This window comes from Lampetra fluviatilis, chromosome 11, assembly GCF_964198595.1.
Source record: "Lampetra fluviatilis chromosome 11, kcLamFluv1.1, whole genome shotgun sequence".
Lineage (NCBI taxonomy): Eukaryota > Metazoa > Chordata > Hyperoartia > Petromyzontiformes > Petromyzontidae > Lampetra > Lampetra fluviatilis.
Window position 1 is genome coordinate 2,275,421 of NC_136285.1, and position 72,089 is coordinate 2,347,509.

The 72,089-nt window shown below is 44.5% G+C and overlaps 3 protein-coding genes across 6 annotated transcripts in view; 2 read left to right on the forward strand and 1 right to left on the reverse strand.

Moving 5' to 3' along the window:
• The first annotated feature begins 651 nt into the window (after window positions 1-651).
• LOC144934678 (glycine receptor subunit alpha-3-like) lies at window positions 652-37,987 on the forward strand. The gene is made up of 9 exons (XM_078860728.1): window positions 652-713; window positions 13,324-13,439; window positions 16,596-16,663; window positions 22,829-23,052; window positions 24,121-24,203; window positions 24,571-24,708; window positions 25,105-25,319; window positions 26,304-26,456; window positions 37,847-37,987. Exons 1-9 carry the CDS (start codon window positions 652-654, stop codon window positions 37,985-37,987), a joined length of 1,200 nt encoding a protein of 399 aa, XP_078716854.1.
• Window positions 37,988-54,448: 16,461 nt separating this feature from the next.
• The window catches only part of LOC144934725 (E3 ubiquitin-protein ligase MIB2-like), a 66,975-nt gene continuing 49,334 nt past the window's right edge, over window positions 54,449-72,089 (reverse strand). For 3 of the 4 annotated variants that reach the window (XM_078860796.1, XM_078860795.1, XM_078860794.1), the window contains exons 21-22: window positions 62,922-63,073; window positions 54,449-59,845 (exon numbers count right to left, since the gene is read on the reverse strand). In XM_078860796.1, coding sequence (XP_078716922.1) covers window positions 59,574-59,845; window positions 62,922-63,073 — 424 coding nt within the window. In that variant the 3' untranslated portion in view covers window positions 54,449-59,573. Of the gene's footprint in view, window positions 59,846-62,921; window positions 63,074-63,247; window positions 63,345-72,089 lie in introns of all 4 variants that reach the window. The other variant, XM_078860797.1, reaches the window with a different exon arrangement.
• The window catches only part of LOC144934727 (glycine receptor subunit alpha-2-like), a 15,296-nt gene continuing 9,868 nt past the window's right edge, over window positions 66,662-72,089 (forward strand). The window contains exons 1-5 of the mRNA XM_078860798.1: window positions 66,662-66,697; window positions 66,843-66,926; window positions 68,711-68,814; window positions 70,210-70,277; window positions 71,310-71,533. Coding sequence (XP_078716924.1) covers window positions 66,865-66,926; window positions 68,711-68,814; window positions 70,210-70,277; window positions 71,310-71,533 — 458 coding nt within the window. The 5' untranslated portion in view covers window positions 66,662-66,697; window positions 66,843-66,864. The remainder of the gene's footprint in view (window positions 66,698-66,842; window positions 66,927-68,710; window positions 68,815-70,209; window positions 70,278-71,309; window positions 71,534-72,089) is intronic.

Here is a 72,089-nt window from a genome sequence, read left to right on the forward strand (position 1 = left end):
TTTCTGCCCATATCAGTTAGCTATGAGAGGAAAAAAAACTGAGAACACGGAGAAACCCATACAGACCCGAGGGGGAGATATATACAGTACAAGCTCCATGAAAAAAAGGCTCCAGTCAGGAATCGAACTCAGGAGTTTTTTGCTGTGAGAAGGGAGTGTTTCCACTGCATGCACCCTGCTGCTCAAATGAGAGTGCAGCTACGTGTTCACTTTCGAGAGACTATACATGCATTGAGTCATGCCTAATCAGTCACGATGAGGATCAGTAGCCGGTGTTTGTCATGTCCTATAACTTGAGCAGCACCCAATGACTATTAACTTTAGCCAGCAGGGAGCTCTGTTTTAGCACCCAAGATTGACTGCTGCTCCACTCCCTCACACATTCCGCTCGCAGGGTATAAATATACTGAGGCGGCAAACTGGGCTTGCCAGGCGTGACTGACAATTCATATCCTGCATAACTCGCTGAAGTTGCACACCCAAACAGGTGCTCTCCTTTTAAAGCATAAAAAGTAGAATTTTCCAAACACGTATAGATTTGATTGATACGATTAAAGTGATATCAGAAAGAAAACAAGGCGGGACTATCTCTTTATTGCTGATGTAATTTGCCTCTAACTGGCAGCGCGTACAGAAAGCACGGGGCAGAATATGGGTCTCTGGATTTTCAACATTGTGACTTTCTTCTGGATTGCAACGAAGCTGTCTACAAGGTAATGTGATTACTTGATACAACACGAATCTATATAAAATACAGTCATCCTGCACTGCTCATGCAACGTACATTTCACATTTATTTAACGTTAAAAGAGACATGCATTTAATTCGCAGTGAAAGCTATTCTTTTTCAATAGATGTCTATTTTGTAGACAGTTTGAACGATTCCAAAATTACGGTTGACCAATTATGATAAAATGTTCATGATATATTTGTTTCTGACGCGATGTTTTTGAACTTTAATAAAAGACACAAACTTGGCTCCTGTCAGGTGCAAATGACTCTGGGATGCGAGTGTCCAACAGTGTGGCTGCCTATGACATGTTCGATGCAGTGACAGCAAAACCCTGCAGTGAACTCCATGTGCCACATGACCCCTCTTATTCACGTAAAAATATGAGACGTGGCTCTTGATAATAAGTAAAGAAAAACGTAAATACATTTTTAACTTTTCATGTTATCGCAATGGGCCCGTCCACAAGCGTAGGTTTCTCTATCTGGTCGACTGGGTCTCCGTTCAATTCCCTTTTACACAGGTGTCTAACGGGTTAAGTGCGATTTCCTTTGGCAATTTTGCATTTAGAAAAGTCATATTGTGGCAGGAAAATTTAACTTCAATCGATTGTTCACACAGGAGCATAATGTCGTCATATTTATTTACGTCTCATTATTTAATATAATGTTTTTTTTATTTGTGTGTACTCACACATCTCAGTATTGTAGTTTTTATTTCACATTTTGTCAGGTTTAGACTTTATAAACGAGTGCAAACCACAGCATTTCACAAGCTTAAACGTTTCAGAGTATAATGCCAACATCACTACTAATGAGTCTTGATTCATCTTCTTGGTTCTTTCGGTAAAGTCACGTAGAAGGGATATTGAGCATATTGATGATATTGATGTAGTTTATATTTTTTTTTACGTGGTGGTTTGGCTGCTGCAGCTCCTTACTATAAAAATTTCCCTCCCTTTATTACTGCTAATCCTACTTCCTCCCTTTATTACTGCTAATCCTACATAATACACGAGCATAATATGACTTTCAGACCCCCCCCACCACCTACATATTCCACAAGTAGTGACTAATCCCATATCTGCATTTTCCATAAATATGCTAAATTCCTCTGTTGATATGTAAATTCCTTTGTCAAGGCGCTCTCCCCCTCTAACCCAGCTTAAATATACGCTGCCAAGCTTGGTGGTGTTCATTCGGATGCTGTCTTTCCAACAGCCCTGTTCTTCACCTGAGGACAGCTGCTTGCGTTGTGGCCGAAACGTCGTGATAATTTTATATTATTATGTTTTATTTTTATTATTTTATTATTTCCATTCTATGTGACTTTACCGAAAGAACGAAGAAGATGAATCCCTGCAGTCACGAAAGCTTTAAATCGAAATTTAGTCTTGATTCGAGAAGAGACTTGATGGCTCGTTGGGACATTCTGTCTACAGGAAAGCCACCCACACGGATTCCTATCCAAAGCCTGATTCCCACCACCATCCAGCCCAGAAGAACTCCCTCATCAAAACACTATACTATAGGGCCCATTGCATCTCCGACCAGCACCACCTAGCCAGTGAGCTTGAGCATGTACACCAAGCCCTCAAGATGAATGGCTATTCAAATCGCACAATCCACAAAGCTATATCCCCAACCATGGGGAGAGAACCATCTGAGGACCCAATCAAAACCATCACCTTGCCATACATACATAGCAGGTGTTACCAAAAATATTTTCCAAATCTTGAACAAACACAAGATCCAGGTTCGATTCAACACAGTACACAAAATCTGTGATTTGATCCCATCTGTGAGGGATGTGATTCCTGACATGCAATACCCTGGTGTCTACAAACTAAGTTGTGTCTGCAGTTACATGTCTCGGATCGTGTTCGCGAACACAAGACAGGATTGAAACACGGCAGAACCAATACCTCTGCCGTGGCTGATCACTGTTTTAACGCGGTGGGTTCACACGATATTGTTTTTTCCGAGACCAAGTTACTCCTTCGGGCTACCATCAAACCTTCGGGCTACCATCAAAGATTTGTCCATGAAGCCATCCAGATATATAAACAAAGACACATTTTCAACCGAGAAGATGGGTACAAACTGAGAAATCATTGGAAGGACGTTATTAACCAGTTTAGGTCATAACTGGCTGTGATTTCCCCTTCCTGTCCGCCTATATTAGCAGCTTCTCTCGACTCTCTGAGTAGAGGCCGACCGAAATTCGGTTTTGGTGCCGAAAGTTGGCAAATGGCCACTTTCGGCATACTTTCGGTTTCGGCCGAAAGTAAATTTGTAACTTTCGGTTTACATTCGGTTTCAGCCGAAAGTAAATTTTTAACTTTCGGTCTGGTTTCGGTTTCGGCCGAAACTGATATTGACTTTTGGTCGTCAACCGAAGGTCTATTTTTAGGATATAACGCTAGTGCTACGTCTATCTCTCTGCCTATCGGCTGGTTAGTCGGCGCTAGGCAATCCTATGCGATACGCTGCAAACACACACACCTCAGCAACAGCAGCAGCAGCTTGGGAGCGAGGTTACAGGCGTAATGGTGGTCTGCTAATGTGAACAGACGGCAGCCTGCATCTGTATACGTGGGTAGAGTCTCTTTGGTGGGACGACAACAAAGTGCCTCTGTTGTCTGTTCCCAGCCGCCTGCCCGCCTTGGCTTATGTGTTGCGCTCGCTTAAGTCAGGGGTGTCCAAACTTTTTGCAAAGAGGGCCAAATTTGATGAAGTGAAGATGCCCAGGGGCCAATAGTTCCTTCTGACATTTTTTAACCACAAAAGTTATGTAAAAATAAACACTGTTATAAAACAATTTTCATTGTCACAATTACCTTTATTTTTCAAATGACAATGTAACCAAATATAAGCCACTCAGGCAGATGTGAACAACTCTAAAAACACAATTCTGCCTTTCATTCAGTCAGGTAACATTGAACAAACTGTATAGAATACCTTAAATTTCCATGAGTTAAATATCTGTGCCTCATGAACATTTTAAACAGGAGTTATAAGTAATGCAAAGTGGTCTGTTATCATTCAACTTTAAAACAAGTGAATTTTGCCCTTGTCTTTTACAAGATCTTTCAGAAAGCAATAGTTTGTCACATCTACAGGTACATAACATCAACAGTTATAACCAAATTATATTCAAGAGCTTAATATAACAAGTGCCATAAGTCCAAGTGCATTAGTGTGCTTTAGGCTTTTCACTGTTAATATTGAAAGATGTTACCGTTCAAAACACTCAATTTCAGATTGATCAAGGAACAGATAACTTGCTGACACTAATGAAAAGGGTGATGCTGAGATCTAGATTTCAGTAAAGAGACCAGGTCTGGCTTGAGGACAGTGGTTGAGATGCGTAAAATGTCATGCAAGTGGGAGTCACTCATCCTTGACCTCAATCGATTCTTGTTTAAGTTCATGACTGAGAATGTTTGCTCACACAAATATGTGGAGCCGAATAAGCTTAGCATTTTCTTAGCGAATGACCGCATTTATGGAAACCTGCTTTTGTCCAGCTGCCATTAAAAGTCAACAAGAGAACACTTCTGGTGTTTTCCGCGGCACTCATCATCACACTGCAGCTCAATGAGCTACAGCTGCAACTGTGGAGGAGCACAATTAGGGTCCACGGAGAAGAGAAAACCAACATCTTCTTTTCAATGACTGCAAAGTCTCGAAAGCGTTTGTTAAATTCCACAGGAAGAGATGCGATACCTGTTGCATGACTCTTCATTTGCGCACCGATTTTGTCCTGTGGGAAACTGTCAATGACCTCTTTCAAAGCTGGGAAGTGCGCGATGCAGGGCTCTGTTTGGGACAAGTGTCTTTGGAAAAGTTGCAGTTTGGTTCCAAAGGCCTTGATGTGAGCGTATAGCTGGCTCACCACTGCATCTTTTCCTTGAAGATTAACATTCAGCGCATCCAGTTGTCTCTGAATATCTGACGATATGTCCTCAACTCTCCGTGCCACAGTGTTGCGTGCCAGGCAAACATTCCTAAATTCTTGCTTCTTCTCGGGGCAAATGTTCTCCACCATTTTCATGACACAGTCTTTGATAAACGCACCTTCAGTAAAAGGTTTGCCATGTTTAGCTATTAACATGACCACTTCGTAGCTGGCTTTGGTGATGTTTTCCTTTGACTCAAAGGCCCACGTGAAGAATCGCTGTTGTGATGCCAGATCAGCTTGGAGTTGCTTCACTTTTTCAGCGCGGTCACTCCCTGTTAGCTTGTCGTATGTTGTAGCATGTTTAGTCTCTTTACGTTGAAATCCTTAAACAAGGCAACCGTCTCTTTAAAAATTAGACAAACACAATTGCTTCGATTTTCAGTGCAGAAGTATTGTAAAAGCGGCGGCCCTCACTGTCAACTTTTTTTTTGCAGTCGCCATGGCAGAAATGATTCGAGAAGGGTTCGCGGCACAGATGCAGTCAGATAGCATTAGAATGGTGCTGCCACTGTGTGGTGAAAGGAGGTATTACATCTTTAAAGTTATGATTTATTCTGACAGAGCTAGCGAGCCATAAATAACACATTATAAGACCGAAGCTGCGGGCCGGACTTTGGACATGCCTGGCTTAAGTCTACATGCGTGTTGATACCGAGATTCGAATTCTGACAATATTGATATTCAGTTAGTTAATAGTCCTGTAGCGAATTAGTGATAACGAAATTACGAATCTGAGTGAAGTAGAAAATGAAAGTTAATAAACGGAGCAGTTAATCACCGTGAAGAATGTTGAAACATGCGGTGTGGGATTACTTCACTAAAGTCGATTCTGATCAAAACAAGGTGCAGCAACCTGCTGGGCGATTTCTTAACTATAACATACCGTTTGTTTGGATGTAATTACTAAGTAAGTAACACCTAAAGATTTGATATTTAGCGACTCTTACTGCAGGCTCTGAATGATAAGTTCTAGATTTCTTTTTAATTAAAGTAGCATTGCATCATGACATATTTCATAAATCTTGTGTTCGGTAACTTCAGTTATATACCTTTCTGTTTCGGTCTCGGTCGAAAGTGTAGTTAAATTTTCGGTTTTGGCTTCGGTTTCGGCTAAAGGTGTAGTTAAACTTTCGGTTTCGGCTTCGGTTTCAGCCGAAAGTCAATATTTAACTTTCGGTCTGGTTTCGGTTTTGGCTGAAACCAAAAATTCAGTTTCGGTCGGCCTCTATCTCTGAGTCACATTCACACGCAGACCCTTCTTGGCTAACCCCCTCTCTCTCCTCCTGCCGCCGATCCCTCTGTGAATTGCATCCCCACCCGCTCACCCGTTATGGCAGCCCCCCCCCCCCTCGGATTAGCTGACGTTTGCTAGCCTTCTGTTTGCTAGCCGCCGACCTCCCCCTTGTCTCATGCGCAGCAGCCGTTTATGACTCTTGGGCTACGTCCATTTCTACCCTTTAGAAGCAGTCTGCATCAGCAGCTTTCCTCCTACCTTATATAACCTCTTGTTGCAGCAGTTCTTTCTCACCTGATGACGGTTGCTTGTGTTGCGATCGAAACGTCGTGATTTATTATTTTTCTACCTACGTGACTTTACCAAAAGAACCAAAGAGTACTACTAATTAGGTTTACACATTCATCAAGTATTATTTTCTTCTTTTGGGAGAGGGCAATGCATTTTAGACCAATGTCAATTTATGTTCATCAATAATTAGGGGAAATGATACACGTTATTCCAAATCTATTAATCACAAGTCTATCTGGTTTCTGTATTATTGCCTTCGTCAAGAGCTTAAAGGCTTTTAAGCCACCATAAATTTATCCGAAAATTAAGTGCAATCATTTATAATTTTTGACAAACCTCGCTTAGTGCTGAAAATGCGTTCCTAGAGAACTTATTTATTTCGTACGAGCAATTTATGAGGGCTCCATTGGGGTATCCGTAATAGCACAAATAATAATAAAGGTGTAGAAACATTATTTCATGAATACAAAATGAAGTATTAAAACATCAGCAAGTATTATGTACTGTACTCACGAGTGCATTATGCTATATGAGCAGTCCTCAGGTTATGAACCGAATTCGTTCTGAGACCCATTCGTAAGTTGAACGGTTCTCAAGATCAGAACACAATAATACTCCTTATTTAAATGCCCATACGGTCAGTATTATCAAATGTATTCGGGTTCAACTGAAAGGGAAGCATGGCTAAACTCATAATTAAGAATAAATATTGTATATTTGCATGTAAAACTGTAAAAAAATACTGCATGTATAGTAAAAAAGATATAGCAATATATGTATTTATTTGTCACTTACCTTCAGTCCTAATGCTAACTTGCTTGTCGTCACAAGGGTGGCAATGAGTCACCACAATTGCACAACAACAACCACCGCCATTTTCTACTAAGTGGTGGTGACGTCAACAAGGCGCTTCTGCCAAACTATGTGCACGTTAAGGCCACATGAAGTGTTAAACGCCCACTGGCAGGAGGTCACGGAACATACTCAGGTGCCATGGGTTGACTGATTGAGAGCACTGACCGATGTACCACATGTGCCCCTACTGTGCCAACTTGCTTTGTTTAGTCACCCAGTTCTCTGGTCGTTGTTGTGAGCATCGCTCCTCTGCACTCCGTTGTTGCTGGAGGGCGACTGCATCCAACTGCCCAGTAGCGTCCTTCACAAGCCTCTTCCACAGAGGCCGATCTTGACACCGCTGGTACCAGTCATCGGCAAGTACACTGAGCTCCACATCCTCTTGTACCACATCACTCCATCTCTTTTCTAACTCATGCCGCGCCTGTTTAACCCCCTCTATCCGGCCGAACAAAAGCTGTTTAGGCATGCGGTGGTTGGGCATGCGGGCTACATGACTGAACCAACGCAGCCTTGCCTACTGGAGGAGTGCACCAATGGGACTTTGTCCAGACCTTTCAAGGATTTGTGAGCTCCTCACACAATTCAGCCTGGTTAAACCCAGGATGGATCGTAGGCCAGCCTAAATGTTTCTAACCAGTGAAGATGTTCCAATAGGGGCATCCACGTTTCGCAAGCATAGATAAGGGAAGGCATAGCCATTGCCTAGAAGACCCAAAGCTTGTGTGGAGTACCAGACCAGGTAGCTTCCACACAGCATTACGCAGCCAATGAAAATATAATGCCGCTCGACTGATTCGGAGTGATATCTTTGCTGTCAAACCGCAGCTGGTCATGAGCGCACTGCCCAGATATGTAAAACTCCGCACTCTCTCCAAAACTTCCCCATCACCAATTGGGAGTTAAGGGGGTGAAGTGTTTGATGTCAAAAAATACCCAGGTAGGTGCTTAGTTTTCGTAGGGCTGATGGCAAGGCCCCACCTCTTCGTGGCACACTCCAAGTTCAGTAGCAGCGCCTCCAACCCCTCCTCTGAGTGAGCAGCCATCACCAGATCATCAGCATACATAACATGGTTGACCAATAGGGAGTCATCCCTGCACCGCACCCGGGTGTCGATCAGCCTCCCATTGTATCTGTACCAGATGGAAATTATTCCGATAGAGTCATCAAAGGCTTCACAAACTACGTGGTTGAAAAATATGTGAAATAATGTGATCTACCTCCCATTGTATCTGTACCAGATGGCAATTATTATGGTACAGCCATCGAACACTTCACAAACTACGTGGTTGAATAATATGTTAAATAATGTGGGAGCCAGAGGATATTCCTGTCGCACCCCAAGGTGAACAGGGAATGGTTCCTCCGACTCCCAGCCACGTAGCTTTACCAGAGCCTGCCCACCATCGTGAAGGTCCTTAATGATTGTGAGCAGAGAGTCAGGGACTCTGAAAGTATGAAGAACAACCCAGAGACCAGGGCCTACTGATGGTATCATAGGCCTTGACTAGGTCAATAAACAAGAGATGTAGGTCCTGTTGGAATTCCCTACACCTTTGCTGTAGCAAACGGACAGAAACTATGTCATCTGTGCAAACCACAATGGGACTCCACAAGCTTCTCCTCAGCGTGCCTGGCAAGGCACGCTGATTTTGAATAATTATTGTCAGGACTTTTCCCGACACACTGAGGAGAGAGATGCCTCTATAGTTATTACAGTCTGTGCTGGCCCTCTTCTTGAAGAGCGGGACCACCAGGGCATCCTTTCAATTCTGCAGAACGCGTCCAGGGATCCAGACTTTTATTTTGATGTCATGTAGGGCAATATGTGCACAAACGCCACCCTCCCTCAGCCTTTTGCTTGGGAGATCGTTTCTGCCCGGTGCCTTTCCTGGTCTCACACTCTGGATGGCCTTCAGTACTTCCTCAACAGATGGCACCTCAGCCAGTCACTCACAGGAGGTGACTTCTTCTTCCAATATTTGAGGCACAGCAGCCTCAGCAGGGTCATCTCCACTTTGTCCCACGATGTTTTCCAGGCTGAGGGATTTCTCCTCCCCCAGGACCTCACAGAAATGCTCAGAAAATCTGCAAACCTGTTCCTGGGGGTCGGAGATTGGATCACCGTTCTATTCCCTAATGATGGTAATAGGTATGGCGCTGCAAGTTACTTTTTTAAATGTAATTAAAGAAGAATTTCTGATCGCCGGCCACTGAGGCAGATTCCATCTCCTCAGCAACCCGCGACCACCACCCATCCTTGCAGTGCCTCACGGCTCTCCAAACCTCTGAGCAAAGGCTGCGGTAAGCCTTCTCTTTCTCTGACTTGGGATGTTGTAGACGATGAGAGTGGGCCTTTTGCTTTTTCTCAGCCAGCCTGAACACCTCCTCTGTCAAACAGGATCTCTAGGGAGGTCTGAATCGTGTATCCAACACAGACATTGCAGCTGCATGAGCCACAGTCCTAAACCTCGCCCATTTCCCCTCGACATCAGGAGGAGTGGGGGACCATGCCAACCCCAGCCGCAAGCGATGATGAAATTGTCGCTTGCAACTTTCATCAGCTATCTGAGACCAGGCCACTATGGTTGTGAATAGGGTCCTGGGTGTACACCCACCAACGGAGTGGAAGAATGGCAGGCGCATCTTACATATGACAAGTCGATGGTCAGTGGGCAGATCAGCTCCACGGTAGGTCCTGGTGTCAAGGACATGGGCCCGCATTCACTGTTCTGTCACTATGTAGTCCAGCAGATGTTCTTGATTGTACCCGGCATGCATCCACGCTGTTGTGTGGATGCGCTGATGCCAGAACAGCGTGTTGAAATTTACAAGCCTTTGGGCTGCAAAAAAATCTAGCAGCCTCCTACAATTGTTATTGAGCTGATCTGGCCCATGCCTTCCAATCACCCCAGACCAGATGCCAGCATCATGATCAACTTGGGCATTAAAGTCACCCAACAAAATGACTCTATCCCGAGGGGCCACTTTAGCTAGCACCTGTGACAGAAGGTCATAGAAGGCATCTGACTCATTGGCCTTGCCTGCATCCCTCCACGGATGTTCGTCTTCGGTGGGGGCAGAAGTAATCATGACCACTTCTCCTCACCTCTGGTTGATGGGCATGCGAGCCCAAAGTAGCCTGGGGCTTACAGCTTCCCACACCTCACCACCACGTTCCCACACCCCCTTCATTCGTTTATATAGAAGAAGAGCCACTCCCTGTTGTTTGGCAGTCTCCTGTCCCAAGTAGAGGACTGTCCACCCCTCGTGCTGGCAAGAGCCAGAGCCGGTCCACCGGACCTCCTGAATACCACAAAGATCCAAGTGGTACCGGTTCAGCTCCCGACAGAGGAGTGGCAGCCACTCCTCCGCAGTGAGCATTCAAACATTCAACGTGGCCACCCGCAGTGGCTTTTTTCTGTTTCTGGAGGAACCCCGAGGGTAAAGATTAAATCTCCTGACTCCGCCAAATGGCACAAGCTTAATTAGATGTTTGTACCATGGTTTAGTGGTACTTGGATTGAAGGTGGAAGGGTTAGCAGCCCCTCACACCCGTCCAGAGCCCCGTTTCACCGCTGTGGTGGCTACAAATGCCATGAGGTGAATGGCCAATCGAAATTTGCCCTCCCCCCATGGCACTGCTCACCACAGCGTGACCGTCCGGCACGAACACAAACATTCACTCTCAGCGTGAGACCGACTCATTACATTGCCTCTGAATAAAATAGTTTCGTGGTTCAGTTTGAAATTTCAGTTCTCGTTTTAAGTCAATGTAAATATATATTTCATGGAAGCTGGTTCATAAGTACGGGTATTCGTAAGTCGAGAACTCCCTGTACTCCTCTTAAAAGGCAGTGGTGTGGGAGCTGCTGCACTCCCAATCTGGGTCAGTCTCAGAGAAGAGCTCCAGGACCCCGTGATCTAAGTGATTGATATCCTAATTAAAATTTTCTGTTCCGAGCTTAATTTAAGGTGGTGCCTGGTCTCGTGAGTTCTCACCTGGATAAACACATTTTGTTTTGCAATGTAATCATGCCTACGAATCGTGATAATCGAATTGCGAGGGGTCAGGTCTGGTTGGCTCCGAGCGTACGTCGTCGCTCTCATTGTTCTGAGCGAATGATGGTGGTGGGCACGTTGCCTCTGCCAGCGCAGCTGCGTGTTCTCACTCATAAGTGCTTTTTACATTTTTTTATTATTCTTTTTATCCAGGACAAAGAGCGCTGTAACGAATCAGTTTCCTGCGGGGTTGCGCTCAGCGAGGTCTGCCTGTATAAGCCTACTTTTATCAAGCAATTATTACAACCAACGAATATTTTTAGACGAGGCATCAGAGGCTCGAATTGGGCAAACATGATTCCTTCCCCTTCTTTTGCTGCTTGTATTTACTATACATTTTGCACTCGAAATTCACAGTGGTCTCAGCCATTTCAGCCGAAAGCCTGGGTTTAATCCCAGTCAATCATCCAATCTCGTATCATACATCTAATTGTGTTATGTCTCAGTTCACTACGAAACCACTAAATGTAAATAAATAGCATATAGACTGTGGCACAATTATTGTGAGTGTTTCTACAGATGACAAAAAGTGCTCGAGGTTTGTCCCTAGATGCGGATTGTAAAACATATAAAATATTAGCATTACTAACCGGCTTCGCCCGAGACTTGGATTCTTGTCTTGGATTAATACACGGCCTACGCAGAGGTTGGGGGGGGGTGCGTGACGTCAGCAGGCACACCACGTAACGCTTCCACATGCGGGTGACATCACACCCACCCTACTGTATACCACACTGCTGTATATTCACTATACAATTACGATACTATATTTTACTTTATACATTATATTAGACATTACACTGTTATACTATTTATTATTATACAATCTGCTATACACCATCCCATTGACCGTCGCTTGAAAGGTACTAAGAGGAAGCAACGAAATATGTCAATGGGAGAGTGGTAGCAGGAGACTTGCAGCAGAGAAAAGACTCCATTCCGTGAGGAGACTACAAAAGATATATAGCCAATGCCAGCAAATGGACTGCGGTCTGAAAGTCACCGTAAACGTGAACACAATCAGTTCAGACCCGAAACGGTTTATCACGTCCTTCCAATGATTGCTGAGCCAAAGTCCATCTTCACTTATTTTGATCCCCGTCTCTCCATTCCAATTTTCTGAAATCACCTTATAATGTTGCTGTGAATAAGTTTTGCAACATCGAGGTATCCCCTTCTAATATATTTTCTTTGCTTCATGTAATATCAGTGTAACCGTTCCACCTTCTGCAAATATCTTTCAAAATATTGTTTTTAATTTAAACATTGTTTTTTTAAAGCTTGAATGAGTGCATCGATTTTGAATTAATCAAATACATTTTCATGGAAATTAAATGAAACGGCTGCCAACGAGAGATAAACATAAATATAAGCAAAATAAAAGTCTCGTTCAACGATCTCGCTAAATAATTAAATGTTTCTGTCAGAGAGACGCAAGCAGAAAAAACACGTAATAACATGTTTACCTAGAGCAGTTATTCAAGACAGACTGATATCAAATTGCAAAAAAAAAGTGGCCGATGAGAGCAGTGGAGAATAGACATTTATTCTCAAAAGCAGTAAAACTACTCACACGTCATTTCACGTTGTTGCGATTATAGGAATTTCATTACACATCGAATATTACAGTCGTCTTATTCCACTACAGTGCAATGGCTTACAGCAGTGTTCTTCACTACTGTTCAGATGTTTAGAGGGGGGCCACTTTCACCGATGTGACATCGGTGTGAGGGCCACCACACATTTGAAACCATTGGGGTTTGACAGCATGATGGTGCCAGTGGCCCGTGGGCCTTGCAATGAAGAACACAGACTTAGATGTTTCCTGTTAAGTTATAAAGCTCCTGGGCTTGAATAGTGGCTGGGAAATTTATTTTAAAATCCATATTCTATTACCAGTAAAATCAATATACCTACATACCAGATTACATGTGTTTTGACAAAAAGCAACATTGAGTGACCACAGCCATCACTGAATGTGTTTTTCTACTGAAGCTTGAGACATTTGGAATAGTCCAGAAATGTGGATGATGTTCCAGAGCTAAACACTTCTGACTCAAATGTCACTGAATGGCACAAGACAACTATACTATAAATGTATATTAGGATTCTGGACCTTATCTTGTTAATCTTCACGTCGAACCCTATATAGAGTATACTGAAATGTACGTGTGTTTGTTTATCCAGTTTGGAATTTCCTATAGATCCAACAAGTGGCCCAACCATCACCCCTACCGAGTTCCTGGACAAGCTGCTGGGCCCAACATCTGGTTATGATCACAGAATCCGGCCCAACTTTGGAGGTATCTATTTTATACTGAATAAAACGTCTAGTTTTATTCTACAAATACCAGTTACCAAACAGCACAAATTGAGCCAGATTGACAATTTGGAAGAAGGTAATTGCTGAAAGTTTGTACCACTTCTGCTTTTACACATAGCGTAATCCAACATATCATCAGATGAACTTCAACCAGTGTTTCATCTTATAAATTTGTCAGAGCATTCTGCACGATGAGGCATTTCTGATATGTCTACAACGTGCAAGGGTTGAGTTTTGGGGTTATCGCCTCCAAAAGGCGAATTTGGAGAAACTCCGAATTTGCTGAAACTCAAAACTTCCTCTAAAGAGGATGCACGAGTGTCGACAAACCCAAACAGCTGCCTACGAACGTGAGATGGAGTCCAGTTACTAATTAGTTTCCTCCAACATTTATTGACAACATCACCTCCAGATTTAGTTATGGTCCAATGTAAAATAAAGGACTGATACAAGTTACACAAACGGAATCTCAGTTGCATTTGTCTCGAACCATGGACCTATCAAAATAACAATTCCAGGGACAAGCTCAAGGCAAACAGAACAAAAGTCAATGGTGTTTGCAATTAATTCCATACGGATATGTGCAAGGGTTTTCATGGGTTTTAAGAACAATAAATGGTGCAAGTTATATTAACAAGACCAACGTTAACAGCAGCAGAAAGCACTCGGTCAAGTTATAACTAGATTCAGTTTAACACTTAGGCTTTTTCGACCAATATTATCCATAATAGAGGTTTTTGGGGTTAGAACGTGTATATATGTGTCGTTAAACCCGCCACCACCCGACACAGCCAATTAGTAAGGTTTGCCACGTAAACAAAACATGCCAATTCATTATTAGTTCAGCACACTGGTGTGTTGGAGAGTAAACCCACAACAACATTCACAATTCGAGTACCGTGACGTTTCGCCGGTAATTCCAATCAGCATTATATATTGTGGATATAACAAGACTAACAAAGTCCTAATGGCTAGCGATGAAAGTCCAGACTCAAGTGTTTTAGCCAAGCAAGCAGGGGCGTGCACCTAAGCTCACGAAACGGGGCCGCCGAGGTTGCAAGCTCACAGGCCGCAACACGCAGGTAGAGTTGGGCTGCACAGTTCTCAGCCAAGCAAGGTGCAGAGGTCACAAGCTCATATAGCTCAAAAGGCATTCGGCATGAACAGAGTAGGGTTATGCGTGTAGATGTTAGCTTGAACACGAACCCAGTAGAGTTGCAGAGGTGGCAAGGTTGCAAAACTGAGTGGTACTGATGATAGGCTCTCAGGTGTCTCCTGTCTCTGGCACTGCAACTCTGTGACACTGAACTTAGATCTATTCTCAGGCATTTATAGTCATTGACACTGTTACACTGTACTGACATCTATTCCCAGGAATTTTGAGTCACTGGTGCACTATACTTAGATCTATTCCCAGGCATTTGTAGTCACTGGAACTGTAACACTGTACTGAGAGCTATTTTCTCAGTGACTTCAGTCACTGGGACTGTGCTGATAAATACTAAACACTGCATCACGAAGCAAACGCTAGCCTAGACGTATCATCAAGTAAATGTGAAGATAGACACTATCACTAACTAAATGCTAGACTAAACACTGTATCACTAAATACACGTGAGACTAAGCACTGTATCACCATCGATGTGATCACTAATTTATGACACTTTCTTTTCCTCTCAAACTCTGGGCTACGGCACTGCAATAAACACAGGATGGTGTCCACTGTATTTGAAGACATGGTAGCACTCGGTGGTTGAAATAAGTGTGAGCACTCGTCTGTAGCCAAGGTGAATCTGGGTAGAGGCCCAACAGCCAGTTCTGAGCACGAGGCACAAATAATTTGCAGTCTTTAGCAGTCAAAGTCCGCAGCAGCAGTCTCTAAAGGTTCACCCACAGCTAAAACGTTGTCATAGTTTCTCCAGGCAGGTCTCCTGGCTTCTCCCAACAACTGCCCAGGTTAGTTCCCAGGCATAAATCTATTCTATTTTATTTCGGATTCATATAGTGCCCTTTCCGAACACACCAGCCTCCTCCTCTCGCTCCGTATGGCCTCTCCTACTATAACGATGGCGTCCCCCTCTCCTAACATAGCAGACACCTCATGGCCTCTTCCAGAAGATGATGTCTTCTTGCCATTGGGATACTTTATCAAAGGAATCTACATCTGGGAGGCGATGGCTCACCCACCTGTAGTTCTGGACATTGGGGCCATGGGATTGTAATGTGAGGATATATCCGGCTCACTGACGTATCACAACTCGTCATGATGATTGGCTCTGCCGGTCCTGGTCTATAGCCAATGGGGGGAAGCCTAGGGGCGTGGCCCTGACGTAATGGAAAGGTAACAGCCGTAAGTAGAGAATTGGTTCTGCTGGCTTTGGCCACAGCCAATGGGGAGATGAGTCAGGGACGTGGTCCCGGGAGCCTACGAGGGAGCCTGGAATATTCCATGGAGGCTAACCAGGATTGGTGGAAATGTACCACGTGACCCGGGTATTAAATAGGGGTGGAGACGAACGACACGTGGTCAGAACGGGAACGAACGGAGGAAGGGCGTCACGCGTGAGCGGGGCTCCAGGTTGCCACGTGGCGGTGCATCTCTCTCTATCTATCCCTCTCACGCTGCCTGTCAGCAGCGTGAAGGAAAGCTGTAATGCAAGTTGAATAAAAGGACCAGATTCCAGAAGTCGCCTCAACGACCTTTATTACAGGATGCAGGAACTGCCTGGGCAGGGCGCCACACCAAATGGCGCGTCGGATTCATAGTTACAAATTAATGTTTAGATTCGCATACATCAAATCACGTGTGATAATTTATGATTTGCAAATTATACGCAAATCCATAATAGAGGATTGCTTTAGGCTCATGGTTTCAACAAACGAAACAGACCAAGACAAACCAAACAGGCATACACAAGACAACGCATAATTATAACCGAAACAGGACAGCCCACGAAGTAAAAAGGGCATGCATGTGGAGATATGAAATAGGTAATTTATTTAACGTATTACAAAACTATTAATACGTATATATGCAATCGTTTGAATTGGGTATATTGATTTCAATTGCATCAAAATGCAATGCTGGGTTTCGTGGAGGAATGTTGACTCATAACAGTAATTTTTTTTTTTCCAGGACCTACAGTAAATGTCAATTGCAGCGTTTACATCAAGAGCTTTGGATCGATTGAAGAAACCACCATGGTATTGACATGTACACATGATTTGAGTGCCATTATTAATTAAATACATTAATTTGGCCAAGTTCCAATTGTTAATGTAGAAGTTAATTTGATAAGTAGGCTTTCATGACCAATGTTATGATGCATATTTATTTGTATTCAATAAGCTGGTTTGCTGACAAAAAAACAAGTCAATTGGCACATTTGCTCGCTGGACAACTTGATTTGTTTGGCTTTTTTGTGTGGCGGAGGTTATAGTTTAAAAAACATAACAATACAATCCAACTCAAAAGAGAAGCCAATTATGAATTAATCAATATAGATGCAAGAGCGCTGTTTCCGCTGCCAAAACAGAAAACGTAATGTAAACAAAGCCAGTTGAGGTCTAAATACTCATAAATGGGCATTGCAGGTTGGCTGAGGGCATGACTCAGCCCACTTACGAGTGCTCGGATTGGCCGAATTTTGGCGCCCGCGTGCAAAACTTGAACATACCGTTAGTCAAAATTTCACGTTAGTCGAAACCATGGGGTCCTATGGGAGGCGAAATGTCAACCGAAAAAGCGTTAACTGAGGGACTACTGTATTCCCAGTCACGTGCCTAATATTTTATCCACCCACATTTCGAAACATGCATTTAGAGTATTTGGCTGCGATAAATGTCCACATGATAAGCCACTTCGTTGAGCTATCATTTGTGGCCAGGTCGCTTATGAAAAAGAGCTACATGGCTCAGTGGGCCTTAGCTGGTAAAATAAAAAATTGTACAAAAATGGTAATATTGACCTCCGCCCTCCGACTGCTTTGAGTCACCCACCGCATGAGCCACACTCCTCTCCCTCTTGCCATGCGTGTCTCATTCATCTTCCCATGTGATGCATACAGCTGAGTCCTGGGGCCTCAGTAACGAATGGTACGCCCAATTCTATGAAATGCACAGGCAAAGATTTGTCCCACTTTTAATCCTCTATGGGATGTATGCAAGCGGGTAGTGTACACTTCCACGAGATCTCACGGGCAGTCAGGACCAGCTTTGTATGCCATTATGTCCACACAGATGCTATCACAAATATAACACATACTATCATAAATACACACCCGTGCACAATTACACACAGATATGCACTGTCACAAATCGGAAAATATCCCCCATATAATCTTTTAACATTGTCAATGAGTACCTATTACGGCCGACAGATTACGATATACACACACACAAAACACACTCGAACATTGACATGCATGCACTCTAACACACTCGCATATATAATGCATTTACATTACTTCAAATAATAATCTTCTTGGTTTTTTCGGTAAAGTCACGTAGAAGGGAAGTAATAAAATAATAAAAATAAAACATAATAAAATGAAACAATTCTCACGACGTTTCGGCCACAACGCAAGCAGCCGTCCTCAGGTGAAGAATGAGACACTTCAAGCTAGGAACTTACATATAAGCTGGGTTGGGGGTGGTAGAAGAGCGCCTTAACAAAAAGAATGTGCATATCAAGATGAGCTTAGCATATACATGGGAAATGCGCAGGGGGCGGGGGGGCTTCAAAGTCATACCATGCCCACGCACTATGCAGGATCAAGAGCACCAAGGGGAGGTGCAGGGATTAGCATTAACAAAGGAAAGGAATGCCAATGATATGTAGCTGCAGTAACTAAACAACACCGTAGAAAACTAAGGTATAAACTACATACAAAGACTAAAATATAAACTGCATAGCACCATCAGTATACTTACTATACTCTACAATAAGCGGAGTTACTAACGGCAAGTAATACATTACAATACTACGTCGTAAAAGTTATATAATATGCTTCCATCTAAACTTTATTCTCTTACATCAACCGAGCATATACCGTACTATATACTGCCATAGATAAACCCAACATTAAATTATATACTGTATTGCAATAAACCACATTTCAACATAACACTATGTATTATTCTACCTACCCTAATGTGTATCAAAATGGTTTATTACGTCCTTCCAATGATTGCTAAGCCAGAATCCATCTTCTCGATTAAAATTGTCTCTGTGTTTGTATATGTGGATCGCCTCATGAACGAATCTCTCATGATAGCCAGGTGGCTTGCAGAGAACCTCTGTCTTGGAGAAGTCAATGTCATGTGAGCCCACTGAGTTGTAACAGTGATCTGCCACGGCTGAGGTGTTTGTCCTACCGTGTTTCAGGTCAGCTTTATGTTCACGGATGCGGTCCGAGACATGTCGTTTGGCTTGTCCAATGTAACTGCTACCACAGAGGCAACTTAGTTTGTAGACACCAGGGTGCTGTATGTCTGGAACCACATCTTTTACAGACGGTACCAGATCACGGATTTTATGTACTGTGTTGAATCGGACCTGGATCTTGTGTTTAATCAGGATTTTGGAGATCTTTTTTGTGACCCCAGCAATGTAAGGTAAGGTGATGGTCTTGAAAGGCTCCTCAACAGGATCCTTCTTGATGGCTGGAGAGATGGCTTTGCGGATTGTGTAGTCGGAGTAACCATTAGCCTTAAGAGCTTGGCGTATGTGTTTGAGTTCACTGGAAATGTGTTCATGGTCGGATAAGATGTGGTTCCAGACATACAGCACCCTGGTGTCTACAAACTAAGTTGCCTCTGTGGTAGCAGTTACATTGGACAAACCAAACGACATGTCTCGGACCGCATCCGTGAACATAAAGCTGACCTGAAACACGGTAGGACAAACACCTCAGCCGTGGCAGATCACTGTTACAACTCAGTGGGCTCACATGACATTGACTTCTCCAAGACAGAGGTTCTCTGCAAGCCACCTGGCTATCATGAGAGATTCGTTCATGAGGCGATCCACATATACAAACACAGAGACAATTTTAATCGAGAAGATGGATTCTGGCTTAGCAATCATTGGAAGGACGTAATAAACAATTTTGATACACATTAGGGTAGGTAGAATAATACATAGTGTTATGTTGAAATGTGGTTTATTGCAATACAGTATATAATTTAATGTTGGGTTTATCTATGGCAGTATATAGTACGGTATATGCTCGGTTGATGTAAGAGAATAAAGTTTAGATGGAAGCATATTATATAACTTTTACGACGTAGTATTGTAATGTATTACTTGCCGTTAGTAACTCAGCTTATTGTAGAGTATAGTAAGTATACTGATGGTGCTATGCAGTTTATATTTTAGTCTTTGTATGTAGTTTATACCTTAGTTTTCTACGGTGTTGTTTAGTTACTGCAGCTACATATCATTGGCATTCCTTTCCTTTGTTAATGCTAATCCCTGTGTAATGTAGTAACTCGGCGGGAGACGACTTCACGGGTAACACACTCTTTATTTTACCAAACTCGTTCACAGGTGACTAAACCTACTTTGTATCTCGGGTGACAAACACCCACTTAGTATCTCGGGTGACTAACACCCACTTAGTATCTCGGGTGACAAACACCCACTTAGCTATTCTGGCGACAAACACCCACTGAGCTATTCTGGCGACTAACGCCCACTGAGCTATTCGGGTGACAAACACCCTCTTAGCTACCCTGGCGACTAACGCCCTCTTAGCTACCCTGGCGACTAACGCCCACTGAGCTATTCTGGCGACTAACGCCCACTGAGCTATTCGGGTGACAAACACCCTCTTAGCTACCCTGGCGACTAACGCCCTCTTAGCTACCCTGGCGACTAACGCCCACTGAGCTATTCTGGCGACTAACGCCCACTGAGCTATTCGGGTGACAAACACCCTCTTAGCTACCCTGGCGACTAACGCCCTCTTAGCTACCCTGGCGACTAACGCCTACTGAGCTATTCGGGACACTCCCTGCCCGGGGTGTCCGTCTTGACTGTGGGTCCCCAGCCCGACCCACGTGGGCGTCGGACCCCGGGTCCCACAGTCTCGCCTCCGAGCCACACAGGGCCCCGGTCCCCACAAGGACGGCGGGACTAGGGGTCTCGGGGCACTAGGTCTTCAGCTCCGTCTTCGGGTCTTCAACTGGGTAACTCTCCCCGAGTGCTCTCGCGCGTCCCCCTTTATACCCCACCTGCGGACGTCGCTGCGAGCACCCATCTTATTCGACCAATCACTGGGCGCTGGCTACGATCCTGTTTTCCCACATCTCAGCGTGCCTCACCACCCACGCCGCGCCGCCCCGTCATCTGTCACTCCCGGCGCGCGCGTCCACACCACGCCCACAACGCGTGCCCAACCCCGCACCCCGCGCCGCCCCGTGATCCATCACTGTCACAGTCGGCGCACGTCAACACCACCACTACACCTGCACCCCCCCTTGGTGCTCTTGATCCTGCATAGTGCGTGGGCATGGTATGACTTTGAAGCCCCCCCGCCCCCTGCGCATTTCCCATGTATATGCTAAACTCATCTTGATATGCACATTCTTTTTGTTAAGGCGCTCTTCTACCACCCCCAACCCAGCTTATATGTAAGTTCCTAGCTTGAAGTGTCTCATTCTTCACCTGAGGACGGCTGCTTGCGTTGTGGCCGAAACGTCGTGAGAATTGTTTCATTTTATTATGTTTTATTTTTATTATTTTATTACTTCCCTTCTACGTGACTTTACCGAAAAAAACCAAGAAGATGAATCCCTGCAGTCACGAAAGCTTTAAATCGAAATTCAAATAATAACACGTGCTGTAAAGTACAACTTGCCTCAGCCACATCATGGCGGTCATGTCATTCAGGGGCTTGATGCAACCATAATAGCCATTTGCATCAGGATTATTTTCATGGCAACTGATTGACTGGTGTAGTGGGAGTGATGACTTAACCTCTAGCAACCACTGATGGCATGTCCATATTTGCAAAACGGCTGCGACATGCATATATTAGCATGGTTGGCTACGTACAGTTGGCTATGCACCGTGCGAAAGAAGTTCAATATACATATACTCCGCATTTTGCTCTACGCGATTTTTGAGCGTACGCAAATCACTGCCTGGTAGAAATTTACACAGTTTTTTCTGTACTCAGGCCCCTGGGCTCTACCCATTCCTTCGCCGGCAGCAGCTCACAGGGAACGCGTCGCTGCGCAACCCAAGCGGGAGCTAGCGCGCATGCGAGGGCGCCTGGGCCCGTGAGCCTGGCCGAGTGGCGGCTTCTTCCGCAGGCTGCCCAGGTCACTGCAACGGATGTTAGGTGTGCGTTTGGACATTGGTCACAGTTGTAGGTTCAAAATGACGGGGCCTGCCAGCGATATAAATACAACACTGTCAATGTTTCTGGGCAACAGATCACTTTATCCTACAAATGAGACTACAGCATCCTGGTTTCCTGCGTTCTCACCTGGTTAAAACGAACACACTTAAAGGGCCCCCAAACATTGCAGGCAGTCGTGAAGTTAGGGTCTAGGTGTGCATGTGCCTCATGCCCCCACGGAGTATGAGCATGATTTAGCATTCAACTCATCCGACATGGTTAGATGAGTTCTCATCAAGAGAACGTGATGACTGCCACTGGAAGTTAATCAGGCTATTTTTATGCACTGATTGTAAATTTATTTTGTGTGTATGTATGTTGAACTTCTTTCGCACCTTACATAGCCAAATGTGATCATTGGAGGTAAGACTGTCGATAGGCATACATTAAAAAACTAAATTAAAGTGTAGCTTTTTGCAGCCAATGTTATGGTTCACAATTGATTTTTGGGTTAGGCTACGTAATGACCTGACCAAATTTGTGTTAAGATCCTCTGCCACCAAATGAAATGTTCACATCTACAAGCATGCATTATAATTGTTGCAGCTCAATGGTAAGTTACAGAACAATTCTTACAACTAAATTCTGCAATTAGATACGACGTTTTACTTGAGACTACGTCAAGTATCATCAGCACAAGATCCAGGAAGTCATAATCAACATCCAGTCATTCTGACTTCCTGGATTAACGTAGTCTCAAAAAAGCATTGTATCTATTTACTACATTTGTGAGAATTGTTCCTTACCTTACCTATGAACTGAAACAATAATAATTGGCACATTAACGCTTATAAATTCGTCAATTTAATTTGTTTTGCTGCGTCGGGTGGTGGAGGGTCTTAATGGCGCAAATTTGGACACATCATTACGTAGCCTAACCAAAACATCGATTATGAATCATTAAAAAAACATCGCAGTTTCGATTTGATGATGAATGACAATTAGATGCCTTTTCCACCAGGACTACCAGGTGACAATCTTCCTGCGGCAGAAGTGGATCGACCCTCGGCTGACTTACAGCCACTACCCTGAGCCCTACTTGGACCTCGACCAGTCCAACATTCAGTACATCTGGAGACCTGACCTCTTCTTTGACAATGAGAAGAGTGCCTATTTTCACGAGGTCACGACTGACAACAAGATGTTGAGGATATTCAAAAATGGCTTGGTGCTTTTTACTGTGAGGTTGGTTACAGCTGACCAATCAACATTCATTACAAACCTCAGAATGGAATAATGTGCACAAGGTCAGCTTTGACCTGAGTGGCAAGGACATATGGAAATGAGAGTCAAGCATGGCTATTCAGCCTAAGTAGTTACAAACTTGAGCAACGTTCGAATGAACTTATATGTAATAAACCTTTGTAATTTAAATGTAAACAAAGCATAATTGAGGCTCAATACGTTTTTTTTCAAGTAATGTGTCCACTTGCATAACTTTACTCAATCAAGGAGCCACCTCCAAAAGTTCTCTCTCGCCTAAGGCACGACTGGACAGAACTTTATCAACATAACCTGCGTTGAAGTCAATGCGTTCAGGCCTTTCGTACAATTTAGGGCCATATGGCAACATTTCAAATTCATCACCATTCCGCGCTCAGACCTCTATTTTATAGCCTCCCATCCTGAACCTCCACCATCTCATTGTATTCCTTATCCTGACCTCCACTTTCCATTTTTCACATTCTATTCTTTTCCCTGTCTCCTCACCGCTCTGTTAGTTATACCTCCTTTCCAGATATTTCTTAAAACACCCCACTTGTGCCTCCCCACTCCCCTCATGCCTGGGCCAGGTCAATTTCAGGCCAGTACACATTATGTAACGTGTGTGTTTTATGTATGGGTATCACACATGTAGGTATGCACATGTGTAGGGAGCGGTAGTGTAGTGGTTCGCGCCCTGCTCTAAGAACCCTACGACCAAAGTTCAATTCCCGCTCACAGGCAACACCAGTGAAGATTATCTGAACCGGTCCTGGGCCTCCCCTAGGTCGACTCAGTCTCAAATTAGTGCCTGGTACGGTGTGTAAACATTGTCACTGGGGAGACAAAGGCGGCCGGGTGTGGTGATGGCCACCCATTCCATAGTGTATTATTCCAGCCTTCATAGATGCTCGCTAACAGCACTTGCCCCAGCAGTCTATTAAGGCTATACGGGGATCTTTGTTTGTGTATACACATCTATTGTTCTAGGTTGTATATTGGTGCATTGATAAATGCTACCCTTTAATGATACATGTTTTGTTCGTGCAGGCTGACATTGACACTTTCCTGTCCCATGAATCTGCGCAACTTCCCCATGGACACACAGATGTGCTACATGTTCCTGGAGAGCTGTACGTAACATTAGCTTACCATCAACACATCTTTACAGTACCAAAAAAATTCCGCATTGCATATTCTGGCATTATTCAATAGCTTGTTCCTTTAACAAATGGAAACACGTGATTCGTTATACACTGTAATTTTGTAAGAATTTAGTAAGAAAACTTTAGGATTAAGATGATTGTTTGGAGAATAATTTGTGACTTTTGATCGGTCATCTTTGTATTTACGTTAAAATGTTCAACCTTTAGAACCTTGTTGTTATCCTTGCCCGATTAGCACGGTTGGCTATGTACCGTACGAAATAAGTTCAACATACGGCATATCAATTTGGGTTTGCGCTGTCAGAAATGTTTTCTCTCTCCATTTTGTGCACAGTTGGTTACACCATGACGGACCTGAGCTTCCACTGGGACGAAGAGGAGCCCGTGATCATCTCCAAGGACCTTGTCCTGCCACAGTTTGTGCTGAGCAGCAAGATCGACACCGACTCCTGCGACAAGCTGTACAGCAGCGGTACAGGCAATTTGTGTCCACCCGTGTGGAGTGCTGCATTCTCACGGGTGAAACTTTACACTGTACTGCACGGGTACTCGTAAATGTGTCTCAAATTCGGTGAAAGCCCCCCGCTGCCTGCCTCCCCCCTCCCTTCTAAATTAAAAACAGATGAAATTTGCCTGTGTGTGTGCAGAATTTGGATGCATTGTGAGGCTATGAGGATTGGCAACAGCTTGGGGAGGCCTTCATCCAGCAATCAAGGCTGATGCTGATCGTTGATACAAACCGTGTTTAGTTATATTTCTCTATAATGATTCAAGTCATGTATAAATTCGTTATTGGTGTAGTTTCAATATGTTATGCCACAGCCGTTAAACACATACTGCACTCACTAATCTCTCTCCTTTGCGACAGGTCACTTTTCATGCATTTCAGCAAGATTCGTTTTGCATCGTGAGATGGGCTTCTACCTGATCCAGCTCTATGTGCCCAGTGCGCTAATCGTCATAATTTCCTGGGTCTCCTTCTGGATAAACATGGAGGCAGCCCCAGCCCGTGTGGCGCTGGGGATCACCACGGTCCTCACCATGACCACACAGAGCACGGGGGCAAGAGCGTCACTGCCTAAGGTCACCGGAGAGACCCTCACTGTGGCACAAACCTTACCACACCCCACAACAGCGACGGTCCCACGGATCTAACTTTCACCATCAAGCGTCATCCTCGCAGCGGCAGCTTTTGGCTGGCCATCGAACAAAGATGGTCACCGCATCACGCGCTTTCAGATGCGCTTCTGCAGCCGTCTGGAACGCTCTTCCTTCCGATATTAGGAAGTCACTAGAGCTAAGCACTTTTAAATAATCTATATTGAAAGCACATTTCTTAATGACTGATTTGTGTTTAGTTTGTTGTCCTTCTCCCGCACCTCCACTTAGCATGGTTGGCTACATACAGTGCGAAAGAAGTTCAACATACATGTGTAATGACAGGGTGGCACCTGCTGGCTTGGAAGGGGAATCCCGGGTATGGGCACAGAAGTAACAACCAATCAGGGAAGGTGTATCTGGGGCAAAGTTAAAAGTTGGGGTTAGCCGAGTCACTCCGGGAACCTGCTCGAAGGTTCCACAAGAGGGTGTGGTCGGATGCGGGGCCTAGCCTGGGGGGATATAAGGGGGAGTGGACCCAGAGCTCAGGGCTCGTGTGTAGGGTCTTGGGTCCTGGCTGCGTCGCTGCTTGCCAACATCTCTCTTCGTTGTCCGGCCACGTGGAAGTTCTCCGGCGTGGTTTCCATCGCCGTCATCGTCACGCCACCAGCCAGCGGTGTAGCCGAGTGAGGGCGATGGCACCACGCCGAGTGATAAACTGTGTGTAGCTATTAGAGACGTTCATATCTAGTGTTGTACTCAGTCTGAGGAAGAACAAGTGTTGGCCTGTGTTGTGCCCAGTGTGAGTAATTAAGAAGAAGTACCCTCTACACGACGTGCCACGGAAGTCGCTCATTACACATGCATAACCAGTACAATTTTATTTAATAATTGTAAGGTGGATCCGCGTTTTATCTCTTAACAATAAGAACATGTGCACTCATGACTTTTGTACCACTGCTGCTGCAGGTCTCCTACATCAAAGCGGTGGATATTTGGATGGCGACGTGCTTGCTGTTCGTGTTCGCCTCACTGCTGGAGTACGCCGCAGTGAACGTGACATCCAGGCAGAGCCAGGGGTTCATGAAGAAGAGCATAAAGAGGAGCATGCCCATAGACCCGGTGAGTTCCTCCATGCGACTCTCGTGTACAATTGCGTTGTACTTCCTTAGACTGTACCAATCGTCTGTCTAAATCACACCAGGGCAGAGCAATTGCAGTGGTGCACAAACTGAAGATAAACACTTGCCAGGTTCCCCATTAACACTGCAGGGCTAATAAAGCCAATAAAAGGAAATAGCCCATGTCATTAACCATCATCATCAGTCGCTTGCCCCTGGCCAGAGTATAGCGGTCACCACAAGATGCCGCCAGGCGACTCTGTCCTGAGCACTAACACAGCAGTGCCAAGACCGTGGGTGTTTGACATAAACCTCAGTGGCGCACGTCCACATCAAAATGTGTCTGGCCAGAGGTCGGCTCCAGTGCCGCGGTGGGCTGTTGATGGTGGTGTGATCGGCCGATATGTCTGCCCGGGCAACGTATCCAAAGAGGTGAAGTCTACTTACCCTGACAATTTTAGTCTCCACCGGAAATTCTGTTCAATGACCGACCTCGGCATGGTGATCTGCTTGCTGAAGTGGTTGCAGAATATCTGTCATGGACACCACTGGTCAAATGCGTTATTTTCTGCGCAGAGAGCCTGTAATTGACCACGTATCTGAGCCATGCAGCAGCGTACGGGGAGGATGTACGCATTGTAGTGGCAGGTCTTTGTTGTCATTGTAATGCTGATGCGCCAGATGCATCTGTCGAGTTGTTCCATTTATTCGTGCATAATTCAAATTCATCTTTTCATTTCTGCCTCACTACTTCCAGTATGTTGCAGGTTGCAGCCGAGGAAGGGGAATGTTATTTATGACATTTACATCGATGCCCGCTATTTTCACTTTCTTCAGGTCATGTTGCTATTTTGTGGTTTTCGACCAGTTTATTCACAGGCAAAATGATAGATATTATTAACTTAATGGATGCAAGAAAAGCAGATGTTAATTTCGCACTCGATATTTTCCAGAATGCTACTAGGCTGGCTTGGAGTAGGCGCCAGGCACTAGCATTAGAGTACAAGAAACGGGTATTTATAATTTCCACATCTACCACCTTCTCCATTGTCCATTGCAATGCTGAAGTTGAATATCTATACAATACAGTATATAGAAAACCTACATATGGCTTAGTGTCCACATTACTTGTGGCTTCCTTCTGGAGGAATCGACGTGAGAGCAGGAAGGCGGAGATGGGGGGGGGGTCATAGTGGAGTCAGAGGTGGGGGAGGGTGGCAATTATCAGGTCAGGCAACTGGAAAGACGAGCCCATTAAAGAGAGTCACTAATGCAATAGCGCAATAGCGTGAACAATCGGGTCATTAGGGATGTGGTCGAGGCGATTGAAAGAATGGCTCAGGGAGGGAGATAAACAAGAGAGTCAGTTGGACAATTTGGGAGTTGAGCTGGTAGTAGAGTTAAACTAAAAACAATAACTCTTTTTTACCAGGTAAGGCCCACTGAGCTATATAGCTCTTTTTCAGAAGCAACCTGGCCAAAACTGATAGCTCAACGAAGTGGCTTATCATTTGGAAATTTATAGCAGCCAAATTGCCTCAGCGCATGTAACTCCAAATATACAACAGGCGTCAGGGTCGGGATCGGGATCGGGATCGAACCCACGAACTCCTGTATACCAGGCGAGGTAGTTAACATCTCGCCACCGGGGCACCCCAGTTAGTGAGCAAGGGTGAGGCATGGCATGAGGAGCAGGTTGCACGGGTAGCATTAGAAACAGCGGCGGTGCAGGAGCGGGGAGAATGTACGGAGCAAAAAGAGGAAAACTGACACGAGACAGCAGAGGCGAGAACAAGGCATAGGCTATACTAGTTTCTTTCACACCAAATTCTTCACACAACCCCACATTTGGATAGATGCCTCATTGATTTCCAGGTACAGATTTGTGAACCGGTTGTGATATACACGCATGTGAAAATAGACATAACCTCTATGTTTTAAATGAGGGACTCCAGATCGATGGCAACATTTGTTTTGAATATCTGTAAAACGTAACAAGATGTATCACAATGGGCAGGGCTGCATCAAGTATCCATTGATCCACTTGGCAACTTTGCACGCATACCTGGATCAACATTTTACAATGAACCCATTTACATTATTTTACTGATAAGTAGGTTTACATGTGTAGTGAGCGACTTCCAAGACACGACATGTAGATGGCTCCTTGTTTATTTATCATACTTTACAGGCAGAGTTACTGAGTAACATATACACTGGGCTACGTATAGCTGACCCACTCATACGGCCACATCACTGGTGTCTAACTATATAGCTGGCTGACTATCCAGCGATGACGATGATGGGGACCGTACAGCGGATTGGCTATATGGCCGGACAATGATGAAGAGATGACGGCGAAGACAGCGACGGCAGCCAGGACCCGAATCCCCACGACAGCCCCGAACCTCCGGTTACCTCCCTCTTATATACTCCTCAGCGTGGCCAAGCCCCGCCTCTGGACACGCCCCTTCTAGAACTCTCATGCAGGTTTCAGGAGCTTCCCGGCTGATCCCTGCTATATAGCGCACCCATACCCGTAGTTATCCTTCATGGTGAACAGATGGCACCCTGTCACTACATCACCCCCCCCCCATGTTTAAAAGATAGCCATCCTGGCTAATACTAACAAAACCAATACAAGTCAGGCAGAAGAATTCCGCAACCAAGAAGATTCTAAAAACCCCAAGATAACAACATTCTTTTTTTTCTTCGGGCGGAACAATCCACGACCGAAAAGGCAGTTAAAAATAATACTAAAGAATTGCAACTTCCACAACTCGGCAAGATAGGGAGAGGAGGGAAAAAATAAGGGGAAAAAAATTCCCAACGCGTATCGCACGCACCCCGACCCCAAGCCCCCCTCACACACACACAGGGAGATTCCTATTAGCGGAACATAGCACATTTCAGCCGGGTCCTTGATGCCAGTCCATCCTTGGGGGTGAACTTCATCTTCTTTCCAGGCAATGTGGTCTCACATAAAAGCCCGCAAGGGGTCGACTCCCCCCCCCCAACTCCTTAGATGATGTGGGCCGGGTATTAGCCGGCGGTCCCTCGCATTCAGGGGCTCGGAAACTGTGGGCACTACAACACAATGCTTCTGACGCACGCTTTCCCCAGCTTGTCGGACACATCAGACACTGGCCGTATAGTACTTAGAGATGAGGTGTCAGTTTGGGGAGGAATATATGGTTTAAACCGTGACAGATGGACATACCAACGGTGACGGCCCACCTGTATACATACGCACTGCGGCCGCTTGACCTCCACTCCCTCCATGGGACCCTGCCATGGCCGATGCAATTTAAGGGACGTTCCCAGCGGCACCTGCGGGCAGTGCAACCATGTCCGGTCCCCTATGGCCCATGGCAGCACATGGTCATGCCGCCCCGCATTCTTTTAATTAGCCGCCTGTGCTCTGGCGGTGTTTACTTTGGCCGCTTCCCGTGCTACCGACATGCCATTTAGTGTAACTGGCAGTGGTGTGGGCAAGGTCGTTTTTCCCCTGCCCTCTGACAGGCCCAATTGAACCTCCATGGGGGGTTCATTGTCCCTCCAATACATGAGAAAAAACTCTGAAAATCCCATGGAAGCGTGAGAAGCCATTCTGTATGCTGCCAAGACCCTCCAAACATGTAGATCTCAATCGGTTTGAGCCCCACTAATCGCCTGACAAGAGCATGGATGTCAGGGTTCTGTGCAGGCGTTCCACCATACCATCTGTTTGGGGATGGTATGGTGACATTCTTATTTTCTTAGTGCCTAGCATGTCACACACTTCGCGCATCAGCTTCGATGAGAAATGCCGACCCTGATCCGTGAGAAGCTGCTGGGGGTCTCTCTTATCCATTACGTAGCCGTGCAAAAACGCATCGGCAATGGAAGCGATCGGGCAATGGCCAGGCCATCGGCCACCGAGAGAAATATTCCACCCCTACCAGGAAAAATGTGTTCCCTCTCTGCGTGGCTGGGAAAGGTCCCAGAATGTCGAGCACGACCAACTCGTTAATCCGGGACACTGAGATGGACTGCAACGGAGGCTGGGACTTCCTCAGCAGTGGCTTTCTGCATGCGCAGTCCGTACAGCCCTTGACAAAATGCTACATTTAACACGCAGGCTTTTGCGACCAATATCATCCATAATAGAGTTTTTTTGGGTTAGATCGCGTAAATATATAAATGTGTCGTTAAAACCCGCCACCACCCGACAGCCAACTAGTAAGGGTTGTCACATAAACAGAACGTGCCAATTCGTCACTAGTACAGCACACCGGTGTATTGGAGAGCCAAGCCACAACATTTACAATCTGAGTACGACGTTTCGCCAGTAATTACGAGATTCATTAGGCGACGATTTGTGGAGATGTCTGTTTTTTGGCATGCATTTAAATAATGTATTTTTTATGCATGCCTATAAAGGGCACCACACTTCAATAGGGATTACCGTTGGTATGGCTATTTTAATACACGCAATAGACAGGAATGACAAGATCAAAGGGCTCCGATAATGCACATGCATAATGTACGTTGACTCAGTAATCCTGCCCGCCCACTTTGCGCAAGAGCGCAGAAGCATGGTCACCACATCTACGCCTCTATATAAGAAACGAAACAGTTAGACATCTCCACAAATCTGGCTTTCGCCTGATGAAGCTAGTTGTAATTACTGGCAAAACGTCATACTCATATTGTAAATGTTGTAGCTTGCTGTACTAGTGACGAATTGGCATGTTCTGTTTACGTGACAACCCTGACTAGTTGGCTGTGTCGGGTGGTGGCGGGTTTTAACGACACATTTATATATTTACGCGATCTAACCCAAAAAACTCTATTATGAACGTCAACAACGTCTTCCGCACCCCGAGGTGTAACAATTTATCCTCGTGCACCACCCGCGTCAATTGTCCCTGCAGGGTGGTGGGATCCACAATACGGTGACGGTGCAGCCCCTCATTCCACCTTATCAAAAGACCGTCCCGAAGAACCGATCGCAGGGCATTTGTAGGAGCAGACTCTTTGTGCCCCAACTCAGCACGACGCTGCAAAGCCACAAGGGACACATCCTCCATTTGCAACCACCCCCACTCGGCACTCGTGAGATTCAAAGTACTGTCCCCTGGCACGACCACCTTGGTGGGTTCCCCCTCATTGAGCGCCGCTATGACGGCCAGAGACCCCGCCACCGGAGGTTTACATCGGCCCGTGCCTGACGAACATGCACAACGCACCCCCGGGGGCAAGCGGGACAACACATCAACGTTACAATGTCGCACCCCTTTATGGTAAATCACTCGGAATGAGTACTCCTGAAGTATTTACAGCCACCGTGAGAGCTGGCCAGAAGGTTGGTCCACTCGCAGGGAGTACTGAAAGGCCGAGTGATCCGTGCGACCAACAAAATCCCTGCCATATCGATAAGGCCTGTACTGTTGTACAAAGTACACCATGGCCAAGTGTTCCCTACAGGTGACATAATACCGCTGTTCTGCGATGGACAGGACGTGGCTGCCATACGCAAGTACCCTCTCCTCTCCATTCTTAACCTGGGACAGGACAGCTCTTATGCCTGTGTTGCTAACGTCTGTATCCAGAACAAACGGCAGGGAGAAATCCGGATATTCAAGGGGGGGCGTGTTGGAAAGGCGATCACGAAGGGCTACGAACACAGCCTCCTCCTCGACCCCCACTTGAATTTCTGGTTCTTGGCAGTCAGGGCATGGAAAGGTTTAGCCACCGTGGCGAACTGCGGCACAAATCTACAGTAGTACGATGCGAACCCAACAAAACTGTGCTCCTCACCCACAGACTTGGGGTCGGCCAATCTCGCACGCATGCCATTTTCTCAGGGTCCGTGGCTATTCCATCCAAACTAACGATGTGACCCAAGTAACACACGGAGGTTTGCAGCACATGACATTGAGCGGTTTTAAATTTTAGACTTGCCGAGCGCATCCTATAGAACACAGATCGCAACCACTGAAGATGCTCTTTGAAAGTGCGACTGAACTCAATAATATCATCCAAATAGATGAGGCAGGAGTCCGACTGCAGGCCAGCTAGGACTAATTCCATAAGCCACTGGAAAGTGGCCAGGGCCGATTGCAAACCCATCGGGAGGCAATTCAACTGGAACAGTCCCTGGGGCGTTCGGAATGTAGTTTTAGGTTTAGAGGACTCCTCGAGGGGAAGTTGCCAAAATCCCGATAATAAGTCCAGTGTTGAAAAAAACACGCACCGGACAACGCATCCAGGGAGTCATCCATTTGCGGAAATGGGTGTGCATCGGCCACTGAGACCTTATTTAATTTGCCAAAATCCACACAGAACCTTAAACTGCCATCGTACTTTTCAACCAGCACCACAGATGCTCCCCAAGGACTGGTAGAAGGAGAAATGATATCGGCGGCTAACATTTCCTCCTCTGCCTGTTGCACATGCTCTTTCACCCATGGGCTCAACCGATACGAGTTCTGACGAATCAGGGCAGCCCCACTCATATCAATGTGGTGTTGCACAGGGAGGTTCGGCCAATATCAAACTTGCTCTTACTGAACACATCCGAAAACTCACGCATTAGCCACCGTAACTCTCCCCACTGTGCCGGGGACAACAGTGCGTTTTCCTGACACAACGACTCTGCCCACGTCCTGCCTAAACCAACACCTTGGTCCACCGCACCCACAATCCCGGCGGGCGCAAGCCCAGCACCCTCGAAACACACAGCCATCGCGTGAGCCAGCATCGTCCCCGCCTGACTACAGCCGTTCCCAGCCCCGCATTAAGCACCTGCAAAAATGGTTCAGGTGAAGGATCGTCTGCGCACTGACCAATACCAGGCCACGGGTCGCCATATTAGACGGAGTCAAGAGGACGCCCGCCTCCGGGTCAGAAATTTGCAATTATTTGCAATAACGTAATGGCACCAACATTTGCGAGTCTGGCGGGGTTTGCACCGAGTCCCTGGCAAGGGCCTGGACTCTGACACCCGCCATTGTACATTTATATGGAGACTGCAACAAACACAGTCGATGGCCTGACGGCATCTCCACGCAGCCTTGATCAATCAGGATATTGAGGGGCATCCTACTAAAAAAAATTTGTACCCAAGAGGCAGGCACCGCTAGCATCCTCAAGATCAAAACAGGCCCGGCCCACCGCAATCTCGCAAATCTCAACGTGGGCCTTTATCTGCCCTACCATCCCCATTCTCCCTCCATTTGCCGTGATGCATGCATTCAACACCGGCATTCACCAACGGTAACAAATAAAAAATCATAACCCGAGATAATCGTGGCGGAAGCACCTGTGTCCACTAGGACACGATCTTCGATACCCTGGATGGAACCCATCACCGACTAGGAACCAACCGCGGCCGCAATCATCTGGCGCGCCAACTTCCTCCACTGTGTGTTTGAGCTAGGCCACCCTTTTTCGGCTAACTCCTGCCGCTCAGCGGCACTATCAGCTAGATGTCAGGGCTGGGATGTGGCCATCGGCAGGGCGGATGACGTCAGAGCCGTCGTCGGGGGTCGAGCGTAGTTCTGGCACCCCTGGCCACAATGGAAACAGTTGACAGCGGGCCTCCGCAGCAGGCGATCTCCCTCTGCCCTCGGTCTCCAGCCCCTGGGTCATCGCGGGGCCTCCCCACGACTCCGACTCCATGCTGGAACCGTGGCCGCGACCTCCCTGTCCGGTGGCGGGTCCATGGCAGGCTGTACCCCAATGCCCCATGGCGACCAGTCAGCCGGGTCGTCTTCTCATCCGGGTTCCCCCGTCCACACCACCATCTGGGACCACTGGTGCAGGCTCTCATGGGCCGGCAAGCATCTGGCAGCCAAACGAGACATCTGCGCATCTTTGTCGATTACTGGCAGGACAATCCCCATCTCCTGCGCTAGCCCCAACATCCTCTTCATAACGAGAGAGTCGAGGGCCTTCGGGTCCACCGCCGGGTATGCCGCATCTCCCAATGCCAACAGCGCGCTGCGGTAGGCGAGAGGCGTGTCGGCCTCCTCTCGCCTCTGCTGTAGGAATTTATTGCACGTGTTAGAAGGCAGATCGTACACGGCCACCATCTCGCTATACGCACTTTTAAGGGTGGCCTTTTCTCGGCAGGATTGGCCTGGAATACCGCAAGGGCGTCGTCATCTAGTGCCATCAGCAGAGCTCCCAAGGCTTCCTCCTCGGTCTAGTCCACTGACCGAAACTCTGCTTCGAAGTGCTGGGTGAAAACACTCCAGTCGCCAGCCGCTGCGACAAATTCCTGTACCTGAGGCAACCGACGGGGCCGATCAGCTCCTCTCCCATGTGTTGCTGGAGCCGTCGCCGCCTCTGGCGATTCCCGTTCATGTCACAAAATGGCGGCCCCGGCCGCGATTCTCCCACGTTTTGTGTAACACGTGGTCTTCTCTGCCTGGACGTTGGTCGCCGGCGCTTGCTTTGCTCTCTCCGGCGAGGTTCGTTCGGCCAGACCCGTCGTTGCAGTCACGCTCATGAGTGTAACAAGCTGCGTGACCGTCGCCCGCAGCAGCTCGAGTTTGCGTCGCCACCATCCGCCATCCATCTTTGGACTGCGGCTGCTGGAAAATGGCCTCCGTCTCCTCCGCCTCTGGCGCAATCAGTCCTGCGGCCGCGGGGTCGGTAACCAGGACCATGGTTCCGTGAGCTGCTGGGGGGCTCCGCGTATCATCCTTGTCCTCGTTGGAAGACACTATAGGTGGGTTCCGTTTCTTCTGATATGTCGACTTTTTCCTTTTTGGTTTAACACGTAGGCTTTCGCGACCAATATTATTCATAATCAACGTTTTTGGGTTAGATCGCGTTATTTATAAATGTGTCGTAACCCTCCACCACCCGACACGGCCAATCAGCAAAAAAGTGTCACGTTGACAAAAGACAAATAGTTCACTGCTTTAGCCCACCGGTGTGTTGAAGCGTGAAACCACAACATTTACAGTTTTTGAGTATCACGTTTCGCTGGTAATTGCATCCAGCATCATCCGGCAATTTGCCAGAATGGTGAGGCTCTGCTCTTGCTCCCGGTCTTAAATAGAGCAGAAGCAGGGTGACGTCATCATTTAACTCATCAGGTGCAACGATTTTAGACGGAGGGGGGGTTATTGTAATTATATACTAGATTAGTAATCAGGCAATTGTACGATGTGAGTTATAGATTAGTAATCAGTTGTAATGTGTGTTATTGTAATTATATGCTACGTTAGTTCCCCTATAAGGAATTGTAATATGTATTATTTAATAATACGCTTCCAGGCCGCACTAAGCCTGTAGCTGTCCGAGCGGTTAAAGTTATTTCTGTTTCTCTCAATTTCAATGGATTCTCTAATTAGTCTTTGCCAGTTGTAAATCTTTTACACAACACTTCAACGTTATTAAAATCAATTGAGTGTCCCTGTTGGCAAGCATGTTCTGCCACTGCCGACAGTTGTGTTTGAGATAGTTTAATATTTATTTGGTGTTCTTTTATTCTTACACTAATGTTACGCCCAGTCTGTCCAATATAGCATCTGCCACATAAACAATTAATCCGATATACACCTTCTGTTGATAATTTAGGTAATTCGTCTTTATTGCAAGTTACTAGTTTTTGAATTTTGTGTACTGTACCAAATCTTACTGTAATGTTTTGCTTTCGCAAAACACGGGCTAATTTGTCAGTTACTCCTGAGATATATGGTATTTTAATTGTTTTAACAATCTGATCACTTTCAGCAGTGTTTCTTTGCGATCATGATTTGGCATTTAGTGCTCTTAATTTGAGCATTATTGTAGCCATTCTGTCTTAGTGCTTCTTTAACATGTTTAATCTCTCTCACTAGACTTTCACCATCTGACACTATTTTAGCCTGATGTATGAGCGTCTTGATAAGAGAGGATTTCTGAGCTGGGTGATGATGCGAATCTGCATTCAGATAGGCATCAGTGTGCATTTGCTTTCTGTAAACGCTGTGTTATTTTACCATTTAGGCCGTGTCCAAGTAAAATATCCAGGAACGGGAGTGTGTTATTCACCTCCATTTCCATGGTGAACTGGATGGCTGGGTTTTGTGCAATGAGATGATTTTGAAAATCGTTAAGTGTATCTTTACCATGTGGCCAGACAACCAAAGTGTCATCCACATATCTAAACCAAAAGGATGGTTTTAATGTGCTCGAGACAAGTGCTCTTGTTTCAAAATTTTCCATGTACAAATTTGCTAAAGCAGGAGATAACCACTTCTGACTCCAAATGTAGTGAGCAACTTCCGAGACACGACTTGTAGAGGGCTCCTTCTTTATTTCTCACACTTTACAGGCAGAGTCACTGAGTAACATATACACTGGGCTACGTATAGCTTACCCACTCATACAGCTACATCGCCGGCGTCTCACTATATAGCTGGCTGACTATACAGCGACGACGACGATGGGGACTGTACAGCGGACCAGCCACCTACTCGCTGGAATCCAAATTGACCACTTACACGTGTCATTAAAAACATACTATGCAGGAGATACGTTATGGGAATTGTGTGTAAATAGCACATTTCGTGGATGATATTTGCCTATTGCGTGTACGCAATATCTGCAGATGCTTCTAAAGCTTTGAGAAGTTATCAATCTATCTCATCACTTTCTCTTTCATCACTTTATCTCATCGCTTTCTCGCATCATATTCTCTCTCATGACGTTACCACATTACTTTCTCTCTCTCTCGATGCAGTCGTGTAGAGTTCCAGATGCGATTCGCGGATTGCCAACATCTCGGATAGCAAATTCTTGAATAACGAGGGAATTCTGTACACTATTGCTTACAAAAATACATAATTGAGGGGTGCCCATTTCTATAGTGCCAACACAAATTAACCAGATTCGATGACTGGAAGTTAGTCGTTACACTTCTTCAGCTGGACGTTGTGGTTGAATTTTGGTTTTAGGCTGAACTCGTCCGTCCCTACAGTGTAGAGGAGGTCTCTCTACACTGGAGGCGCAAATGACGTTAGAAGGCAATGTTGGATATACTCTCATGATGAGTCTCAACAATTACGAAATTACTAAACATTGCAGTCGACTTGCTATTCTTCTGCTGCCTAGATGTTTTTTTAAAATGCCACAATATCAGCTCTTTCGAGCTGGTGGTCGCCACAAGCTTGTGCACAATAAACGCAGCAACCTTACGTCGTATCATCTCGGCGTGCAATCATGCTGGGGTTCCTGTCAAGATTTGCCATTGAATACCTTTTACATGTATACTGCATTGTCGACATGTTATTGCAATGATAGACTCACAATGCATTTAACACTGGCGAATATAAAATGGCTTATTCCCACGAACAATGTTTTGAATGGATGCTCGTCTGCCTGTGCTTTCTCCACCCGCCATCTCTCCAGGAAATAGAGGCCAGTGCGCGGAAAAAGTTCATTGCCCGTGCTCAGCAAATAGATACATTTTCTCGTCTTTTCTTCCCACTCTCCTTCTTCGTCTTCAATATCCTTTACTGGGTCACCTTCAAGGTGATGCTGAAGAAATGACTCCAAGTGCCGCCACGATCCACGTCCCCATTGTTTTGTCGCAGCAGAAGCGGCGGCAGAGGCATCAGCCAAAGTGAATGCTTGTAAACATTGAAGGCATATAAATTTTGTTTATTTGATATCAGATGAAAACAAATGTTTTCATTAAAACTACAGTACCGTGTCGCATATCCGACTATCAATTGATCAAATAATCGCCACATCCCGTGCTGCATCCTGCATCCTTCAACTATAATTCTAAGAAATATTTGCACATCCGACCTTTTCTCATAGTCGCCTGTAGGGCTGAACGATTTGGGGAAAATATCTCATTACGATTTTTCTTACAGATATTGCGATTTGATTTGAGATTATTTTTTTTTAAGTCAAGCTTCAGTTCAATATTCATTGTGTAATAGATTTTAAATGTGATGGAGCATTACCACATGTTACCATCAAAATATGAAATGCTCTATATATTCTAATGCAAGGATGAGAAATTAAAATATATGAATTGCTTCCAACATGTTTTATTAAAATATTTTCATTAAAAAATAACAATCAAACATAGAACAATTGTTAAGTTAAATAAATACAGTTATAAAAAAAAAACATTCCAATAATAAAGTAATAGGACTTTTCAAATGGCAAAAATAGTAGCCTTTGCGATTTGCTAATCGCATTGTTTCAAATTTCGATTTGAAATCGATTAATCATACAGCCCTAGTTCCCAGTGAGTCGGATACGTGGCGTTGCACTGTATGAACTTCTAAAGAACTGTATATACTTTACATATTCGCTGGGTCATGCATTTTTATTACCAAGCTCATGTAAGCGACATTTCATGGCATGTTTTAAACATTTTAAACAAATGTGATGCCATAGGATGTTTTATACAACCACAAAGCATTGCAGTTTTTCGTTAGAATGCATGTGGTATATATATGGATAATTAAATAATAGCCTAAGAGTTAGGTAAAAGCCAAAGGCGCAGCCCTGTGATTTCTTACTCAAGCCACTTCTGGCAGAAGGGCCTTGGCGACAGCGAGCAGGAGGGCATTTGAACGATCCTTCCAGGCTGGCCAGATGTTTTGAAAGACATTCGGAGTACCCACAGTTTTCCCCACCACGGACGCGACCTGCCGGTCAACTGTGGCATTACACATTTATATTGCTAGGTGGACAGGGTTGGGGGAATTTTATGAAACTTGCCCCACTGTTTTGATTGCCACACCGGGAGATTGAATCAAATGAGGCGACCTCTGTATTGCATGTCCAGTGTGCTGACCATTAACACCATGGCAGAAAATGAAAGCATATATGCTGTAGTTCAATTTCATTTTGGACACATCTGCTGCTATTGGTACAAAGATGAAAAAATATTTACGTATGTAACTACAGTACTCCAACTTGCTCACCCTCGCTGACTCATTCAAAGCCTTATATTGTTTTTTACGAAGTGTCTTTTCATGGGAAGCTCGGAGTTGTGTCATATAACCTTTGTTATGTTCGTGATGTAGTGTGCTGTGCCTTGGTTTAATTTGCACGTTGCTGCATGAAAAGACCTTTACAGAGGTCTGTGTAACGGTTTTTACGTATGGAAATAGGACATCTCAATTCTTATGACCACAAGCAGGGACCCGCCATAGTATACACATACATGAATCTGCCACTGCGACGGTTGGGGTACAGCAATATTTTTTTCGCGACAGTGGGGACTGATGATGACGACAAATCTCCCTGCAGTTTAGACATTCTCAATTGTTATGTTCAAGGTTGGTGAGACCCACTTTTGTTGTCATTCGGTCGTTTTACATGTGGAGAATAGACATTGTAAATGAGTTGTAGACGAATCCAAAGAGTACCAAGGGATTTCAGGTGTATTTTGTATTGCCAGGTGAGAACTCCAAGACCGGCGGAGTCTTATTTGGAAAAGTGACCTGCATCTCCAAAATAACAAAAGCAAAACAAATAAAATTAAGTTCAGCAATGGGCAATATAGAAATCACAGCAAAAACAACTGTGATTTTAAGTCTTGAGTGTTGAAGCTTTCGTGACTGCAGGAATCCATACTCTTTGGTTCTTTCGGTAAAGTCACGTAATTAGAAATAAAATAAAACAAATCACGACGTTTCGATCGCAATACAAACGGTCGTCATCAGGCAAAGGAGTTAGCCTCTAAAGACAAACTGTTTATAAAGGTTTTGGGATGGGCGTAGCCCAAGTATATCAACAGCACCAGGAACAAAAACATTTTATTCGCAAAGCTTTTTCTCCAACCATGGAGAAACAACCCCCGGAGAAGCTGATCAAAACCATCACGTTACCATACATAGCAGGTGTTACCAAAAACATTTCCAAAATCTTAAACAAACACAAGATCCAAGTCCGATTCAATACAGTACACAAAATAAGTGATCTAATCCCATCTGTGAAGGATGTCATTCCTGACATGCAATATCCTGGAGTTTACAAACTGAGTTGTACCTGCGGTACCAGTTACATTAGGGAAACGAAACGACATGTCTCGGACCGTGTTCGTGAACACAAGGCAGATCTGAAATACGGCAGAACCAATACCTCTGCCGTGACTGACCAATGTTATAACGCTGTGGGCTCGCATGATATTGTGTTTTCCGAGACCAAGGTACTCTGCAAACCTTCGGGGTACTATCAAAGGTTTGTTCATGAAGCCATCCAGATATATAAACATAGACATAACTTCAACCATGAAGATGGATACAAATGTAGCAATAATTGGAAAGATGTTATTAACCAGGTAAAATCTTAACTGTTTATGGTTGTTCCATCATGTCTGCCGGGTACTAGTCTATTTTTACGAGTTAATTTCCCCCCGCATCCCCAGCCTTCCCAGCCTCCCACTTTCAGCCCCGTCCACTCCCCCCCCCCAGCTTCACGTCCTCTCTCCCCCTAGCGCTCGCGCAGCCCCCCCACCATCCCCTACCCCCCCTCTCTCACCCCCCTTGCTCCTCCCCCCTTTCTTACCTATATAACCTCTTGCGATGGCAGCTCTCTCGCCCACTGCATTGGCATTGTTGCTGCATTGGCATTGCTGCTACATTGCCATTGTTGCTGCATTGGCATTGTTGCTGCATTGGCACTCGTGCACCGCCCATGCTCCTGGTGCTGTTGATATGCCCATCCCCAAACATAGACACACAGAGACCTAATGCCTCTGTGTCGTGGCCTTAAATAGAGAGAGAGGGGGGGGGGGTCTGCTGGAGCAGAGAAATTAGCATGTCAATGAAAGAGCTGTGTGGAAATATACCCTGCGGCGGCAGGGGGAGAGAAAAACCCAGCAAGTCTGGTAAATTTTAGAGAGAGTTGTGTGGAAATCCAACCCAAAGCGGCCGGGGGAGAGAGAAAGAGCGAATGGACCTATGAGAGCCTGGCAAATTTTAGAGAGAGAAATAGGCAGTTTTAGAAAACAAACGTAGCAAATTTTTGGAAATGTAATGCAATGCAACACAGAGAGTGGGCTAACACACAGTTAACGCATAACCTGGTTGATTATATTCTCCAAAAATTGCTAAATTAGAGCTGTGTGGAAATCCACCCCACGGCGGCAGAGGGAGAGAAAACCCCAGCAAGCCTGATAAAGTTTCGCTCTTTCTCTCCCCTGGCCGTTTCGGGGTGGATTTCCACACAACTCTTTCTAAAATTTACCAGACTTGCTGGGTCTTTCTCTCCCCCTGCTGCCGCGGGGTGGATTTCCACACAGCTCTTTCATTGACATGATAATTTCTCTGCTCCAGCAGACCTACCTCTCTCTCTGCACCTCCTCTCTCTCTATTTAAGGCCACGACACAGAGGCATTGGGTCTCTGTGTGTCTATGCTGTGTGTCTCTCTCTGTGTGTCTCTGAAACTCTGTTTCTCAGTCGTTAATTGACCCTATCGCCAAGTCTCACACGATTCGAAGATTTATTCAGTCTAATAAAACTTGCAAAAAAAAAGGTCAACAATGACCGTTGATTTGGGTCCAGGTTACGCGATTTTTTGGGCCGACAAGGAGCGCGAGCGACTGGAACAACAACAGCAGCAGCGGCTTTCTTGCGTTGCCTTACGAGCCTGAGGTAGGACTGCAGCATCATCATCATCTTCGTCATCATCTTGCACCGCCGATGGATAGGATAGCAAGCAGAGTGCTGTGATCGTTAGGATTGGTTTAGGGTTATTATAATTGAAAAAATAAATGAGGTCAAACTACAATACTCGTGAACAACCAAATGCTATCTAAGGACAACGTTTTCCAACATACTGCAGAATTGTTCATGAAATGTCAGTGCTCGTATTTCTCTCACCCGAACTTAACCCGAACGATAATAAATAGAGGTTTATTTTTTTGGGGTTATATCGTGTAAATATAAATGTCGTTAAACCTACCACCACCTGACAGCCAATTAGTAATGTTGCCACGTAAACAAAACATGCCAATTAGTTACTAGTTCAGCATACCGGTGTGTTGGGGAGTAATCCTCAACATTTACGATTCGAATATAATGTTTCGCCAGTAATTACAAAGAGCATCATTACTAACCTTACTAATTGGCTGCGTTGGGTGGTGACAGGTTTAACGACATTTATATTTACACGATCTAACCCAAAAAAAACCTCTTATGGATATTGGTCGCGAAAGCCTTCTTGTTAAACTGACTAACCATAACCGTTTGACCAAGCTTAGGGCATGAGTCAAATCTGTCTAGGGCCAATCGTGATCAGGCTGGGTGCTTTTCAGCAACAGACTAAAGCTTTGTCTTCAGCTGCTCATGACATTTGTCTTCTGACTGTTTCGACATTATGATAACTAATTTTATGCACCACATCGCAATATTTTGTTGACCAGGGTTGCGAATCGCGGTAAAATAACTAAAATAAATAATAATTATTGTGAAAATGTGTTTTTTTAATACTACGCACCGATGTACCGCCAATACGTTTACATGTGAAACGTATTTTGAGAATAACGAATGCAGCGGGCCTTGTGATGCATGTGTTGACAGAGTAGTGTAAAGAATCACCCTGTGAGCCATTCTGCACAGCAGCTTGTGGACAGCTCGAATTTCTGTACCGGTCAACAGTGGGGCACAGGGTATTGTTGAGTGGTGACACCACCACCATAAAACCCTTACCCTTGCAAAGAAGTGAGTGGGGGTGTGGAGAGTGGGAGGGCAGTGGGAGGCTGGCTGGCACCAGAGTCAGTGAAGTGCTTATGGATATCATGACCCTGCTTTAAATGGGTAAAACATTCGCAATCACATTCGCTGATGAATAGAATAACTTGATGAAGAAGCCTGCAGAGTGGGGGTCGATACAAATATGAGTAACTTAAGAGATCATGCACAAGTTAGCCAATTAAATGAAGATATCTGTCAGAGAGGGCTCCAACTGGGAAACACATCTCAGTATTGGATGGAAACTGAGAGCAGAAAATTAGCATGTTAAAGACACCTTAAGAAACGTGGGCTTGGGCAGGACAAATAAGGGATGAAGGCCGGTGGTGGAGACTTATGACGGAGTGGAATCCAAGGGAGGGAATGCACCCAAAGAATGGAGTGATTAAATCTGCTTGTGTGCAGGAATGAAATGGATTGTTGCACCGACTTGCCAATATTAGTACAAATACTATACCTGCGCCCTTTTTAATATTTATACTAAGGCTACAAAGTAAATAAAGAGGAGAAAAAAACCCCATTATCATCTGAAAATTATCAACAATGCGGTTGATTATCAAAGCGTATACTGTGGCTCCTTCACATTCTGGAGAATTGATGGTAAGGATGCTTAAATTGTGTTATTATAGTAGCATTCATGCTCCTGGAATAAATAGTTTAAACCTTAATACAGGTTAAATTGATTTAAAGCTTTCGTGACTGCAGGAATTCATAATCTTTGGGTCTTTCGGTAAAGTCATGTATATAGAAAAATAATAAATCACGACGTCTTGATCGCAACACCGGCAATCGTTTTCAGGTGAGAGAAAGAAAGCGACTGAAACAAGGTCATTAATAGGCCTGAGATGGGAGTCCCCTCAGGGTAAGAGGGTGGGGCTAGAGATTGCCATTGTATTGTGAGAGATTAGCATGTCAAAAAGGTCTACATCTGATTGGGACCATGTAGATAACATGACAGCCTCGTCAGCCGCCTCAATGTCAGCCAAATGCAAAGTTAACCTGATTTCTAAATTCAGCCTCATGTCTAAGAAGACGCCTAATCCACACATTAAAAAGTTAGATGTTAACAATATTGTTATCAATCAGAGTTACAGCCTAATTTCCGACAGCCTAAAATCGGTACTAGCTAAAGGGTTGAATTTCGCAGTCACCCCTAAACACATCCTAGTTGAGGATATCATTGCCCAGGTAGATGTAGCCCTCAACGCTAAGAAACCCATTAGCAATAACAGCAAGGATGAGCGTTTTGACCTTGCTCAACTGAAAAAGATAGATAACATAGTCGTCCTCTCAGCTGACAAGGGCAATGCCACTGTCATCATGGATAAAACCACATACAATAACAAAATTCAGGACCTACTTAATAATGGCAGCTATACCAAAATCAATAGAGATCCTACCAACCGCCTGGTCACGAAAATCAACAATATAATCACTGATTCGACATCTTTAATCGAACCAACCAAGCTGCTTGCTCTAAAACCCTCTGCTGCTAGACCACCCAGATTTTATAGCTTACCAAAAATTCATAAAGAAGGTACACCGCTCCGTCCTATCGTCTCCACCATTGACTCACCCACCTACAAACTGGCCCGATTTCTGTCTGAGACCTTGCTTCCATTCACTGGCAAGACCACCTCAGCTGTACTTAATCCAGCTAATTAAAGACATCTCACTATCTCCAGGTGATTTGCTTGTTAGTTTCGATGTGGTCTCCCTGTTCACCAAAGTTCCTGTTCCTGACACCATTGCAATCATTGATGATTTGGTCCATCAAGGACTGAATGCTGATGTTCCAACCCTGGTGAGACACTGCCTTACCAACACTTACTTCACCTGGAATGGTACATTCTACAAACAAGATGAAGGTACTCCAATGGGTTTTCCATTATCGCCAGTGGTAGCCAATGTTTTCATGGAAAATATTGAGACAGATGCCATCCAGGCATCCACCCTATGTGGAAGAAATACGTAGATGACACGTTCGTAATCTGGCCACATGGCCCGCTAGCAATGAACAAATTTCTCACCCACATCAATCCCATACAACCAGCCATCAAATTCACCATGGAAGTGGAAAAGGAAGGCAAGTTACCATTCTTGGATGTTTTAATCGAAAAGAGACCAGAAGGCTCATTGGGACACTCTGTCTACAGAAAGGTCACCCACACGGATGCCTATCTAAAACCTGACTCCCACTACCATCCAGCCCAGAAGAATTCCGTCATCAAAACCCTACACCATAGGGCCGTTGCATCTCTGACCAGTACCAGCTAGCCAGTGAACTGGAACACGTACACCAAGCCCTCAAGATGAATGGATATTCGGACTGCACAATCCGCAAAGCTGTCACCTCAACCTTGGGGAGAGAACCATCTGAGGACCCAATCAAAACCATCACCTTGCCATACATAGCAGGGGTTACCAAAAATATTTCCAAAATCATGAACAAATACAAGATCCAGTTTCGATTCAACACAGTACATAAAATTCGTGATCTGATCCCATCTGTGGAGGATGTGATCCCTGGCATGCAATACCCCGGTGTCTACAAACTTTGCTGTGGCTGCGGCAGTAGTTACATTGGGGAAACTAAACGACATGTCTCAGACCGTGTTCGTGAACACAAGGCAGATCTGAAACATGGTAGGACCAATACCTGCATTGTGGCTGATCATTGTTTTAACGCTGTGGGCTCACATTAAATTTATTTTCCAAGACGAACGTACTATGCAAACCCACTGGCTATCATCAAAGATTTGTCCATGAAGCCATCCAGATATATAAACATAGACACAACTTCAACTGAGAAGATGGGTACAAATTGAGCAATCATTGGAAGGACGTGATTAACCAGGTAAAGTTTTAACCTGCTGCGATGTTTCCATCCTTCTTGCCGATGTTAGCTGACTCTCTGAGTTGCATTACTCGGTTGGATGTCTTTGTATTGACAGGCTGGATGTCCTACTCGATTTGCCACCGATGCATCATTGACATGCTAATCTCTCACAATACAATGGCCACTTCCACAGCCTCAGGGAGACCATCTCTATCCCCACCCTCTTACCCTGAGGGGACTCCCATCTCAGGCCTATATAAGACCTTGTTTCAGTAGCTTTCTCTCTTTCACCTGAAGACGATTGCCTGTGTTATCGAAATGTCGTGATCTATTATTTTTCTATATACGTGACTTTACAGAAAAACTCAAAGAGTATTAATACAGGTTTTTTGTTTTAGATCGCGTAAATATAGCAATGTGTTGTTAAACCTGCCACCACCTGACACAGCCAATTAGTAAGGGTTGTCACGTAAACAGAACATGCCAATTCGTTACTAGTGTAGTGACATAGCGCTGACTGTTGGACAGCAGCAGCAACTGCAGGTGGGCACTTAGCGCACATGCCGCTGAGCATATACACGGGTGTGCCAGCAGGGTGGAGGAACTGGGGCAAGGGTCATGGTAGACCTCGTGTGCAAGCCCCTGGAACCCTCTAAAGGGTTTGAGAAGGGAGGCGTGGCTCGGGCGGAGCCAAGCATCACTGAGGAGAATTAAAGCAGCGGAGAGCAAGAGCTCCGGGCTGCCGGTTCTGGAATTGGATTAATCTCGTCGTCGCTGTCGTCGTCGCTGCCCTCGTCGCTGCCGCCTTCGCCCGATCATTGTGTGGCTAGACAGTAGTTGGCTGTCCCGGTCGACGCCGTCGGTAAAACACGGACAGGGTCGTGTCTGGGACGGGTCGTGTGGCAGCGGGGTCATGTGTGGGAGAGAGAGGGGGCTCGAGTGATGGCGGGAGCTCGGCATCAAAAATAAAAGGGCAGAGCGGTGCCTCCTGTGACCACCTCATCCCTGGCTGACTATGTGTGTAACGCACACCACCCGCATGCACAGACGACACTACACAAGTACAGCACACCAGTGTGTTGGAGAGCAAAGCTATAAAATGTTTTGCTTTGCTCTCCAACACACTGGTGTGCTGTACTTGTGTAGTGTAATAATGCTGGCTTCTGAGGGAAAAGGTGTACTGACAGCAGAGGGCAGTATACACGCCAGCAGAGAGAGATGTATGGGGGTGAAGGGAACTAGAGAGAAGCTCAGGAAGAGGTTAATCTGGAAGCCCGGAAACCTGCTAGTATGTTCCAAAGAAGGGGCGTGGTGAGGGCGGAGCGAGGCCACACCGGGAGGATAAAGGGGGGCCTGGGGGGAGAGCCCGGGGCTGTTGCTGGAAGTGGATCCCCTCGCTATGTCCCTGTTCATCACCTTCGTCGCTGCTGTCTTGACCACCCTTAGACGCCGCTAGCTAGACAGCCTGCCAACTGTACTAGCTAGACAGTGGCGTCAAATGAGACGGATGTGTGACTAGTGTGTAAGCATGTAGGGTGTTTGTTTCTGTCTGACAGGCGTCACCCTGTCATTACACATGTAAACCAACCGATTTTCTGCAAAATGGATTGTCAACCTTAATACCTTATTGAATGGAAGGAAAAACTGGGGTAGTGTATATAATTCCTTGTGGAAATTGTGATGGTTCATACATTGGTAAGACAGGTAGTAAGCTGTGTATCCATATGAAAAAGAAATGCTTCCTCTATTCGTATTGAAAAAATGGGGGGAAAAATCTGCTGTTGCCTCACATTTGCAAATAAACTGCACATGTGACAAATATTTATTCAGCTACAATTATTGTTCCAACCCTTAACAATGCCAGAAGAATACGTTTATATTCTATTCACACAAGTTAATCACTCAATTATTTCATGAAAAAAGTCAATCACCTGCCTAATGATTTGAAATCATTAACCACATACAGAAGACTCGAGGTTACAAGCGCTGTTTAAACAGCCATCTTTCCTGAAGTTTACAATGGAAGTGATGAGACAGGTAATTGTTTCCTTACTCACCCATGGAAAATTTAATTAATGAAACATACAAATGAAAACATTTCAAATATTGTCTTACGATGATTTGTAAAAGGGTAGTTCTTTTAAGTACATTTTAATGTAAACAATTTTAGCACTATATAACTTATTAAAGAGTTTGAGTGGATATTTTAAATTAAATATTGTTTTATTGCAGTGGGACTGTAAATTATTGGTCCATCTCACCTGCTGAGGGTATGACCCTACCCTCAAAAAGTGGAGTTGTGCCATTTGGCTGCGTGGACATACTCTGAATAACGGTCATTGAGCTGAAGAGAAACTGGTTGGCTTTTGGTGTATGAAAATCTGAGATGGCATTTCACTCCAGTTAGCGCCCTGGTACCTCTCATTGGAATACAAATTTGTTTGCACAGCACATTTTCCTCAGTAACATTCGGCAATGGCAATATATATTTTAATAAAAGAAACATTCTAAACTCCTCAATCGTACTTCAAAGAGGAGGACATAGGAGAGGAGGGGTTCCTCTGACATTCTTTGAAAGTCTGTTGAACCTGTTCTCATAATTATTAAGATATGGATTGGGCCAGAAACGAGTCACAAGTATCCCGTTTCTACTAGCACATGCAAACCAAGCCAGTGCGGCATTCTCGGCATGGATAATTTTCCATTGGCTGTTTACTGAGCTGAGCTGGAATCAAACCGTGATAAGCTCGCCTCACAAGCCATTTGAATCTGGCTCAACGTCAAGGAGGGCCAGGGGCAGTGATATTGAAGTGTTCAATGCATGTGACGTATTCATACCTGAAGAATATTAATAAAATTGGGTCCTGGTAGAACCTTGGAGTATTATAGATGTGTGCGAGCGTGCGAGTGTGCATGTCGTATGTCGGTATGTGCATGCGGAAGTGTGTATATGTGTGTGTCTACTGTATAAGTGTGTTTTTATCCGTGTGTGAGCATGTGTGAATGCAGTGTGTGCGTGTCATTGTGTCATCTACATGCATCTCAATGTCACAGGTGTGTGACTTCAGCAGCACAGTTTTTGCATCGGAAAAACGGTGTCTCCTGACCTGTGACAACCTGGTTTAGAATGGCTTCGTTGTGCGATTGGAAAAGTGGTAGATGCATGTGAGAGTTTGTCTGGGCTATCACGTAAAAAAGGCGAAATTTAAAAACTGCCCAAAAGATTATAGACCAAATTTAGCTTCAAATGGAGTCCACGAGCACAGACAACCACTGATTCACACAAAGTTCAGTCACAGCTTGTATTTGTAATGTGAGGATATATCCGGCTCATTGACGTATCACAACTCGTCATGATGATTGGCTCTGCCGGTCCTGATCTATAGCCAATGGGGGGAAGCCTAGGGGCGTGGCCCTGACGTAATGGAAAGGTGACAGCTGTAAGTAGAGGATTGGTTCTGCTGGCTTTGGCCACAGCCAATGGGGAGATGAGTCAGGGGCGTGGTCCCGGGAGCTTACGAGGGAGCCTGGAATATTCCATGGAGGCTAACCAGGATTGGTGGAAACATACCACGTGACCCGGGTATTAAATAGGGGTGGAGACGAACGACACGTGGTCAGAACGGGAACGAATGGAGGAGGGGGGCCACGCGGGAGCAGGGCTCCGGGTTGCCACGTGGCGGTGCGTCTCTCTCTATCTATCCCTCTCACGCTGCCTGTCAGCAGCGTGAAGGAAAGCTGTAATACAAGTTGAATAAAAGACGGATTCCAGAAGTCGCCTCAACGACCTTTATTACATATTTATAGAAATGTCTTCTCACCCTCAACTCCTAAGCTACAATGGATATGAAACACACACAAAGTTAATTAGTCTCGGGCAGTGGACCTGTCCAGATAACCTGATTCCAAGCGGAAGGGTCAAGCCATTGGGGAATAAAGTACAAAGGGTTCGCAAAGAACACCACGACGGAGTATGCAATGATTTCCTAGGATCACGATGCTATTAGATACACAAGTCAAATTGGCCATATCAAAGTTAACAGAAGTCAAGAATACTTGCGATAAGGTTATACACGATCAACATAGTAATGTACTAGGCTTTAACAATGTAGTACAAATGTGGAACCCAAGGTACCAGGTAAACCTTATTCAAAGGCTAGATCTAAATATGAATTAGAATATGTATTTATACTGGAGGAATCCGATGAGCTATGAAGCATTTTTCACAATGTCCAGTAGGAGCACAGGGTCAGAACGTTACATTACAAAAATACGAGAGGAGCGTAAAGTATAGGAAAGTTAAACAAATCAAATAAAACGCGCACTGAGATACTGTATTATCTTATTTTCAAAAGCAATCTGGCCACATATGATAACCCAACGAAGTGGCTTATCATGTGGAAATTTATAGCAGCAAAATAACCTACATGCATGTTTCTAAATGTGGAGGGGAAAACCGGAGGACCCAGAGAAAAAAATCCATGCGACCACAGGGAAACATGCAAACTCTAAATATACAGGCATCAGGGTCGGCATCGAATCCGCGACCTGTATTCCAGGCGAGGAAGATAGCATCACACCGCCGTGGCGTTCCTTAAATAAATTACAAATACAATTACAAAATACAGTTCGGGTTAAACTACAGCTTGAATGAACCTATCAAAGTCTAAAATCACAGGCTAAAGTCTCAGAGTAAATGTGCCAAACTAGTCTAAAGCATTAAAGGGTATAAAGCATCCAAGATACAATACCAGGAAATCATGGAGGGCAGACAACTCTCAATGCTCAAGTTCAAGTCACTCTTTGCTACTCTTGTGTGCTAAGTCATAGGCTCAGAGATAGGTTTTCAGATTCAGGGACGTGGGAACAGTAGGCCACATCAACTACGAAACTTAACAATTCCGTGACGTGATGGCAACAGTAAGGAGAACATCGTAGTCATAGGGATCCGGTCTCAAGATGAATACAGGGGTGACCAAGGGTTCTGATTTACCGCACTTTCGGGTTAGAAAATCAGAGACTGAAGCTACCACTGGCTCACAAGATGGAATCACAAGATCCAGGACAGTGTAGCAGAAGTTGTTAATACACAGGGCCTTCACCAAACAGGGCCAAAGCGATACAAGGTGAAAGGAAGGCGAGAGCTTGGAGGTTATGAACACAGTTCTGGGCATAGCTAAAGCTAGGCATCACACGACACTGAACACATGATTTTCACCATTGTTTAGTGCCCACCAGAGTCGAACGAGGTGACACTGCAGATATCTATAAGCATCACCATGTAATGACGAGGTGAAGCCCTCCACAAGGTATCGCCCAGGGTCAAAGCGGTGGCACAAAACTGTACTTAACGAGGCAGAGCATCATACAGTCTGTTCTCATATAATTCTGCGTGTTGTTTTCATAACTAAAATTGGATATAACGCGATTCATGTTTTAGGGAACACGTTTTTTTATAATGCGGATGAGAATTGGCTATAACGCGATCGAGGGAACAGAACTGCATCGCACGAGTAGGAATAAGGGTTTGTACGGCTGCCTCGGCGTATTAATTATTGCACAATGTGGGATGCTTCTGGAGTCTTCTAGATGCTACCCACGCGTCTCAGCCTTTGTTCAGCCTGCTTATGTATCTCACGTGTTATCGCGGACTGTGCTTTACTCTATATTATAACCGATTTTTCCATAGCGTGGTGTTCTTCAGCAACACAACTGTCACGTTATAGGAAAACAGACTGTTCAACACGGTTGCACATGATGTGCCTCTTCTTCTTCTGTATGGCTGATGTACATGCAGAGCAACAACTACAATTTCACATTCAGGTGCTCAAGCCAGACAACCGCGCCAGGAGCAGCGGAGTGTGTCGCCGTGATGTCTCCTTCGTGTTTGTGGATCCGGAATTACTTTTGAGGACGCTCTCAAGTATGTTGCAGGATGCATGAAGTGTGCTCCCACTTTGATCTTCTTGAGAACGATGGTGAGGTCCGGGTTGTAGTCGCGTTGCCAGCGAGCAGAGTGGAAGTTGATTGCTGTTTAGGATTGAAAACCAGGTACGATTGTGACGTCACAGCATCGGTGGTGTAAAACTAAAACTAACCTGCCTCACGATGGTCTGTGCATGACACAAAATGTTCAAAATGGGACTTTTTTTGCCCGTATCAAAGTATGAAAAAAAATATCTGAGAATATGTGTTGTCCTTTTTGGCAATGAAACAGGTGTTAAGATGTTCAAACACCAAATTTAAGCATTTTTAAAGGAATGTCTGCATTAATCAGCGCATGTTTTCATATTATCAGAGCATGTTTGTTTGCATTTTCACCACAAATACGTGTGATTAATGCAGATATGATTCCTTGCAGAAGGTTTATATTTGGTGTTTGAACATCTTAACACCTCCTCCTGTTTTATTGCCAGAAAGGGTAAAATCTATTCTTATTTTTTCATACAAAATGTTCAGCTGGGTGGTGCGCATTGTACAGGGTGGTCCAGATGTCTTTTGACCCCCATTTCATTCTCGAAAGCTTTATAGTTTTGTAAGTAAGGTTTACTTAAAACCGAAATGAATATGCAAAAGAAAAAAATGTGTTAGGGGTCAATTAATTGGGGGGGGGGGTCACAAGACACCTGGATCACCCTATACACGACGAGGCTGTGCAGCATGAGGTGCTTTGCTTGGCAAGAAGATGGCATCCGCTCGAGATGGAGGCTGTCCGATTCCAAAAGATTCCTCCTCTTCTTCCAGAAGATGCTTCCTTTTCATTTGACTGTACGGTACAGAGTACTCACCAGAGATGGCGGTGAGTTGAAGAGTCACAGTTCGTGCAATGACCGAAATTTTACCCTAAACAAATATGCAGCCTAATGGATATTACAGAAATAAACCAAGGTCTCCTATTGGTATAAAGAGGCCTCCACGATGATTGGTCGGGACGCAGACTTTTAAAGGGATTGGAGGAATAAGGTTTGAACGAGATCAATCGGAACACAGAGAGTATCCGTTAGAGGGGAAGGACATGGATTGGCTAAAGGGAAAAAAGACAAGGACAAGAAGGTTCGAGAAAGTGGGCTAAGGAATATAAAAGGGGAGAGCGTTTGGAGTGGGGAAGTTCGGAAGAAGTTACGAGCTGAAAGACAAGCACGAAGCCTCGGGTTCTTTATTATGGCTGTGTCCAAATAAAAAGTGGCTCTTACTACTTTGTCGTCAGTCTTTACACTTGTAATGGTGATGTTGCCATAGCGTTTGCTCTCACAGCTGGAATTAGCAATTGGTTATTTGTGCTGATAAAATTATATTACTTCATGGAGTGTCTAATGCCATCACTGCTGAAGTTTTCCTGGACGAGTCACCTATTTCCTGTGATCCAGCCATTTGACAACGCAGCCTCAGGAGCGATAGGCACATTCTTGTGTGGGAGGTGCAGGCCAGATAAACCCACGCACCAGCCTCGTGCCACAAACTGTTCAGCGATGACTCACTGCGACATGTCCACGACCCACTGCTTGTATTGGGTGTTGTCAGTTATGCGTGGATGGCACCAGTTCGTCCCTCTTGTCATATTTAAACACCAAACCACGACCCGGAGCAGATATCATATAACGCAGGGGTGGGGAACCTTTTTTCTGACAAGGGCCATTTGGATATTTTTAACGTCATTCGCGGGCCATACAAAATTATCAACTTAAAAATTTGCCTGTTATATTTGGTCGAACATTTAATTAACTCACCCCGAATGTGATGGCTGGAACTTTATCTCTTTGGTGAGGCGTGTGATGTTAGCTGGTATTGGTGATGTTGCTACTCGCAACTGCTTGTCCAGGTTTGCTCCGAGATTTATTGAATTTCGAGTCCCGCCTGCGGTTGCCTGGGCAGGGCCAGACCAAATGATTTCGCGGGCCTTATATGGCCCGCGGGCCGGACGTTCCTCATCCCTGATATAACGCAACCCTGCTAGTTATGCAAGAAGACGCCTCAAGTTTAAAGGGACGCTTGTGTATCCAAATTACATTTTCAAATGCCTTTGACCAAGAAAATTGTATGTTTTCAACAATCTTGCCCAAAGTCAGAACTGACCAAATGATATAACCCTCCTGACACATACAAGCTTATTTACATTAATGTTCTGTTAAGCATTCCCACACACACGTACACACGTGTAGAATCCAGCTAGTCCACAAAGTGCAGCGGAATTAATACTTTTTTTCCAACTGACTAAAATCTCTATAATACAGAATTTGTTTGGGTTAGATCGCAAAAATATGTCGTTAAACCCACCACCACTTGTGTCAGGTGGTGGTGGGTTTAACGACACATTTATATTTACGCGATCTAACCCAAAAAACCTTCATTATGGAGATTGGGCGCGGAAGCCTACGTGTTAAACTAATTTCTTTACAGAACTGTTCCAGAAAGTGCAAACATGCAGCCTCTTGTGTCTCAAATCATTTTTTATTTTACGTACCAATATCGCCCTCAATAAAGTCGGAATCAGTGCACATTACAAAGGAACGGGAACGGTAAAATGGGCATAGAGCACAAAAGAAACAAAACCGTCACGATCTCAACGGCTAACACCGACTGAGCAACGTAAACTGCAACCGTGCGCAAATTAAAGTACAACCGCACACAACGAATAGCATAACAAAGGTACGTAGTAAAGAAATAAAAACCTATAAAATAACTATGGAGTAAAGAAACCATTTTTACTTTATTTTAGATGTTATGGGAAGGCAAGTCTGAGCAGGTGAGTCTTGCACAGACCAAGGAATTGAGAGACACTTTATGCGTTTGGATGTCCAGCGTCGGGTGAACAATCCTGGGCTGGGCAAGTCTTGCCAATCCCGTGGAACGGAGTTTGTTGTACGTGCCTGATGATTGAAGGGAGATGCGGTTTTGCAAGTAGATAGGGGTCAAGCCATGCAGTGTCTTGTACGTTAGGAGAGCAACATTGAATTGGATGCGGAAGCAGACCAATAGCCGATGCAAGCTGCGGAAGGTGGGCGTGATGTGTTCAAAACGTCTAACCCGCCGGATCATCTGGGCAGCTGCATTCTGCATTACATGGAGCCAAGTGGTAGCTGTGCGTAGAGGGCATTCCCATAGTCCACGCGTGTTGAGACAAAGGCATGAACTGATGTTTCCAGGTCTGGGGCAGAGAGGAGTGGGTACAATCCTTGGAGAATTTGGTGGTAGAAATCTCCTCTGACTGTAGCTGTGACTGGAGAGTGCATAGTCAAGCTCTAATCGAACAGCACACCGAGGTTGCGTACTTCAGACACAGGGAGAGGGCGAGCTCCGTTCATCAGTGAAGGATAGATCTGGCCCTGCCATGCTATTAAACGCTGCTCCGAGTTGACAAACATGTACCCTGTCTTGTCCAGGTTTAACTTCTGACAGTTTTGCTCTATCCAAACAGCGACTTCAGATAAGTATTCTGCGTCTGGATCTGACATAAAAGAGATGTAGATCTGAGTATCAGTGAGGGACCTCATGTGTCACAACAACACTCAATGATCAATGGTATCAAGGGCAGCAGATAGATCTAGTGTGAAAAAGACAGATATACATCTATCATCCATATCCTGAAGGAGATCATTCATTATGCAAACTAGAGCCATCTCTGTCCCATGCAGAGCCCTGAACCCGGACTGGGTTGAGTCAAACAATCTAGACAGGATTCCAGTTGAATCGAGACAGCTTCCCTACAAAAGGGAGGTTTGAGATCAGGCAGCAATTAGCCAGCTGGCCAACATCCAAACCTGGTTACTTGAGCGATGGTCTTATCAATGCTGTTTTCAATGAGAGGAGGACCCTGACCTGTAGGAGAGAGGAGTTATTCAGATTTACTGCCACCGGGCCATTGGACCAAAGGACTCCCAAAGGAGACAGGAGGGACAGGGGTCCAGGTCACAAGTCGTCCAGCGCACCCCATGATATCCGCTGGAGGTCGGGCAGCATAATGGGCAGGAAGTGGTCGAGGACAGGATGGGATTCTGTGTCAAAACGGGGCAGGAAGTGCCACTGGAGTTATTGAATTGCTGATGAGATTGATGTTTCTGGTGAAGAAAGATTGCAATTCCTTGCAGCGTTCTATGGATGGGGAGATCTGTGCAGATTTTACACCATAGATGTCTTCTTGCTGTGGTAGGAATCTCCTCGTCCCAATTCTTCGATTGCTCCAAAGACAAAAACTGACCTTTAATTGACGTTGGTGGCAACTTTCACGCAACCTCATGCCACCCTGATCACGCACTGGACTTTAACATTTAAAAAAATATGTAATTCCACACATGCTTTAGAATAAGGTTGAATGACTACAGCATCTATCAAGAAGTGATATTCTCAATACCAAAACTCTCAAATAAATCTTGAGTTATGTGCGCGTGTAATGTGAGTTTAGTTTTAATTCCGATAGTGTATTAGTAACTGGTAATGGGCTTTGCCTGCATTCTATATACTTTAGGTATGCCATCTCCCAAAAATTACCTGAAAATTTGTCAATATATCCACCGCTACTTCATTTTGAGACAGTCAATCCTTCCCTTTGTATCTTTTTATTTTAAAGCCCTTTAATCCCAACACGCTTGAATGAGATCCAGTCAATGGCCACAGAAAGATCAAATATAGTCCTGCAGTACGATCACCGAGTTCTGTGACACTGATAGTATATAAAGTCCAACAACAACAAACCCCAAATTCTGCAACCATCCAATAATACATATTGCACAGCTGAATCACAATAAATCCGAACCCCACGATTCAATTATACATCATAAAAAAGCTGAACTCTGCGACAAAATCATTATTACCGCTGATTCACCAATACCAATAATCACCAATTCCCTTAGAATCGATGAACACTAAATACGATTCACCAATACCAAAACATCTCCACTTTGTTTTCACACAAATGGATACGATGCTGTTTCCCACCAAAACTCTTCCTCAACCACGTGCCTTGTTTCCCACCATTTCTGTTTCGCTAGCTCTCCGCTGAGCCTATCTCTATTCTCACCACCCCAACTCTCAATTTCTTTATTTCTATATTACACTCACTCTGTCTATACCTGTCTCTTTGTCTCTATGTCTATATGTGTCGTTGTCTCGTTTCTATCGCCTTGTCTCTAATTAATGTATGTCTCCTTGTCTGTCTATATATCTACTGTAGACCTATTTCTCTCCTGGTCTCTTGTGTCTATATCCCTGTGTCTTTCTCCATCTCCTTGTCTCTCTCTCTCTCGGTGTCTCTGCCTCCTTTTTTCCATGTCTCTGTCTCCTTCTTTCTCTCGGTTGTCTGTCTCCTTGTCTGTCTCCTTGACTCTCTTTCGGTGTCTTTGTCTCCGTGTTTCTGTATCGCTGTGCAGTTGTCCCCCGAGTCTCTACTGCACGCCGTTCTATCTCTCCCCGTCCTGCGCTCCTCTCTCTCTCTATGCCCGCCACATGCCCCGCATTTCCTTTTTAATCCAGCCTAGCCCAGCCTTCCTTCTCTCTTCCTTAGCTCTCCGTCACTGTACTCCGTACCCCCTCAACTGCGCCTCCACTGGGCCATAACATAACAAGATGCTGTTTTGTGGTCCCGGTTCAAAAAATCTAATCTATAAATGACGGGGAAAACCCCATCAACACAATAATAGGGCAGGCAGGAAAATCATAACTTTTAGTCAAGATGCAACATATGTGTAAAAAGCACACACCCATATGTGCATATGAAAGAAAAAAAACATCAGCAGTTCCTATCTTTTGATGGAGTTTGAAACTTACGGACCAGGTTCTACCCGACGGCTTCCAATATCTAATGAGAGCGGGCTTATTGTGGCTGATATGGCTAAAGGCTGCAGGGCTATGTGGTGGGCACCAGAGGGCATGACAGAAAAGCCCAATGTTGTTCTGTACTTCTTTTCCCACACCTATGCTCCCCACTTTCACCAGCCAGCATTGACGAGTGTGGTGAAGTACCATTTGACCGCAACAATTAAATTAAATCACATCGTCTGACATCATACCATCACTCACGAAATGTTACATCACATAATACCAGCTGTGCTCATCATTTATTCAGCATTTGAATGATCCTCATAGTATTTCCCTCAAATATTCACATAAGGCAATCACAACATGCAATTACTTTAAACTTGTGGATGATTTATTTTGTGTTTACGTTGAGTAATGTAACCAATGATAGGACGTGTATAAATGTTATAAATGTTTCATTCACATGCGACGATGAAAGCTGAATTATAATCCGAAATTACCTGCAATATTAACAGATATTGGGTTTTTGAAGGCACTTAGCAAACATATAGTTGGACACAAGACCATCAATATTAAATCCCCTTTGACTAAGAATATATATTTAGTATTCATCACTTTATCTTGACATGTTCTATGCATTAACAAGTTTGTTGAGGCAATCTTAGATACGGTGCTTGTGTTTGAATGATCCACTCGTCGCTGTAGCAGGTGTACATTTCTCGAGAGGATTTGTAAGATCGGTGAACCACTTCTGCGGTTGCATGAACACAGTCACAAAGTCCTGCTTGAAATGAGAAATGATCATCAATGATGTGTGGTATCCTTGGGGTACTTACGTCCTGCATCATATCAAGGCAATGTACGTGCAGACACAGAACCGGAGCCACTACTTATGGCATAATGTCAGTTGCTATCAGTTGATCTTGTCTCTCACATTTATACCTGCCTGATTGGCATCCAATCTTCGATGTCCCAGCATTTTCTCTGCATCAAACCCACCTGCATAACGGTTTGTGCTATGAAGAAGGGAGATTGCCCGAAACGTTGCCCAGAATATACTTGATTTTTCCCCTTTTTGGCAACAAAACAGGTGTTAAGATGTTAAAACACCAAACTGAAACATTTTACAAGGAATCATCTCTGCATTAACCACAATGCTTGTGGTCAGAATGCAAACAAAAACATATTCTGATAATATATGCATTGTCCTTGAAACTGATTGGTCCACACCAGAGACAGCTTTCTTTTGAGCCTCGTCTCAAACGGTGTTAGACCATAGGATGCCAAAAGGCCTGTTTTGTTGCCAGAACAAAAAAAGTGGAAAAACCTATTATCATATTTTGGTACTGGCAAAGGAGGTCCCATGATGTAGAATATATTTGTTTTAAGGCAGTGTTATTGACGAGCGTGTTGAGTTGTTTTTTTGTGTGTGCATAACCTATGGTGGGGGATGGGGTGGGAAAGGTGCTGGAGAGAGTTGGCGGGAAGACGGACTTGGCTTCGCCTGGGTGTGCAGGTGGTGGTAAAACTAGGAGGTATAAAAAGAGTTAAAAATTAACCCTGCACCTTCAAATCGTGAATTCTAAGTGTGTGTCATCATCGGCAAGAGGAAACTACTGAACATGCAGCTACTGTAAATCATAAATGTGTGTCTCTGGGACAGTTGGAGAAAGTATGAAGTCAATGAACAATAGATAATGTTTAACAACAAAATGTTCTGCTTAAAACCTCCAAAGCCATTTGGAGTCTAGAATCACCAGAGGGAAACTTGATGGACAAAGCTCCTATGGGCTGAGGTGGCAGCATCGTTGGCCCCGTTGCCACTCAGTCTGCACGGTATTGGATGATGTACTCCGGGTAGGCCTGGCTGCCTTCAAAAATCACAAAGATGGTGGGGTCGTTCACGTCGTTGACGCAGCTGTCGTATAAATTGGTCTTGGTGTCGTCCCGTGAAGGTGGGCGAAGGTAGGATGAGTATCCGCGAGTGAAGCGCCCCACCAGAACGCTCACCACGAACATGTGGCACGTAGTGCCCCCGGCCTTGCCCGCGCTGGCGTAGCGGTGAGCGAGGCGAGCGTCTCGGCCAAAGTAGCAGCCTAAAGCACAGTATGAGCACCGCGTTGCACAGGTGGACACAACTTAGTCATGAAATACCTACCCATAAGAGGTTATTTTTGGGTGAGATCGCGTAAATATAAATGTGTCGTTAAAAGCCGTCACCACCCCAATGCAGCCAATTTAGTAAGGTTTGTCACGGAAACAAAATGCGCCAATTAGTCACTACTTTACCACACTGGTGTCTGTTGGAGATTAAACCCAGCAACATTTACAATTCGAGTAGCGTGAGGTTTCGCTGGCGATTACAACCAGCTTCATAAGGCGACAGCCTGATGAAGTATTTCAGTGTCAAACGTAAATGCCTACGTTGCAAAATGAGAACGGCTTCCAAAGCACGGTTATGACAAACCCTGGCCACGGCGAACGGCGGAGTGATGTTTGACTCCCAGCTCTTGCCCCCCCCCCTCCCACCTTCGTCGACCTGCATGGTGAAGCATGATCAAAAACACCACTGCAAGACGGACGGAGTTGTGGGGAGGCGTTCGTTGGCGGTGAAATGACAAACAGCTGTGAATTATTACCAAAATGGTCAGCAGTCTTGCACTGTCCGCACTTGGCGATCGAGACATAATTGTTATCCGGGCCTGCAGCCTTTATCACTGTATTTGATATTTTCCTTTGAACTTTAAGAATTCAAATAATTATTAGTATCATTCACAGTCCTTTGTCAATCCATTATCTTTGATCATTAAGTGTATTGAGTTGTGTGTATATTGAGTGTATATGTGTGAGGCATTGTGGTGGAGTGATAATTTAATTCCACCCCCAGTGATTTACATTCATTACTAGCCACAGCACAAGTCAGTGGTACGTGTTCCAAGTTTTCCTCAAGGGGAATCACTCTATATTGGGTGTCTAATGCAGTGTGCCCTTTAGTAGGGGTATGGATTTGAGGATTGCCAGGGGATAGGGGTTAGTGTGACAAGATGTTCAATCCCAAGCCTGACGCCTACTGTACATTTGGAGTTTGCATGTTCTCCCTATGGGCGCGTGGATCGTTCTGCGGGTCCTCCGGGTTTTCCCTCCACATTTAGAAACATTCGTCTAGAGTATTTGGCTGCTATAAATTTCCACGTAATAAGCGACTTCATTGGGCTATCATGTGTGGCCAGATCACTTCTGAAAAAGAGCTATATAGCTCAGTGGGCCTTATCTGATAAAATCTAAATTAGTTTTCGTTAATAAAAAAGGGGAGCAAGAGAAGGATTGTAACCGGTCTCGAGTTTGCTTGTGATGAATCGATACTGCTGAAATTATACATTTCCAGAAGGCCTTGTGTCCAATGGGATGTGTAAAAATATTTTCTTTTGATGTTGAGAGATAGGTATGTGTCATGGGATCTCCTTTGCCAGTACCAAAATATGATCATAGGTTTTTCCCCTTTTTTTCTGGCAATGAAAACAGGTGTTAAATTGTTAACACTAAACTGAAACCTTTAACAAGGAATCATGTCTGCATTAACCACAATGCTTGTGGTCAGAATGCAAACAAAAAACTGACTGATAATATATGCACACGGTTTGAGATGAGGCTCAAAAGAAAGCTGTCTCTGGTGTGGACCAATCAGTTTCAAGCAGAATGCATATTATCAGAGTATCTTTATTGTTTGCATTCTGACCACAAGCATTGTGGTTAATGCAGACATGATTCCTTGTAAAAGGTTTCAGTTTGGTGTTTTCAAATCTTAACACCTGTTTTGTTGCCAGAAAAAAAGGAAAAAACTATTATCAGATAGGTATGTGACCGATATTGTTAGCTTATTGATTATATTATCATGTACATAGAACGGGCTACACCCCAGTAATATATCCAATGTTGCTCTTGCTTTTCACAGGTTTTTATGAAAATCGCAGTCAAGAGTTTGCTCCATCGCGCGAGTGTAGAGTCTAGCGGTCTTATATAATAAGCACTCTCATTTAAGCTTATGCTGGCATCCCTCCAAAAGCGTGATATGTCCACATCTGTTGTTGGTTGCACAAGAAATATGAAAAACGTTTACGTGGTCACCCCTTTTTCCCTGTCACCAAATGATTCATCTATGTGTCTTCGGCAGCTGGAGAGAGTATGCACGCTCCAGTTGGCCCTTGTTGTTCCTACCACTGATGGCCATACCTGAATCTCAGTTTAAAAACTGTGGGGTAAGGACTTGCCCTTCAGGGTCAATGTTTACTGGTCACATGTGATGTTGCCTGTGATGTGCGGCTCACATTCATTAGTCCCTCTTGTCTTGTTAACTACCGAACGCGACCCAATGACGATATCATATGTCACCCCCCCCCCCTATGTAATACGAGCCAGATTTAATTTTAGAAGGGTGCTGATGTGTGCAAAGGACACTTCATGTTTTATCTGGCCAAGAACTCGGGCAGTTACAGCGTGTGCCATCTGTTGTTTAGCGTTGTGTGTGAGCTCACTGTATTGGGCTTTCAGTGCATTAAACATCAACAACTGAGTGGCTGGTTGGCATGCATTTCCCAATTGAATGGGGAAATGGTTAACTATTTTTTGCAGTCTCAGGTTCACTAGTCTTTTGGAAAAATTCCTGGTATTCCCATGCAGCATTTGTAATTATTCCGGTTTTTGTGCAATTTTTTTCCCCTGGCCATTAAGACCATGTGATTTAAGAAGGTAATTACAAAATGGTATGCTTGACTCTTACTGTTATCTAAGGAAAATGGCTTGGGGAAACGAAATAGTTATTTTATTAAGTTATCTACAATCATATGGACGAAAGATCTTAAAATACATTCACCATGTTATTTGTATGATACTCGTGGTGTGGATCAGAATTGTTTTATATAAAAATTGATGTCAACTTTTGTCACTCGTGGCTATTGCACACAGAGGTATTGAGTAGTCAAAATACATTGTTATATTACTAGATAAGTAATCGTTTGTAAGTAAATACACATCCATGCTTGTGCAGATCTTCCAGATTAAACAACTACAATAGTGTACAGTATTTCTGGGTTATATCTGAGGACTAAACTGCATCTGAAATGCAGTGCAATCTGGAGTGTGTGTGTGTGTGAGGACATGCGGAGTCCACGTTACCTTTGCCATACTTGTTGCCGTGGGTGCCACCCATGCGCCAGTCAAAGTTCTGGAGGCAGATGGGCTCCACCATGTCCTTGCTGGTGCCGTGGAAGAGCAGCATCTCCCTCACCGCTTCCCCACTGGAGCGTCGCTCCATGAACTGTCTCCGTCTACCAGAGGCCAGAATGGGGCACATGTCAGACATGGCAGATTTTTATCAATGGTAATTATACTTTTTGGGTTGTGGGTAGTAAAACAGTGTTTTCTCTGTTGAGAAACTGACCACAGTTCTATGACTATGGAATTTATACAACCAGTTTAAGGGCTTCGATGTAGATGAGCACCTCCCCATTCCAATGTCTCCTTTTGTGAAGGAAGCAGTTGGTGGCTTTCATGGATGAGATTACTTTCGCAAGAGCCAGGGCGACACTGGGGGTGAATCTGTACAGAGTGCAAGGGTCACGGGCTGAGTTAGAGATGGGGAGGGAGGAGGTATGGATGTATGAGGCTGCAGTGGTCATACAGACTTGTGGGAAATTATGATTTGTTAATTATGGTAATGATGTACATTTTATATCGAGGCAAACGGAGTGGAAGTATTATACAAAGTGACAGAACATTTTAGAATCAATATAGGTGTTAGATATGAGAAGAAAAAAAAAGATGTATTCTTGAATCAAATCTTGACCAATAATCGTGGTAATTCGTGACATTTATGGAAGGGTGAACGATTACACACCTCTTAAAAGCCTCGTATTTATACTACTGTAATGGGTTAGATTGAGGCGCACACTCGACTTGGAGGCAACACTATTTATTAACACACTAGCTTTACTACCCGGCTTCGCCCCCGGGACTTGGATTCTTGTCTTGGATTAATACACGGCCTACGCGGAGGGTGGGGAGGGGATGCGTGATGTCAGCAGGCACACTGCGTAACGCTGCCGCATGCGGGTGACATCAGATGTGACGTCACCGCTCACTTGCCGTGCAAAATATATCCATTATTGCGCTCCCCCCCCCCCAAATACAAAAGTATTTTTTTATACTTTTGCATTGTGTACAGTCTGGAAGCTACCCACATGCCAAATTTCAAGTTTGTTGCATGTCGGGAAGTATGCTTGACATTTTAAACAGACACACATTCACAAATTTCCCTTTTACATATATATAGATAACACCAACGTGAACACTATACACTTTCCAAATCTCACTAACACTCGGGGAACACTACACAGCGTGACCGAGGGCAAGTGACGGCTGCCTGGTCACGAACGACGATCGGAGACTTGAGGACTTCTCATTGCATCTTCATCCCGGAGTAGAACAGTCCAGCTCCCCGTTCACACCCTGCTTATAACCGCTCCAGCGTGGCTGGCTCCGCCCCAGGCCACGCCCCCCTTCTCGATCCTTCGGGAAGGTCCGGGCCCCCAACCACGTGACCGCCAAGCTTCCCCCTGGGGCCCACGGCCCCCCCTTTATCCGGTCACGTGTCCTGTTGGGTTCACAGGAGTGCCACGGCCTGACACGACCCCCGTGACACCCGGCTACAGCCCCAATACCGATCCGACACGGTAGTGACGTCATATGTCCCTACGATCGTACAGTCCCGACATAATAGTGACGTCATATGTCACTACACTACTATTAACCCAATAGCAGTTGCTTTCCTTCCAAACCGGCTTTTTGCAGCCAAGTTTGTTATGAGTGCGAGCTTCGTAATGAAGATGCCTATAAACATTATCCACAAATACAAGTCACCACAATTTATTTTATAACCATGCAATTAATACAAAAAAATACTGCATTGAATTCAGCACCTATGGAGTGTAATGAAACAGTCTGAATCAATCATGCGTGTGACATGGAAGGCACGAACGACGATACTCAATGAGTTGATTCATCATTAAATCTTCCCGACCACACGCCCCCATGCAGCAGTGGCGAACTTCCACAGCGAGCAGTCTGTGATGCTTTGAAGGCGTCATCTTACACGGCTACCCACGTTGGCACTGAATCTACGTGCCACCATTACACAGTCCACTGCCAATGTGTGAGTTTCGCCATCTACTGGTGGAATTAACATTTTACAGCCATTCCTTTACCAAGACATAGGAATCCGGTACGTTTCATGTGCATGCGAAATAATGTGCAATATCACATAACCATCACGAGAGCATGTGGGTTCCAAAAGCAATAAATAAAAACAATAGAAGTCTGGTTTGAGCCCAATAAATTATAGTTTATAGAGTGATGGAAATAGTCATATTGAAGTCTATTGTCTTAAAACACAAGACAATACTGTATCTATAAAACGTCTGAGTGGCTACTCTGCAAAATGAGCTTGGAGAAGCATTAATTTGTTTGTGGTCTGATGCAGTTGTGGATGCGAATCCCAAATCTGAGAGGACATCGCACAACACTACCCACAACTTCGACTATTCACGTGCAACAACGCAGCCGTCACAACTTCTCTCCTGCAACTTATCACGCGTCAACAACCTCGATATAGCTATTGCTGATGCCCCCACCCTATCACACGAAATAAGAATAAAATGATGAACAATTAACATGCTTATGGCAGCGGAAATTCCATACACAGGAAACAGGTTTTTACTTCCTACAGGGTGGCCCTGATTTTATCCACCCGAGAAAGAGAAAGAGCTGAGCCAACTTCTAACTTGGATCTTAACTTCAAAACTTCCAATTATGCATCAATGTCTCTACAAACTGTGAAATCTCGCAAGATGAGAAACATTATCTTCTCTGCGATCATATAGCCTACGATACAAGCACTGTATGGTCCATGTATACTTGACATCTGTGTCCAATTCTTCCTATTACCTGCAATTATCCACATTCTGCACAGTGGAATGGTTTCTTATTATCCACATGTTTATCATAGATAAATAGTTACGTGAAAATTCCACCCTATTACCAGTGGGATATATGCAATTTCTTGAACATGGTGCTGAAAAAATAGCCTACGAGATTTATGTGTAATGCAAATATGCAGCCACCACTCAAGGGAAAATGTCCACCTCCACGCACCCAGGCAGTATAGACATTAAATCTTGACTAGTATAGTATGGACATTGTGGTAATTCACAGCAGATTTCAATATCTACGGACATCTTTTTGCATATACTGTAGGTGGAGTTGTGTGGAAAATTCTGATTTCCCACAGGTTAATCCACACGTAATGTCCCGCGTGGCCCTTTTCTCAGCTAATTTTAAATAATAACTCTGATTATCTGTAATTATTCATCAGCAAGTCGACCCTAATATCCGGAATGTTTTTCACAGATATTTAGAGTAAATATGCGGATAACATCTCAGATAACAGGGTCATCGGTGTTAATTCCCCAAATCGCTGAGGGTAAAAGTAATTATTACTGTAGTTTGTAAAAGGATGAGTCAGTGTTGGGGAGTTGTCAATTGCTGCTATAGCAAATGCAGTCTTGAACTCAAGGCTGGTAGCCACAAGGCCAAGCCAACGCCAAGGCTGGGAGCCTTTACACAGAGGCGAGTGTCGAGGCCAACGAAAGCCGGATTCTCTAGGTTGAGGCGAGTGTCGAGGCTGGTGCCTTTAAGCCAAATCATGTGACCGAGGTAACACCCCCGAGGCAAAGGTCAAAGACTGGCTCCATAGCAAAAGATAAACAATGAGGCGGCCATGTGTTGGGTTACTGGCATTGCTGCACACGTCCATAAATTCCTCAGCACCGAGTATAAATACACGGCCCAAATACAACTGCAAGCAGAGAGCTGACATTGTCACATGCTTCATAAAGGTTTGTCGGATGAGTACAACCGTGGGACTGAAACGGCTTCGAATGCTATTGTAATAAAAACACACATAATGGAAAAGCAAGTGTAACAATATGTCTCGTAAATAAGTTTGCAGCAGAAGTTTGAATCATTTTGTTTTCCCTGCAGGAAACAAATTACCTCGCCAACCATGGCCCAATGGATTATAAACTCTCTGGCCGTCCTGTGCTTTTTGAGCAGTCACACAACAAGGTAAGGTTGGTAAAACACATAACAAAACAAGGGCTTGCTTCTTTCACAAACAGAACCTGCATGTCAGCATGATCGTCAACATTATCAACGTCACGTCATCGCACGCTCTAGAATTGTCAGTGGAGTGTTACCGTGAATCTCTGAGTAACCGTTATCTTAGTATGATGCATTCTATGCTACCCATGGGAGGCCTCGCTGACTGATTTGAGTGAACAAAGGGAATTCCCCGGGAAAGTTCCGGTTCTCAAACAAAGTTGTTAATGATGCAAGAAACAAAAATATTGATCACAGCTTGATATACTCGCGTTGCCAAAAAGTCGGTTTCCCCCAATGTCTGGTATAAAATTGCAAAATCACCACTGCAATCTGTACATTTGGCCAGTCTATATCGCAGATTGACTCCAGGTAGTTTTTCTGCCAATAAATGAAACACACTTCATACAAGCCTTCAGCTTACTGTTTGTATAAAGATAGCATTTAAGTATCATCATTGTCTTGTGACTGATCATAACCAAATGCATGAGTGTACTTAAATGCAGTGTTGTTCAAGCACAATGGGCAGAGTTAGAATGAAGCAACACACAAATGCAACCGTCAATGCAACCAATTCATCACGTGCGAGACGGACAATATTGACAAGACGGTACAAACAAAAACAAAACATGACCCTTGGAGAAATCCCTGGGGAGTGGAGGATCGTTACCCCCCCCCCCCACCGTTAATAACACTGGTCAACAAAAAAAACATTTTTTTCTGGCCTGGACTTTTGCAGCTGTTTTAGACTAATTTCAGGGTGCTGATTCCAAATCTGATCTGAGATTTGCTATATCACATCTCATTTTTATGCTATCGGCATACCCCATTTTAATTGATTTTACCCGAAATTAACTCTGTCACTTAGGATTGCAAGTTGTTGAGTCAGTGACTGCTTTAGTGTTAAAATATGGTGCTGTATTTTTAGGATTGTGTGTTTATAATATAATTTTATGTAGATATCCACATTTATTTAATATTTTTCTTCTGCAGTTTCTATTGAAAATGCAATATTTGATATCTCAAAAACCTGATGTGATAGACAAAAAACTGATCAGCACCCCAAAATTACCTTAAAACCGTTGGAATACCTTATGCCAGAAAAGTGTGTTGACCAGTGTAATTGAAGCATGAATACATGCCACTGGCCTATCGACTACAACATAAGGATGCCACGGTAGCGAGAGGTGAACTACCTCGCCTGGTATACAGGAGGTAGTGGGTTAAAACCTGATCCCAACCCTGATGCCTGCTGTATATTTGAAGTTTGCATGTCTCTCTTCCCGTGGTCGTGTACATTTTTTTCCGGGTCCTCCAGTTTTTCCCTTCACATTTGAGAACATGTGTTTAGAGCATTTGGCTGCTATAAATATCCACGTGACAAAGCTAATTCGTTGAGCTATCATGTGTGGCCATGTTGCTTCTGGCCCACTGAGCTATGTAGCTTAGTGGGCCAGAAGCAACCTGGCCACACATTAGCTGGTACAACTAAAACACCTTTTTTACAAGGAGTCATGTCTATGCAAACATGACTCCTTGTAAAAAAGGTGTCAGTTTTGTTGCCAGATAGAAGGGTAAAAAAACAATTATCATATTTTTACTGGCAAATGAGGTTCCAATGGTGGGGAACTAAAAATGGCTTAATAGTTTAAAATAATATAAAAGTGTGTAGTTTAAAGTATTACATCCTAATGAGGTGTGCCTTTGTTACTCTAACAAAATGTATTGAAGTAATATATTAATCATTGCAGAGCTGACTCGACCACAGGTCCAAATCTCTCACCCTCTGAGGTCCTGGACAAGCTCCTGGGTCCATCATCTGGCTACAATCACAGAGTTCGGCCTAACTTTGGAGGTATCTTTGTTGTTTTTATTTGTGACAATACTATGAGGTGGTAAATATACACCAAGGTAAGTGTATATTACAGTATAGAGACACATCATCACAACTGTTTGGTGGGATGCAGGGAAATGTGCTTGTGGAAAGAGAATCGCAGTGACGGTGTAATCTGGATTAAGAAACGATGTTGTCCCTCTAGATCAAAGGTTTTTAACCTTTACTGCAGCCTTGCACCCCGTTGGTTCTCAATGGTTAAAACAGGTACAATGTAAATAAACACGTAGAGGTTTGATGAAACAAAATAGTTGTATCTTCTTGGTTCTTTCGGTAAAGTCACGTAGAAGGGAAATAATAAAAGAATAAAAATAAAACATAATAAAATTATTCTCACGACGTTTCGGCCACAACGCAAGCAGCCGCCCTCAGGTGAAGACCAGGTCTGTCGGGGAGACAGCGTCTGAATGAAACGCCACCACGCTTGGAGCGTATATTTAATAGTACGGGGTAGACCCGTGTGATGTAAGGGAAAAAAGTTTAGCTGGAAGCATATTATATTTTTTGCGACATATAATTGTAATGTATTACTTACTGTTAGTAGCTCAGCTTATTGGAGAGTATATTTAGTATACTGATGATACTATGTAGTTTATACTTTCGTTTTTACGTGGTTGTTTAGTTACTGCAGCTACATACTATTAACATGCCTTCCCTTTATTAATGCTTCCCCTATCCCCTCCCTTTGATGCTGCTAATCCTGCATAATCCACGGGCATAATATGACTTTGAAACCCCCCGCCCACCTCCTACGCATTTCACAAGTAGTACTAATCACATACCTGCATTTTCTATAAATATGCTGAATTCCTCTTGATATGCAAATTATTTTGTCAAGGCGCCCTTCCCCCCCTTCCAACCCAGCTTAAATATACGCTCCAAGCGTGGTGGTGTTTCATTCAGACGCTGTCTCCCCGACAGACCTGGTCTTCACCTGAGGACGGCTGCTTGCGTTGTGGCCGAAACGTCGTGAGAATAATTTTATTATGTTTTATTTTTATTATTTTATTATTTCCCTTCTACGTGACTTTACCGAAAGAACCAAGAAGATGAATCCCTGCAGTCACGAAAGCTTTAAATCGAAATAAAATAGTTGTACTTACGTGTCCGTGCTTAATTTGTCTTTTGATAATTTACCTTCTAAAAAACATATGGCCATGTCTCGCACCCCCCAGAAAGGGCATCTCGCACCCTCAGGTTAAGCGTGCACCCCGGGTTTTTATTAAGAACCACTGCTCCAGATGAAAACGTCAACATTGGAGCGTTCTGTGTTTGATGCGTTAAACACGCCTGTGAGGTGAACTCACGCAGGCATTACGAGTCCATGACATCTCTTATCTGCGTGCTGACTCGCAGGGCCTGCAGTCAACGTCTCCTGTGAAGTGTTCATCAGGAGTTTTGGGTCCATTCAAGAGGCCACCTCGGTAAGTTCCACTAACGCGTTAACCCAAAGGAAAACATCACAGGCCACCCCCGCAACTATGACCGAATTGGTTCCTGGACAACGGTTGCAAGTCGAGCAGTCGTAAGTCGGGGGTCACCTGTACCTTCATCAATAGTCAAATAGAGTACTGTTCCAATTAATTGATTGTTTCTCACTGCAAGCCTGCAGCCAAAACTCAAGCACAATATTGAGTCTTAAGTTAAAATTGAAGACAATTTTTTTAATTGAAAGTTAATGCTTGTATTTCACAGTATCATTGTGGAAATGAAGTCTTAAAAAAATACTTGAAGTTGCATATTATTAAATAACACGTTGTTAAATCTTGACTTAAAGCTTTCGTGACTGTAGGAATTCATATTCTTTGGGTATTTTTGTAAAGTCACGGAGATAGAAAAAATAATAACAATAAAATAATAAAAATGAAAATAAAGTGAATAAAAAATAATAAACATATCACGACGTTTCGATCGCAACACAAGCAATCGTCATCAGGAGAAAGAAAGAAAGAAAAAAAAGAAAAAAAGATTGCTTGTGTTGCGATCGAAACGTCGTGATATTTGTATTTTTTATTCACTTAATTTTAATTTTATTATCATTTACTTTTTTCTTCTATCTACGTGACTTTACCGAAAGACCCAAAGAATATAACACGTTGTTATAAAGTACATTTAAAGAGAAGACTGTAGCGATGTAAGCCCTGAGGAGGTTTATTGAATGGTCCCAAAACTGAAATATTTGGCCAACACCGATTACATTGCAGAGTTACGTTATTAGCAATGGGAGGAGGAAACCGGAGACCCGGAGGAAACCCATTGCAGAATAGGGGGAGGAGAACGCACAATCTGTGCACAAAAAAGGCACCCGAGTTGAGAATTGAACCCAAGATATTCACGCTGTGAGCCATGCTTGTTGAGAACACTAAACGATAATTTATTACATTCGTGGTGACAGTCATGATAAAGTTGAGGATGGTCAGCAATGATTAACGCTGACCGTGAAATGTCTCCACCAGGACTATCGCGTGACAGTCTACCTGCGACAGAGGTGGACTGACCCACGGCTGGCTTACAGCCACTACCCTGTACCCTTACTGCATCTCGACCAGTCCAACATCAAGCACATCTGGAAGCCTGACCTCTTCTTTGACAACGAGAAGAGTGCGCATTTTCACGAAATCACGACTGACAACAAGATGCTGAGGATCACCAACAATGGCGTCGTTGACTATGCCATGAGGTCTGCAAGCACAACATTCCCACCAACACTGCTAGCTGGGGCTAGCTCGAGTGGTATGCAGTGGTAGAACGAGGGAACAACAGAGTATGACAATTATGATGGTGAAGTGGCACGACAAAAGGACACAGGCACATTGCCATAATGTGGTCTTTGTAATGAACACCAGAGTAAAGAGCTGTATAAGTAACACAGCAATCACTCATCGTCATCATTAGCCGTGATCAAACCACTGGTGGATGAAGGCCGCCCAATCTGCCACCACCTCTCACAATCTTGCGATTCCATGAGGTCTGCAATATTGTAAGAGGTGGCGGCACCTGCACATGAACTGATCCCATCGCCCCTTCTCCTAGGTAGGTGACCTCTTGGATGTGTCTTCTTGGTTCTTTCGGTAAAGTCACAAAGAAGGGAAGTAATAAAATAATAAAAATAAAACATATTAAAATAATTCTCACGACGTTTCGGCCACAACGCAAGCAGCCGTCCTCAGGTGAAGAACATGTCTGTCGATAAGACAGAGTCTGAATGACACGTCCTAGGCTTGGAGCGTCTATTT

Excerpts from the sequence above, each read along its gene's own strand:
- LOC144934678 (XM_078860728.1), top strand. The coding sequence starts at position 652 with ATGGGTCTCTGGATTTTCAACATTGTGACTTTCTTCTGGATTGCAACG. Across the intron at positions 714-13,323 it reads GCAACGAAGCTGTCTACAAG|TTTGGAATTTCCTATAGATC; the intron begins GTAATGTGATTA and ends TTGTTTATCCAG. Across the intron at positions 26,457-37,846 it reads GGAGCATGCCCATAGACCCG|GAAATAGAGGCCAGTGCGCG; the intron begins GTGAGTTCCTCC and ends CCATCTCTCCAG.